Source organism: Rutilus rutilus (genome assembly GCF_951802725.1).
Source record: "Rutilus rutilus genome assembly, chromosome: 17".
Taxonomy (NCBI): Eukaryota; Metazoa; Chordata; class Actinopteri; order Cypriniformes; family Leuciscidae; genus Rutilus; species Rutilus rutilus.
In genome coordinates, this window is record NC_140230.1 from 29937607 (window position 1) to 30009695 (window position 72089).

General features: G+C 37.2%; 5 protein-coding genes across 6 annotated transcripts; 4 read left to right on the forward strand and 1 right to left on the reverse strand.

Annotated features, from left to right (window-relative positions):
- Positions 1-5644: 5644 nt before the first annotated feature.
- Positions 5645-6837, forward strand: LOC311276399 (fucolectin-like; the record flags this gene model as incomplete). The annotated part of the gene is made up of 3 exons (XM_084386033.1): positions 5645-5819; positions 6159-6444; positions 6687-6837. 3 exons carry the CDS (start codon positions 5645-5647, stop codon positions 6835-6837), a joined length of 612 nt encoding a protein of 203 aa, XP_084242159.1.
- A 7241-nt stretch (positions 6838-14078) lies between these two features.
- LOC311276162 (uncharacterized protein) lies at positions 14079-16882 on the forward strand. The gene is made up of 6 exons (XM_084385703.1): positions 14079-14170; positions 14428-14504; positions 15007-15304; positions 15409-15563; positions 15717-15999; positions 16244-16882. The coding sequence occupies exons 2-6, from the start codon at positions 14432-14434 to the stop codon at positions 16392-16394; spliced, it is 960 nt and encodes a 319-aa protein (XP_084241829.1). The 5' UTR covers positions 14079-14170; positions 14428-14431; the 3' UTR covers positions 16395-16882.
- Positions 16883-19918: 3036 nt separating this feature from the next.
- Positions 19919-21463, forward strand: pkdc (protein kinase-like domain containing). The gene is made up of 2 exons (XM_084385286.1): positions 19919-19991; positions 20326-21463. Exon 2 carries the CDS (start codon positions 20327-20329, stop codon positions 21290-21292), a length of 966 nt encoding a protein of 321 aa, XP_084241412.1. The 5' UTR covers positions 19919-19991; position 20326; the 3' UTR covers positions 21293-21463.
- Positions 21464-22236: 773 nt separating this feature from the next.
- Positions 22237-28566, forward strand: herpud2 (HERPUD family member 2). Its single transcript, XM_084385287.1, has 9 exons — positions 22237-22344; positions 23104-23475; positions 24108-24185; positions 25348-25449; positions 25569-25708; positions 25794-25919; positions 26864-27187; positions 27308-27410; positions 28387-28566. Exons 2-9 carry the CDS (start codon positions 23329-23331, stop codon positions 28561-28563), a joined length of 1197 nt encoding a protein of 398 aa, XP_084241413.1. The 5' UTR covers positions 22237-22344; positions 23104-23328; the 3' UTR covers positions 28564-28566.
- A 6927-nt stretch (positions 28567-35493) lies between these two features.
- tbx20 (T-box transcription factor 20) lies at positions 35494-46239 on the reverse strand. Of its 2 annotated transcripts, none has more exons than XM_084385931.1 (8): positions 45838-46239; positions 42693-42939; positions 42270-42434; positions 41812-41920; positions 41043-41201; positions 40656-40732; positions 38537-38649; positions 35494-37666 (listed from the first exon to the last, which is right to left on the reverse strand). In XM_084385931.1, exons 1-8 carry the CDS (start codon positions 45962-45964, stop codon positions 37326-37328), a joined length of 1338 nt encoding a protein of 445 aa, XP_084242057.1. In that variant the 5' UTR covers positions 45965-46239; the 3' UTR covers positions 35494-37325. The 2 variants fall into 2 exon arrangements, with proteins under 2 accessions (XP_084242057.1, XP_084242056.1); XM_084385930.1 differs by having other exon boundaries at positions 35797-37666; positions 38537-38652; positions 45838-46163.
- Between the last annotated feature and the right edge of the window lie 25850 nt (positions 46240-72089).

Below are 72089 nucleotides of genomic sequence, written 5' to 3' on the forward strand. Positions count from 1 at the left end.
CAATAACTGTTATTTGATAAATATGACTAAATAAATAAATTATAGGCTACAATAATATTATTGAAATAAATAATACTATAATATTATAGTAGGCCTAAAACAGTTAATATTTTCAGAATTATATGCTCATTGAGACAAAAAGCTAAAATTAATTAGAGAAATTTAAGGTATTTTTAACATGTTGCAATCGTCCCTGGGTTGTGTTGCAACCGTCCCCTGGCGGGGTCAGTTGCAACATCTGACTTCTTCCATTCAAATAAATACTGTGAATGATATGTCATATATAATCATCTTTAAATGGTATGGGTAATTAGCAGACAGATGCAAGTTTAATATATACAAATTTGGTTGGTCTAGTCCAAATAGTCTCTGAGTAACTGAGAGAAATGCAAAAAGTGTCGCAACTGTCCCCGGTCTCCCCTATGTTTACCCCACCCCCCCAAAAATCACAATAACTCACAAACATTTGTCCTTATAATATTCTTTTTAATCGTTGAACATTTTGTTTTAGAAGTACAAATTACAAATCTTGACCTTTAGGAGCCACTAGCTGAAGAAAAAAAAGGCAACATCACCAAAGTCCATAGAATTAATCTCCTGGGGACCATTTGTATCTGTAGCATGGCAAAAACGTACACACACTGAAAAGCAAAACAGGCCTTAAAACAATAAAACACAGTCAAAGTCAGTTTGTGTTGTTACATTTCAGTAATTTTGCCAGTCAAAGTTGACATGCTCTCTGATGAGAAACACTGAGGGCCCTATCTTGCACCCATCGCAATTGACATTGTACACCGACGCATGTATCATTCCTATTTTGCACCCGCGCACAGCGGACTTTTCCCTCCACAGACGCACGTCGGTTAACTAAGAAATACACTTGCGCTCCCGGGGGCTGTTCAGCGCAAAGAGGAGGCGCGTTCCGGCGCAAACGTTCCCTCATGCTATTTTGCAGGCTTAGAAAACAATTCCGCCACTGACCGAAAAAAACTAGTTTAATGTCAGTGGCGCCTTGCATGTTATTATATGCTATTTTAAGGGCGCATGCTTGGCCATAATCAATGTAGTGTGTGCACACAATACTGTAAATGGCAGCTATATTGCATATTTTTGTTATCTTGCAGAAATGTCCTGTTGCAAATAAAGCCGTTACTGCAGCAATTCTGTCTCTGTCTTCTTTTTTTCATAAACCATACATTCTATAAAGCTACTCTAAGAAGGGTCATTTATTTTGTTGTATTGAATTTCTGCTGCTGCTGCTGCAAAAAAAAAACTGCATGCATTTACATTACAAAACAAAAATGTAGAGAGACTTCAGAAAAAAAAAACTGCAGTGCAAAACACAATCTATGATCAATACAATATACTGTCTATTGTAGGCTATAAGGGCAGACCTGACACATATGTTGTAGGTGTGTTGGTGCGTTAAGAGTTCAGGAAATCTGTTAAAAGTATTGCAAAAATTGTCATAGCGCTTGTAAAAAACTGTACATATTAAAATAAACTCTCACAGTAAATTCATTATAAAATCAGATTATAAACACGATGGCCAGACTGTTGAGCAGCTGTCTTATCAGGCGAGATTAGGCAAAAAATCTACTTGCAAAACTGCAACAATTACAGTTTTTTACAATCGCTATGACAATTTTTTCAATACTTTTAACAATTTTCCTAAACTCTTAACGCACCAACACGACTACAACACACAATTGGCAAAACAGTTAATTTCATGCTCAAAATCACACATTGTAAACTAAACTCCAACACTAATTTTCAAAATACAATAATACACTAACACAATACACTATGTCTACCAAAACATTAACACATGTTCTCTTCCAACAGGAACATTTAGTCAATCATAGCACAATGTCATAAAAACACTGACATCTGCTGGAATTACAGAAACTGCATTATTTTATATGTGTCAGGTCTGCCCTTATACAACAGACAGTATATTGTATTGATCATAGATTGTGTTTTGCACTGCAGTTTTTTTTTTTTTTAAGTCTCTACATTTTTGTTTTGTTTGTAATGTAAATGCATGCATTTTTTTTTTTTTTTTTTTTTTTTTTTGCAGCAGAAATTCAATGCAACAAAATAAATGACCCTTCTTAGAGTAGCTTTATAGAATGTATGGTTTATGAAAAAAAGAAGACAGAGACAGAATTGCTGCAGTAACGGCTTTATTTGCAACAGGACATTTCTGCAAGATAACAAAAATATGCAATATAGCTGCCATTTACAGTATTACTGTATGTGAAAATACAAAATATACAAACAGACTTCTGCATTTGTCCACGTTCTCATCCACATCACACCTGATATCTTCCCTGGCAAGGCATCTCGGGAAGAATCTTTTGGCATACCTTATCCTGGTAGTGTTCAGCTGTGATGTCTTGCTATGCAGCATCTTTTGCATACAGGAGGGACATTTGGTCAAAAACCTTTCATCTCCAGGCTGAGAAAACTCCTCAATGGGGTTGAGGAAAGGGAAGTAAGGGGCAAGGAAAATGGACATCATCCTCTGATGGGCCGTCAAACCAGGCTGTGACTGCACAGGAATGGTGGAATGCCACATTGTCCCATATATTTGCATAACTTCAATCAGCTGTTTCTCAGTAACAATAGAATAAAATACAGGGGATATATTTGTGTTTCAATTCACAATATAAACATCTGTTTACCTTGACTTTAGCCTGTAAGGTTAGGTTTAGAACATGGTGTTATCTGTCCTGACATACAGGGTTAAAGCATTGGTAAATTTGGCAGTAAAAATCCATTGTTTTGGTCTTGTTTGAGCTTGTGTGTAAAAGAAGTTCAAGCATTTTAAATTTGTGTTAATTGTATGCATTTTGTGTTAAAGCAACAAGAAATGTGTTAATAGTTTACACAGACGGATGTAGTGCTAACTGTGTTAAGAGTTTTGGAAAATTGTTAAAAGTACTGAAAAATCTGTCATAGCAATTGTAAAAAACTGTAGTATCCTCAATTCCAAAACATCTTTTTATTGCATTTTACAAAATATCCCAACTTTCCTTGATTTGAGGTTGTATTGATTGATTGATTGATTGATTGATTGATTGATTGATTGATTGATTGATTGATTGATTGGTTGAGATGTTTTGGTAAAATTTTGTAATCAAAATGAGTTATCAAACATTTTAAATTGATTCAAAATAAAATAATACTTTAAAACAAAGTGGAATGTACATAATCTAATATGTTCATTCTATTTAATGTTTATTTTCAAACACAATGTACAGATGGACTCACAGAACCTCAGCTGAAATGTATTATTTTTTTCTGATTTACACATTTGTTCAAAACAGAGAATGCTAAACTATTTAATATCATTTAGCAAAATGAAATAAGAAGAGCAAAATCTGCTCGTTGCACCGGCCAGCCGGAGTGCCCATGATAACCACCAGAGGGCACTCCGTCCGTCTCCTTTACTGCTTCATGAACTACGTTTCCCATAAACCATTGCCTGGACTCATCATGTTCTGGTTACTGCCAACTGTTTGTCATTAACTCATTTATGTTTGCCTATTTAAACCCTGTGGGTTCATTCACTTGTTGTGAAGTTGTGCCTGTGTTACTGCATTTCTGAGTGCTACTTCTGGTTTCTGTGTCATGCTCTTGATCTTCTGCCTGGATCCCTGTCCCTGGATTTCCCTGTTTGCCTGTGCCGAGCCTTGGACTTCTGTCATTATCTGGATAGTTTGCTCTGTGGTTTAGACCTTATTCCTGTTTTATGGATTACACTCAATAAAGCTTGTGTTTGGATCTCAGTCACGTCTCTGAGCAGTAATACACATAACACTTCTATTGCAAAAATTATGTCAAATTTGATTTCAGTGCACATAAACTCATATGGGCAATGGGCAATATAACTGCCAAAGGGCAATTTGAGAAGCTATTGAGGCCATGTTTTTTTTATAATACTTCTTTAGAAATAAAGATATGGGGATGGAGACAGAAAAGTTTGAAGGTTCAGTTCCAGACAAGGCCTCTAAAACTGGTTATTGTGAAATAGTTCTTTATGATTTAATTTCTAAACCCTACAAAAGGGCTAGTGATTTGCATAAAATAAAAAGTTCTACAATTAAAAACAACAACAGCAACCAATTACCATTATTCAATTGCTATCTCTGCAAGTTCCAGTTTCATCAATTCCTTTTTCACAATATTTCTTAAGATATAGCAACTGATTTAATTGTTATGATTGTGTTTGTCTCGTGTAAGTTATGATATGTCCATTTAAAACTTTTAAATAATCCTGTTAATTGTTCTCAATGAACTGTTCTTAACTTAAATTATAGATCTTAACTGACAAAGAAACACATAAGAGGCCAGAAAACACGTGATCTGTTCCTTAGCATTTCTGCAAACTCATTTACATTGTTGGACATTTCTCATAAAATTTATCACAGTTGTAAAAAGCACATTTATGAGATGATTTACATAAAGCATCCACACCTTTAAATGACGTTTTTAATTTTTATCAGTTTTTTATTATTTATTTTGGTTATATAAAGGGTGATGAGCACTGTTTGTTCATTTACCTTGTCTTTGGGAGAACCTGTAGCTTTTAAAATAAAAGTGAGTCAGTTCAACATGATTTAAAAAACAAAACAACAACATTAAAATCAATGTCAGAAATTAATTGCTTTGATCATTTTATACTTATCAAAATACACATGCATGTCATTATTGCATGACATTTTGACTTATTTAAATTAAATTAAGTCAATTAATCTAATGACATTCTGTTAAATCTTAAAACAAACTCTTATAAATGATTTCACCATATCAGAAACAACTGCAAAGAAAGCTTAACTTATTTACTTCTCACTTGCAGAACAATGGAAATGCATGTGTTTTTCCTGCTTTGTATTTTTACCATGCCTTATTTTGCAGACACGATGACAGCTAAAGGTACAGTTGAAACATTTACAGTTAGTTTCTTTCAATAATGTAGACATGCCTCACAATACTGTAGACACTTTCATATTTTTTATGTTGCCTTCAAACTATTTGGTTATTTGCTTTGTCTTGCATGTAGTATTTTTTATAATTTTATTATAAATAAAGTTTGATACCATGCCTCGCTATAAGGGTGTATTATCCCAAAAGGACTTTGTTTTCTCCCTGGCAATAATGATGGAAATGTTCAAGCTTTCATTAGCTATACACTTTTGTGTCTATAAATAATACATGTACATAAAGCTTTCTTTCTGATTAGTGCTTTGTCAATTTCAGCTAAAAATCTCGCTTTATATGGCAAGGCCACACAGTCGGACCTGGTTGCGAATCCTGGGGCAGCATTTGGCCATGCCAGTAATGCTATTGATGGAAATCGTGACTCCCATTATGAACATGGATCCTGTACTTCTACTCCTACGCAAGATGACCCATGGTGGAGGTTAGATTTACTAGACGAGTATGTAGTGACCTCCATAACTATCACGAACAGAAAAGACTGCTGTCCTGAAAGGCTTGATGGAGCCGAGATACGAATCGGAAACTCTCTGCTGAACAACGGCAACAACAATCCATTGTAAGAAAGCCTTTCAAGAGAAGATTCTCTTAAAGAACAATGTGATGAGGTTATATACTGTACATGAAATCAAATATCCTTATGCTGTCATTTTTATACAAGACTGGAAAGATTTCATCCATTCCAGGTGGGAGATCCCTCACTTTCAAATGGGAAAAAGGCATTCCAGGCCGTTTCATCAATGTGGAAATACCTGGTCGTAATCGGGTTCTTACTCTCTGTGAGGTTGAGGTTTATGGTTATCCAGCTCCTGATGGTGAGAACATTTATGATCAGGATTTGATCAGTTTGGCACTAACAAAATAAGCAGATATTTTAGATTTAACAATGTTGTAGACATTCCATTTCTAGACTGTAAAGGTGATGATACACAGGGCAACATTTTGAGCAATGTTGTTGGGCAATCTTGCACTTTCCCATTGAAAATGGGCAATAACTTTCTATCTGGATAATTTAGATCGGTCGTGGGCCCTGTGTCTCATCTGGTTGCCCATTGACAGCAACATTGCTCAAAAAGTTGCCCTGTGTATCATCACCTTACGAGTGTAATTTACGCAAAACTATGAATTCATGTGAAACTCATCTGTTGTTGTAGGTGAAAATGTGGCTTTAGGAGGAGTAGCTACACAGAGTTCCCTCAACGCAAATTACATTGCATCCAATGCCATTGATGGGAACAGAGATGGTGTTTTCGGTCATGGATCCTGTTCCTGCACTTCAGCAGAGCTCAACCCCAGGTGGAGACTGAACTTACTGAAAAGACACAAAGTGTTTTCAGTGGTAATTACAAATAGATCATTAGACTATGCTCCTACAAAACTAAATGGGGCAGAAATCAAAATTGGAAACAGTCTGGACAACAATGGCAATAATAATCCCAGGTAAATTAATTCATCTTAAGGCTTTTTTGGAGAATTTAGAGAAGCTCTCAGATTTACTGCAGTCTGCAATGTGAAATAAAACTTGGCTACAATTTGGTAAAATGTGATTTGTGTTTTGTGCATTTTTGTTTATTCTGTTCATTTGCATTTAACTAGTTTGACTTGATGCATAAATGTGTTTTGCTTTGAATATGGACGGTGGTTCAGAGTTTCTCAAGATGCTTAACTCACTCTTTCTTCAGGTGTGCTACGATCTCTTCCATTCCTCCTGGGTTTTCCTCCTCTTTTGACTGTGATGGGATGGAAGGACGTTACATTAATGTTGTTATTCCAGGACGGAGAGAACATCTTACACTGTGTGAGGTTGAAGTGTATGGATCACTACTGGATTGAGAAGAAACGGATGTAGATAAAAACTAAATATTAGTGTCTGTAGAGCTTTACTTTAACCAGACATTTATACCAGAGTTTGCAAACCAGGGCATGTATTATTTTAAGCCTCTGTACTTTAATGCACTGCGCACTGCAGAAAGTATTAGACAGATTTGTGTGACTATTAATCAAAGGACACTGGGAAATGGACAATATGGACACTTTTTTTGCAATGTAATGCAGCTGTGAAAATTGTAGGTTGTAAAATGAATGATCATTTTGTTATAAAATCTGTAGTGTCTTGCAAAATTTTGCTTTTATGAAAAATCTAAATTAAAAGTCACAGGGAAAAAAAAAACCTGGGAATATCAGCAAAAACAGTATAGCATTCATTGCTTAAGGTTCTTGGGAGAAAATAAATTGTTATAATCTTTTTATTTTACTTTAAGAAATAATAGATCAAATCTAATGGATGATTTCAAATAAATTACTTTAAAGGGTGTTTGTCCTGTTATTCCAGCCTAATGTGGGAGAGTAAAACAATATTATAAATTTGAAACACTTTGCCCCCTTTGCTTTTCTCTATATTAAAAAAACATTTTAAATATACAAATATGGCATTTAAAACCTCCCAAAAATAGTTGAATAATTACTTTCACTTTGCAGGAGAAATATAAAAGTGTACAGAACTAAGGAGTCTTGAGGCAAAACTAAGACCTGCTACTGAGCAGTAGACACTTTTCTTCATGATGGTGACTTTGAATAAAACGCTATAATTGAGCACAAAATAGAACAGATAACACTGCAGGACTGTAAACACAATCATGCGTGTTTAAACTGGGTCCTTTATGGTTTCAACATTGTTTGTAATTTGGCATTTTGATAGACTGTGCGAATCTATTTGTTTGCTCTGTTTTTACAGATTGGTTAAAGGTCACATGAAATAAATTGGTCAAATCTAGATTCAGAGTGCGACACACAGAGACAGAAGTTCTGTACATGCATATACTGTATGGAAGGTAAAGGTGGATTTATGCACTGCGAATAAATGCACATCACCTTAGATTCACATCACCCTTCATGCACATCACATCACCCTTAAATGCACATCACCCTTCCAGCTTGCACGGTCAAACCTCTGCAACTGATCCAGAATGCTGCAGCTAGAGTGGTCTTTAACGAACACACGAGAGCACACGTCACTCCTCTCCTCACAAAATTGCACTAGTTGCCAGTTGCCACTCGCATCAAATTCAAGTCACTGATGTTTGCCAACAGAACAACCACTGGCTCTGCTCCCTTTTACCTAAACTCATTACTTCAGACTTATGTGCCATCCAGAAACTTGCGCTCTGCAAGCGAACGATCATAACTCCAGTAAACTATGGAGTGCTGCAGGGATCTGTGTTAGGCCCTCTGTTATTCTCAGTATATATGATGCCACTTGGAAATATAAGGAAACATGGAATTAGTTTCCATTGTTATGCTGATGACACTCAAATATATATTTCATCACGGCCAGATGAAAACGCTAAATTATCCAAATTGACAGAGTGTGTTAAAGATATAAAAGATTGGATGACGCGTAATTTTCTTTTATTAAATCCAGACAAGACAGAGGTATTACTTATCGGTTCAAAAAACCGCCCACAAAACCTTTCACAATACAACTTTAACATCGTAGGATGTCCTGTTACTTTATCCTCTACAGTAAAAGACCTGGGTGTTATACTCGACTGCAACCTGTCTTTCGAAAATCATATTTCGTATGTTACAAAAATAGCCTTTTTCCACCTTAGAAACATTGCTAAGCTACGTAATATGCTATCAGTTTCTGATGCAGAAAAGTTAGTTAATGCATTCATGACCTCGAGACTAGATTACTGTAATGCTTTATAGCTAGTTGTCCTGCATCCTCAATAAACAAGCTACAGTTAGTCCAAAGTTCTTACTAGATCAAGAAAATATGATCATATAACACCGATTTTATCATCACTGCATTGGTTACCTATAAAGTTCCGTATTAATTACAAGGTATTGCTACTGACTTATAAAGCCCTAAACGGCTTAGCTCCAGTCTATTTAACGGATCTTCTATCGCCCTATAATCCATTGCGCTCTTTAAGATCACTAAATTCAAGGCTTTTGGTCATACCTAGGATATCCAGAACCACCAAAGGAGGGAGAGCATTTTCACATTTAGCCCCAAAACTCTGGAATAGTCTTCCTGATACTGTTCGTTGCTCAGACTCGCTCTCCCAGTTTAAAACTAGATTAAAGTCGCATCTCTTCAGCCAGGAATTCATATAATATTTTTAATCTTACAGTTCAAACTACAATCCGGCCTCTAGTTCATAAATGCCAGAGGAGAACTGGCCCCCGACTGAGCCTGGGTTCTCCCAAGGTTTTTTTTTTTCTCCATTGGGTCACCTGATGGAGTTTTAGGACACCATTGGGTCACTTGATGGAGTTTTTCGGTTCCTTGCCACTGTTGCCTTTGGCTTGCTCAGTTGGGGATATTTTGGGGATATTTAATTTGATTTTATCAATCAATCAATTCCACTAGAAACAAACCTTGTTGTATTATTTTAATTTAATACTGTGAAGCTGCTTTGATACAATCTGGATTGTGATGGATTGACTTATCCATCCTGACAGAAGGTTCGACCATAACTGCTATGGATTCAGGACAACCCGATCCAGGGACCAATCCAGCTGGAATTCCGCTGCTCGAGTCTGCTGAACGCGGAGCTGCAGCGATCATATATCCATATAAGGCTAGATGTCTTAAGGCGGAGTCTCGAACGGCATCACTGGCGGCCATCTTGTCACAGGGAAGCTTTCTGGCGAGCTCTGTGGTATCTGAATTAAGGTGAGTGATCAGCACGCACACAAATCCTCTTATCTCGCTGAAATCTTGACGGATTTACAAACGGTTTGGTTTCTTACAAATGTTATTAACATGGCTATAATTCTTTCATATGGAAGTCCATTGTTATAATTATTCATATGTATGCAGTGTCATAATCTCTGACGTTTATAACAAACCAAACCGTTTGAAAATCGGTAGAAAATTGAGCAAGTTATGGTTATTTAAAAGTACATGCACCATTAAAACACAATGTTTACGAGTGAGCGAGCTCCCTGTGGCAAGATGGCCGCCGTGTGCGGACGTCGACCTCCATTGGCCAGCAGCGCGGACGAGACATCTAGCCTTTATTATATGATATCTATGGCAGCGATCCCCACTTCCGCATCTGTCGCTTCCCCCCCCCCGCTGTGTATTTCCAGTCCTATGGTGAAACCAGCACCCTTCTCTGGCCGGGAAGAAGATTGCAATGGATTTCTTCTTCAATGCTCTCTCGCTCTAGAGGTACAACCTTACCATTTCCCTACTGAACATTAAAAAATCTCCTTCATCATTTCACTTCTATCTGGCCGAGCACTTCAATGGGCAGAAACCATGTGGAATCAGACAGGACCGGTTACCGATTCTCTTCAAAATTTCATAACGCACTTCAAAGAAGTCTTTGGTTGTCCCATAGGTGACTCATCAATTGTGAACAGTTATATCACCTCCAACAAGGCCGAATGTGTATCACAGACTATTCTTTGAAGTTTAGAACCCTTGCCGTTGTGAGTGGATGGAACGAGAGAGCACTCATCACTACTTACCGTCAAGGATTGAATCCAGCCCTCAGATTACAACTCGCTATTTATGATGACATCATGGGCCTTGAAAAGTTTATTCAACAATCTATCCGAGTCTCCCGTCGAGTTCAAAATTATTATCCTTATCACCACCAATCATCATATGCTTTCTCATCCAGACCTACTGAGAACCCAGATCACCATGGATTTGAGCCTATGGTTGAGCCTATGCAAGTTGACCATACCCGTCTTTCTCCATCAGAAAGAACCAGACGCATGACCAATAATCTCTGTCTGTATTGTGGAGACAACACCCATTACATCGGTGTCTGCCCTGTTCGTCCACCTCACCTCACTCAATGTTGCCCCATTATCCACCACCGTATCATTGATTTCTGCTGATGTTATCATTTCCGTTACAGCCCTAATCGATTCAGGATCAGCGGGCAATTCATTTCGGGCAACCTCTGCCGGAAACTTCAACTCCCGAAAACTCTCTCCCCAACCCCGTTCACAGCCAAATCAGTGCCCGGAAAAGCCTTGAATCCTGAGTATGTGAAACACAGAATAAAACCAATCACGTTAAGAGTAGGCTGTTTGCACAAAGAATCATTCACTCCTTTGGTGTTAGAAAATTCCACTTCCGCGATCATTCTTGGCAGACCCTGGCTCATCCAGCATAATCCCGAGGTTTCATGGAATAACGGAGATATTCTGCGCTAGGGTTTTACCTGTTTCTCTACTTGCTTTCCAAAACTTCCAAGACCTGTCCCTTCTTCGCCAAAGACTATGCCCATCTCAGTGACATCTATTGAGAGCCCTCGAGAAAAACAGTCCACAGAAATTCCCCCCGTTATGCCTCCTTTGCAGACGTGTTTAGTCCTGAGAAAGCCTCTCATCTTCCTCCACACAGACCTTGGGATTACGCGATTGACTTGGAACCTGTTAAATCGGTGCCCCGCGGTCACATCTACTCGCTCTCCATCCCAGAACAACGAGCCATGGAAGAATATATACAAGAAGCCTTAAATCATGGGTACATTCGTCCATCAACTTCTCCAGCAGCATCTAGTTTCTTCTTCGTGGCAAAGAAAGACGGGGGTCTAAGACCTTGCATCGATTACCGAGCTCTTAACAAGATCACCATAAAGTTCCGGTACCCACTTCCTCTCGTGTGGGTACATCACTCGAACAACTACGAGGTGCTAGTATCTTCACCAAACTAGACCTCAGGAGTGCGTATAATCTCATTCGGATACGAGAGGGGGATGAGTGGAAAACTGCATTCATCACCCCCTCCGGTCACTACGAGTACCTCGTTATGCCATATGGACTGGTCAATGCCCCTTCTGTGTTTCAAGATTTCATGAATGAGGTTCCTCGTGATTTCCTCAACAAATTTGTGATTCTTTTTATCGATGATATTCTAATATTCACCCAGGACGAATCTGCACATCGACATGTCTCCAGAGTTCTCCAATGATTACGAGATCACTCCCTCTTCCTAAAAGCAGAGAAATGCATTTTCCATCAAGAATCAATTACCTTCCTTGGGTATATTGTGAGTAAGCAGGGGGTACAGATGGACGATGGAAAGGTCGCCGCAGTCACTTCATGGCCCACTCTGCAAACAGTAAAAGAACTCCAACGATTCCTTGGCTTCGCAAATTTCTATCGCAGATTTATTAACAACTACAGTACCATAACTTCTTCACTTACCTCTCTTCTGAAAGGGAAACCGAAGTCCCTGTCCTGGAATCCTGAAGCAGATCACGCCTTCCAAACTTTGAAAAACAAATTCATCACTAGTCCTCTTCTACGTCATCCTAACCCAGATCAACCTCCATTCATGGTACTTACTGATCATAAGAATCTCCAATATCTCAAAGAAGCCAAAAGACTAAACCCACGTCAAGCCCGTTGGGCCTTATTCTTCACCCGGTTCCACTTCCACATTACCTATCGTCCAGGAACAAAGAACATCCGTGCAGATGCCTTGTCCAGACTCCATGCCTTTACAGACACCGTTGACGAACCCAAACCAGTCCTGCCTGCTACAGTTTTTGTTAACCCTATTCTATGGGACATTGATGATCAGGTCCAAGAAACTACGGGACAAGAACCTACACCACCGGAATGCCCTGACACCCGAACAACAACGTACGTTCCAAACGAATATCGCCTACCTCTCATCGAATCCGCTCATTCGTCAGTTGGTATGGGTCATCCCGGAGCAACACAAACTTACACCCTTCTACAACAACGATATCGGTGGCCGGGCATGAGAGAAGTGCAACGTTCCATCCAGGGATGTGCGCTGTATCGAAGATTCCACGTCACTTACCTTCTGGGAAACTATTACCTCTACCCGTTCCTCAACGGCCATGGTCACTTCTTGGCATTGATTTCATTACTGACTTACCTCTATCAGGAGGCAACACCTGCATTCTTATTATAGTCAACAGATTCTCCAAAGCCTGTAAACTGATCCCCTTGCCGGGTCTCCCTACAGCTCTTGAAACAGCCGAGAGCCTCTTCAATCAGGTTTTTCGTCATTTTGGCATCCCTGAGGACATTGTGTCTGATCGAGGACCCCAATTTATCTCACGGGTTTGGAAAGCTTTCTTTTCTCTTCTCGGAGTAATGACAAGCTTGACTTCGGGGTACCATCCTCAGGCTAATGGGCAGACTGAGAGAAAGGTTCAAGAGATAAATCGTTTCCTCCGCACGTTCTGTCAAAATCGTCAAGACACATGGAATCAATTCCTCGCCTGGGCATACGCCCAAAACTCCTTGCATCACACCACCACAGGACTAACTCCCTTCCAATGCTTCCTTGGTTTCCAGTCACCACTGTTTCCGTGGTCCGGTGAGCCTTCCGAGGTCCCTTCTGTTAATTACTGGTTTCGAGAAAGTGAAAGAGCGTGGAATGATGCCCACCATCATCTCCAGCAGGCCATACGCAGACACGACGAAATGACACGCCCACGTTTGAACCTGGTCAACTTGTCTGGCTCTCAACACGAGACATCCGTTTACGCCAGCCCTGCCATAAATTAAGCCCACGATATATCGGACCCTTCAAAATTCTCCATCAAGTCAATCCAGTCACATACAAGCTCCACCTCCCTCCTCAATTCAAGATCCACCTAGTTTTCCATGTGTCACTCCTGAAACCTCACTATCCTTCTGTTCTTCCTCCCTCCACAGAGCCTGATCCTGATCACACACCTCCCATACCTACCAATGAAGAAGATCCCATCTACTCCGTCCATGAAATCCTGGACTCCCGACGTTGGGGTGGTCGTTTAGAATAGCTTGTCGATTGGGAAGGTATCGAGACGATATCCTAGACCCGGCTCTTCACACTGATTCCACCACAGCATCCAACTTCTTAATGAATAAATCTAAATCTAGATTACCGGAAAAGACCAAAAAACAGTTGAATAACATAGCTTGCTTCCGTTACGTTACTGCAAGCTCAACAAACAAATCATAAATATTTTATCACAATTCTGGTAAAGCACTTTTATCTCAGATGACCTGTTTAGATAAAACACTCAGACCTTTAAAAGCTGCAGTGTATTTAAAGCTGGCCCATTGTTAGTTTTATTATTCGAAGGGTGATCAACCCTTTTTTGCCCATAGAGTAAACTTCATCTTGTCTATTTGAAAACCTTTTTTTGTACATTATAAAATACAGGTGAGTGACTTGCTTTTAAATAAAGAATCAAAATGAATGTTAGATTAAGTTTTCATGTGTATGCTTTTATTTGAATTACATAATTTACTAATTGTCTATCAAATTAAATTATAAGAAAGTCCAATTACATTCTGTTAAATATTAAAAACAAACTCTAACAGAAAATCCATTATAAAATCAGATTAACATAAACAATTTTAGCAACACTTTTCAGATTTGTTATTATCTTATTTCATTATTTTCCTTCACTTGTGTAGGATAATGGAAATGCACATGTTTTTCCTACTTTGGATTTTTGTGATGCCTTATTTTACAGACACAACAACAGCTAAAGGTACAGTTCAAAATTACACAAATGATTTCAGTTATACAGACACACTCACAGTACATTATAAACACTGGACGCTGATCACTGAACATGTCATATTGTTATAAGGGCAGGTTGTCACCTATGATTTACATGTTTTACTTTTATATAATTCATTAAATGTCTTCTGGACAAAACTATGGTTTGATATTTTTGCATGTTCTCTTTTTGACTGTTTTTAGGAAGTGTTTATTGTTGTTTTATAAAAAATCATAATTGTTTGGCATAATGTCTGAAAAGGACAGATTTTTCTCCTTGGTGATAAAGGTGGAAGTGCACAATTATTTTTTTGTAGCTATAGACTGAGCAGGTAGATACATCTATACAGAAATGAGAAATACCCTGAGAAATAATCACTGAAGTCAAAAGTTAAATATTATATGGTCAAATGTTTGTTTTTAAATTATTATTATTTTGATTTATTCACTTGTTTTTATTACACATTTTGACCATGCTTTATCAATTTCAGCTAAAAATCTCGCTTTATATGGCAAGGCCACACAGTCGGACCTGGTTGAGAATCCTGGGGCAGCATTTGGCCATGCCAGTAATGCTATTGATGGAAATCGTGACTCACATAATGAACATGGATCCTGTACTTCTACTCCTATACAAGATGACCCATGGTGGAGGTTAGATTTACTAGACAAGTATGTAGTGACCTCCATAACTATCACGAACAGAAAAGACTGCTGTCCTGAAAGGCTTGATGGAGCCGAGATACGAATCGGAAACTCTCTGCTGAACAACGGCAACAACAATCCATTGTAAGAAAGCCTTTCAAGAGAAGATTCTCTTGAAGAACAATGTGATAAGGTTACATGCTGTACATGAAATCAGATATTATCCATATGCTGTCATTTTTATACAGGGCTGGAAAGATTTCATCCATTCCAGGTGGGAGATCCCTCACTTTCAAATGGGAAAAAGGCATTCCAGGCCGTTTCATCAATGTGGAAATACCTGGTCGTAATCGGGTTCTTACTCTCTGTGAGGTTGAGGTTTACGGTTATCCAGCTCCTGATGGTGAGAACATTTATTATCAGGATTTGAGTTTGGCACTAATAAAAATAAGCAGATATTTGAGATTTAGCAATGTTGTAAACATTCCATTTCTAGACTGTAAGAGAAGTAATTTACTCAACTATGAATTCATGTGAAACTCATTTGTTGTTGTAGGTGAAAATGTGGCTTTAGGAGGAGTAGCTACACAGAGTTCCCTCCACTCACATGGCTTTGCATCCAATGCCATTGATGGGAACAGAGATGGTGTTTTCGGTCTTGGATCTTGTATGCACACTGCAGCAGAGCTCAACCCCTGGTGGAGACTGAACTTACTGAAAAGACACAAAGTGTTTTCAGTGGCAATTGCAAACAGATTAGACGGTGTTCCTACAAGACTAAATGGAGCAGAAATCAGAATTGGAAACAGTCTGGATAACAATGGCAATGAAAATCCAAGGTAAATGAATTCATCTTAATATGTTTTTTTGGAGAGTTTAGAGAAGCTCTCAGATTTACTGCAGTCTGCAATGTGACATAAAACCTGGCTACAAATTGGTAAAATGTGATTTGGGTTTTGTGCATTTTTGTTTATTCTGTTAATTTGCATTTAACTGGTTTGACTTGATGCATAAATGTGTTTTGCTTTGAATATGGACGGTGGTTCAGAGTTTCTCAAGATGCTTAACTCACTCTTTCTTCAGGTGTGCTACGATCTCTTCCATTCCTCCTGGGTTTTCCACCTCTTTTGACTGTGATGGGATGGAAGGACGTTTCATTAATGTTGTTATTCCAGGACGGACCGAATATCTTACAATGTGTGAGGTTGAAGTGTACGGATCACCACTGGATTGAGAAGAACTTAAACAGGAGATAAAAAATATTGGTGGCTGTAAAGCTTTACTTTAACCATTTATACCATTGCAAACAGGGCATGATTAAGCCTCTGTACTTTAATGCACTGCATGCTGCAGAAAGTATTAGACAGATTTGTGTGACTATTGATCAAAGGACACTGGGAAATGGACAATATGGACACTTTTTTTGTAATGAAATGCAGCTGTGAAAATTGTATGTAGTAAAATAAATTATCCTTTTGTTATTAAGTCTGTAATGTATTTGCAAATGTCTGTGTAAAATTAAAAATAGTAATTATTATAATTTAGCTTTTATGGAAAAATTTAAATCAAAAGTCACAGGACAAAAACACAAACCTGGGAACATCCCAGCAAAAACAGCATTGCATTCAGTGCTTAAGGTTATTGGGAGAAATGTGGATGGATCGATGTTTTCCAATAAATTACTTTGAAGAGTTTTTGTCCTGTTATTCCAGCCTAGTATGTGGGAGAGTCAAACAATACAATGTATTTGAAACACCTTGTGCCCACTTGCTCTATATTAAACAAACATTTTAAGTATACAAATATGGCATTTAAAACATCCCAAAAAGAATAGAATAAATAACATTCTGCTTTGCAGGAGAAATATAAGTGTATAGAACAAAAGAGTCTTGCAGCAAAACTAAGACCTGCTATTATGCAGAAGACACGTTTCTATCATTGAGAACAAAATAGAACTGATAACACTGCAGGACTGTAAACACAATCATAAGTGTGAATTGAGTGTCAATCATATAAACTGGATCACATTAAAGTAGACTTTATGGTTTCAACATTTATTGTAATTTGGCATTTTGTGTGAATCTCTTGGTTTGCTCTGTTTTTCATTCACTTTAACAGATTGCTTAAAGTTCACATTTAATAAATTGATCAAATCTAGACTCACAGTTGGTGGATGAAATGCACTGCACCTTTATAACTTAAATTAGCGGAAAAGACCAAAAAAAGAGTTGAATAACATAATCTGCTTCCGTAAAGTTACTTCAAGCTCAACAAACAAACCATAAATATTTCACAATAATCACAAACAGAAAAGACTGCTGTCCTGAAAGGCTTGATGGAGCCGAGATACGAATCGGAAACTCTCTGCTGAACAACGGCAACAGCAATCCATTGTAAGAAAGCCTTTCAAGAGAAGATTCTCTTAAAGAACAATGTGATGAGGTTACATACTGTACATGAAATCAAATATTATTCATATGCTGTCATTTTTATACAGGGCTGGAAAGATTTCATCCATTCCAGGTGGGAGATCCCTCACTTTCAAATGGGAAAAAGGCATTCCAGGCCGTTTCATCAATGTGGAAATACCTGGTCGTAATCGGGTTCTTACTCTCTGCGAGGTTGAGGTTTACGGTTATCCAGCTCCTGATGGAGAGAACATTTATGATCAGGATTTGATCAGTTTGGCACTAATAAAAATAAACAATCAAAAGAGAGACACATTTACTAATCTTTATATATTAAATAACAACATTTCAATAAAACTATACTTAAAAAATAATAATAACCATTTCTAGACCAGTTTCCAAAATAAAGGTTCCAAAAGGATGGGGTTTGCAGTGATGCCATAGAAGAACCATTTTATCTTCCCCAAGGTAGGCTACCTTCCGTGAACAGCTCTGTTAAAAAAAAAAAAAAATGTATTAACATCATTTTAAAAATCTAAAGAACCACTTTAAAGAACCTTTTGTGCAAAGGAAATGTTCTATGGATGTTAAATGTTCTTTATGGAACCATCAATGGTAACAAAGAACCCTTGTCATGTCATTTATTCAAAACTATGAATTCATAGTTCATAATCTGTTGTTTTAGGTGAAAATGTGGCTTTAGGAGGAGTAGCAACACAGAGTTCCCTTAGCGAAATAGCTTTGCATCCAGTGTACGATAGTAAAATTCCACTATTCATGATGGGGGGCACGCATTCGAGGAGATGTAATAATAACGTTAAAATCGTAATGGTTATAGACAGGACATACAATATATGATACAAACCCGATTCCAAAAAGGTTGGGACACTGTACAAATTGTGAGTAAAAAAGGAATGGAATAATTTACAAATCTCATAAACTTATATTTTATTCACAATAGAATATAGATAACATATCAAATGTTGAAAGTGAGACATTTTGAAATGTCATGCCAAATATTGGCTCATTATGGATTTCATGAGAGCTACACATTCCCAAAAAGTTGGAACAGGTAGCAATAAGAGACCAGAAAAGTTAAATGTACATATAAGGAACAGCTGGAGCACCAATTTGCAACTTATTAGGTCAATTGGCAACATGATTGGGTATAAAAAGAGCCTCTCAGAGTGGCAGTGTCTCTCAGAAGTCAAGATGGGCAGAGGATTACCAATTCCCCCAATGCTGCGGCGAAAAATAGTGGAGCGATATCAGAAAGGAGTTTCTCAGAGAAAAATTGGAAAGAGTTTGAAGTTATCATCATCTACAGTGCATAATATCATCCAAAGATGCCCACAACATGGGCTCAGGAATACTTCCAGGAATATTCCCCGGGGCCCTAAGCGGCTGCTTACCTTGCTTATTGGTTAAGTCCGCCCCTCTCTGTGTGTGTGTGTGTGTGTGTGTGTGTGTGTGTTTCTGTATTAAATAAAACATATAATAAATGTTTAATTTTTATTAAAGTAGGCTATAGCCTAACACACAAAAAAAAAATGTCAAGAAAATAAAATAGACGTTTTCCAAACATATACTTTACAGTTTTTTTATATTAATATTTGAAATGTTATTGTACAATACAAATATAAGGGTTTAAAGAAGAAGGCAACCCAATTATCTCACTGGACAAAAAAAAACTAAAGCCCAGACTGACACCTAGTGGAGAGTTGGCCTTTAGTCTCTGAAGAAGATGAACAATAACCAATCAAGCCCAAGAAATTGATGGAGCTCAAGAAAAGGAAGGCAACATCTAACCCACAAAAATGTTTGATCACTCGTGCTCACCTGATAAAATGGGATATTCCCTTGATGAACTGAAGCTGTGCTATATGGATGACTCTCTCTGTCTGCTAGCCTCATTTGATTTCACTACTCTCCAAACAGAACAATACAAAGGGAGCTAATCATATCCTTGAGCTAACCAAATTAACTCTACAATGCCATTATATTATAATGTTATTTTAGCTTCATTAATAATCGGAATTTCTCAAAACAATTATGTTTTTCTTAATCAGCTTTTAGAGGATTCCCAGCATTTCAGGTCATTGTAGATCGTAACATGCCGTGTAGAAGTTAATCAGAAGCATCAAGGACGTTTTGCTACTCATCATTGCCACTCAGGGTCAGGGACTTAATACAATTATAGTAGACTTAGACATATTTTGCTCCTCCCTACAATAACTATCCACCACACTTAGCAGAAGCCCCCGTGGTATCCAATTATCTTTTCTGAGAAATAATAATAGTGAGGTTCAGTTCATTCATACAAAGACTACATTTCCCAGAATGCATTGTCTCGTATGCCGGAAGTTCAACCTACATTCTCATCGTCCTCTCTGCCGATAACGTCTCGCTTCAAGATACAGAAGGTAAATGTAAACAAACTGTATCGTAAAGTCAACAGCTTGCTAATTATTTGATTCCTCCCTTGCTGTTTGAGACTTGACAAGACGTTTAATTATTTGCATTCACTGAGCTGTAAATAAGATATCGTTATCTACACTTCTCCTAAAGTATTTCCGTTGTCCATTTCAGCCCAAAATCTAAAGTAAATTACGTGATTAAATGTGCATGTGATGAAATGTTAATATCTGTTTGTATTCCATTACTAGTCTAGGATAATAAATACTTCTTCACTGCTCACTTGACACTAGCTGATGATTCATTAATACACGCAACTTTTCTGCTAATTTGAATCTCTAGAATGAAGCAGGAACACGAAGATCTCGTTTTGAAAGCATGTGGAGCAAAGTCTCTGCAGATTGGTGAAAAGATTCAGACTTTGTGGAGCGGTTATGGTGAAATATTAAGAGTCCACTTGGAGGGATGTGACCATTCCTCTGTGGTTGTCAAACATGTGATGTTTCCCCAAAACCAGAAACATCCAGGTGGCTGGAACACAGACATATCTCACCAGCGCAAAGTGCGGTCCTATCAGGTAGAAAGTTATTGGTACCAAAACTACACTACCAATGAACTCTGCAGAGTTCCCATTTGTCTTGCTGCCCAGTCATTTGGTGATGAACAGTTGATTGTTTTAGAGGACCTTGATGTTGCAGGATTCCCTGTGAGAAAAACCTATGTTAACGATGCTGAAATAAAGGCCTGCCTCAGCTGGATTGCCAGCTTTCATGCCCTTTTCCTTGATGTCGCCCCAGAAGGACTTTGGCCTATAGGCACATATTGGCATTTAGAAACAAGACCTGAAGAGCTAGAAGCTGTGTCACATCAAAAACTCAAAGCAGCTGCTGCAGAGATAGACAGCATCCTCAACAACTGCCGCTTTAAGACAATTCTGCATGGTGATGCAAAACTAGCAAATTTCTGCTTCTCCAAGGACGGTTTACAGGTTGCAGCTGTTGATTTTCAGTATGTTGGTGGAGGGTGTGGGATGAAGGATGTAATTTACTTTTTGGGCAGCTGCATGGATGAGAGAGAGTGTGAAAAGAGAGTGCCTGGCCTTCTGGATCACTATTTTTTAGAGCTACGGAAATCCTTGGACATGAAGACCAACTTTCAAGACCTGGAGAAAGAATGGCGAAGCATGTTCGCTTTCGCTTGGACAGACTTTCATCGCTTTCTCCTTGGATGGATGCCAGGACATCACAAGATTAATAAGTATAGCAAAAGACTTACTCAGGAGGTTTTAAACAAACTGAAGCAATCTTAATCAATGTGAAACAGAGGAAGAAAGATAGAATTTTATACTAAGATTACACTGGAGTGTAAAGGTCCTCCTTAGGGCCGAACCGCAAGATGCTGATTATTTCAGAACTGTCTTTATTCTGAATGTAATGTAAACAGTTGTTTGTGAGATTAAAACAAATACTTATTTCTATTATTATAATTATTTCTTATTTCTAAGCATTCACACACACACTCACCTTTCATATAAATATGTTATAATTAGATTAAAGTTTAAAAGGCATCTTTAAGAACCTTTTTCAATGCAGTATAAGGGGTATAATTTCAGGTCTTACTATTTTATGCTATTTTGATTGATTGACAACTTTTAAACAAAGTGCATATAAAGTTAGGGGGAAAATATATATTTTTTTATTATTTGTAAATTAAAACAGTTGATTTAGAATTTGTTGTATTCTGTATTAAAAATGTGTATTTAACATTTCATTTTTAATGTTGAATTAACGCCACACACAAATTTTTCATAGAAAGATTTTATAATTAGCTTATCATTGGAACGTTTCTTCGTCAGAAATGTAAGCAGTATGATTTCAGATATGATTTACTAATTTTGATTGATTGATAGAAACTTTTTTTTAAACAATGTGCAAAATAACATAAGTTCACTGTTTAACTTGTCATAATCCAGTAAATACTTACAATGTTTGGCTGCATTTAATGTAATTAGTGACAATATAATATTTTATTCGCTTTAAAAACCCTGTTTTCCCACCGTTTAAAGAGTCGTGTATAAATAATCTTTCCATGAACCGGCATTAGTCTTTTGAGAAGAAGCTTCCTTCATGCTGAATTAGGAACAGCCAACAATACCCCATAGCTTTATTCTATAAGAGAATGAATTCGCAAAGCTGATCTGGGGTCAGTGCATACGTTGTCCCTTTATGTATGTAGAAACATCTCCAAATGTACGGAACTGTCCGCGCTCTGTTCTCCTGTGCTGATGACGACATTTCCGGAGTTACGCCCGACTCCATTTTACACGAAAACAATCTTAGGGCAAGATATTTTTTTACTCGGGTACGTATAATTTTAGTTTTCTTTTTAAATGCCTACAAGACTCTATCTTTGTTTTAATATTAACTTATATTGAGCGTTCTTGCTGTCTGTGGGATTAATGTGGAGTCTGTAGCTCACTGGCTAGTTAGCTGCTGCTGGTCATTATCGTCTGTTGTTTGCTTTCTATCATCTATGTGTTTACTGTTAATATACGGGTAAACAGTCATATATTAGAGAAAACTATAATTATTATTATTTTATTTTTTTATCAAGCAAACCAACAGTTATCCTGGGAGCATTATATGTGATGTAGTGTTGTGTTGTTAACTGTCACGAGCATAATGCATTTATTCTCTTCTTAATTTTATATCGTATTGTTTTTTATTTTTTGATTACTGAAAGTTTTCTGCCATCATCATATATGCAAATGTCAAATAATGAATAGTTTCACCATATGTAGATGCAGATTTCATCCAACTGGTGCGATTATTTAGGCAAATTAATATTTTATGTTGCTTTTGAACACATCTAACACACAAAATGAATATTTGACCCATTACATTGCTGCCAAGATTTGTGTCAGGTGTTAGAAAGTGTGTAATGAGCTCATTGCTTTATAATGTAAGATTTCTATCTATAGCACCTAGTGCCTTCATGCAAGTATGTGGTGTATGATTTATTAGGCCTGTTTGCATGCAAAACTGGTATTTTATGTAAAAGGAAGTGTCACGTTTTCATTTATAAGTAACATATTTTTTCTCCCTCTGTTTTTCTTCATAGGCTGACTGAGTGCATCCACCGGTCTCTGCCACATTCCTCTCACTGAAGTAGTATGGCTAATGTTAAGTACTAAGACTGCCTGGAAAGCAACATGAAGGATACTTTCACAGTGTATCAGCCATGAATCAAGTCTGAGGAAGGAAAATATCCCTGCCCTTGAACAGGACACTTGGTTCTGTGTGATTATCCCTGTTTCAAAGCTCAATAGCTGCTTTATTATGAAACATGGACCAGGGTACAGTTGACTGCCCTGTTACTCTTGTCATCAAGGCACCCAACCAGAAATATGATGACCAGACCATCAATTGTTTTTTGAATTGGACAGTTGAGAAATTGAAAAAACACATCTCCAAAGTGTATCCTAGCAAGCCGGTGAGTTTATATTATTATCAGAATTGTTATTCTTTTTCAAAAAACATGTCTGTTGCCCCCCACAAAAAAAAAAATCTCCGAACAGTCATTTATAGGATAGTGTTTTATTTCTATGACCAAGTGTTTAGTGTCTCACTGATCATTAGTGCAGTATTTTAGGTATTTCAGTAGATTTGAGAAGAACTAATTCTTATTTTCATACACAAGAACTAAAATAAGCTGTTGAGTGTGTCATAATTCCTCTTTCTTGAAGCTGTGTTCAAAAAATGTTTATTTAGCCTATCTGTTAAAGAGCTTTCTAATTGTAAATCACCAATTTAACATTTTAGGCAAGGTTGTCATTGATTTGAAACATAGAAGAAGCCTATGAAATTGTGCGTTGACTTCAGGAAATGGCAGCTAGATGCCAAACATTCCTGTGGAGCAGGTGGCATCACTGGTATTTTTCCTCAGAGCCTCATGCAGTTCACTTACACTGCTGCCATTACTGATGAACGATTTGTTTTAGATGCCTTTCTGACATTTTAATCTGAGATTACATTGAATGTATTTCTTATGAAACTGTCAATGCCTTTCTTGCATTTAGACAAGCTTAATAATAATAAAGTCCATGTTAATGTTTCCTCTTTCAGTCATCCAAGGACCAGAGACTTGTCTATTCTGGACGACTTCTGCAGGATCACTTGCAGTTGAGGGATGTGCTAAGAAAGGTACGCTCCTAATCTTTGATTTCTGTTTAAACATCAAATCAAATGCGACGTGTACAAAAACAAGTCAAGTTTCTTGTAGAAAAGAGAAGTGTGTCAAACAGTATATGAGTGTTTCTGATTGCTGAGATTCTGAAGCTGCCGTTTTATTTCAAGATCCCAAATCTTTTGTATGTCACCATCATAATCTTGATATTGATGGCACAGTTATTAGGCCGTTCCCCACCATCTTGGGGTGATTTTACTCTTAGAAATTGTAGGGCTGCCCCCTACTAAACGTTAGTCGACAAGAGGATTAATCGACCAAAGTTTTATAAGTCGGTTATTCGCAGAAACTCCACAGGAAGTGGTGAAGTCATGCGGTCCATGAAGGACAGATCGTTAACAGCGGGACTTTGTAGTAATTACAGTATGTAGGGCAGGAAATCCAAACACTTGCCTATCATCCATATGGCTTATGATTTGAAACATGGAAGTACTAACAACTTTACATGGCCGGTCGCTCTAACGTTAACCTAGATAAATGTGAGCTATTATTAGGCACATACACTTTTTCCAGTGCTTTACGGCAAGCTTTATGCGTGCACTTGAGTGCAGAATTGGCTGTATACGTTACGTCTATATATAGCCTATTAAAGGCTCATTATGGTTTAGTAACACCCCCCCCCCCCTCTTTTTTTTTCTAAATGCATCTTATAGATTGTATTGTGAATGATTCATCCATGCATGTTTCCTTCCTTTAACCAAAAAAATTTGAGCTCGTGATTTTTAAATAAAATCAAAATATTCCCCTTTCTTCACATGCATTCAGATCTGCCTCCATCCAATCAACAATTTGGATAAAAGTCCCTGCACTACTTTTCCCCCTGAAAATCTGTTTCACTTTGATGTATGTCACGATGCAGAATAAAAGATCTGTCGCTACTTCCGTTACATTTCAAAAACATTGAGAGATATGACACAGTAGTCAGAGACATTCATTTGATGCATTTCTACATCGACCAATAATTAAAAATGGCACGAACCGAATGCAATAACTTGTATAGTGAACACTTTTTTTGGTTATATAACGCAGAAAGTGCTGTTCATATTGTGTTATTCTTAATGTATTATTGTATAGTATTTGACGAGAGCTCTAATCACTGGATTTGTTCAACCCCAACAGCAAGATGAATACCACATGGTCCACCTGGTGTGTGCTTCACGAAGCCCCCCATCATCCCCCACTTTCAGCAGCCCTATTAGCACCACTGATTCCAGCTCTTCAGTGAGTGCCTTGAAGAACAATGCATGCACTGAAAAAAAAAAAAAAGAAATGGATCATTCCATGAAGAGCAGTTTCTTTTCTCGCTGTTTATTATGTCCATTATTCCTTCTTATTCCTAGACGTCAGACAGTGCTGGTCCATCTTCCTCATCTTCTACCCCTAGTCCTGAAACCCCAGCCAACTCTGATGGTCTACGGCACCGGGGGAACCCAGTGCAAACACATGGCCTCAATCCTGCCCCTACTGGTGTGATGCAGAGGTAAAGACATAAATAACACTCTACTGCTCAAGACAAAACATGTTGAATTGAGTTGAGTTTTGAGGCCTTTTGTTGTCCCACTTAGGCCTGAAGGAATGCCTCTTCCCATGCAAGGTGGTCCTGCTGCTGGCTTCCCCGCCCACCCTATGTATATGCCGATGCAAATGTTTTGGTGGCAGCAGATGTATGCCCGCCATTATTATGTGCAATAGTAAGTTACTACAGCCCAGTTGTCAACAGACACAAGGTGTGACCCTGAATAAATGTATTTGAGCCCTCTGTGACAGCGATTGTTTTTTAAATGTTTTTGAACGAGGTCTCAAAATGCAGTAAAAACATTATTACATTTTAATAGAACAGTTTTCTATTTGAATATGTTTTGAAATATAATTTATTCCTGTTATGCAAAGCTGAATTTTCAGCATCATTACTCCAGTCTTGAGTGTCACGTCACAAAATTATTCTAATATGCATTTTATTTGATGCTCAAGAAACTATTATTGTTATTAGTGAAGAAAACAGTTTTTGTTGCCTAATATTTTTGTGGAAACCATGATAAACTACCATTCAAAAGTTTGGGATCAGTAAGATTAAAGATAAATAAATATAAATACTTTTATTCAGCAAAGACAGTAATGGCATTTATAATGTTACAAATTATTATTATTTCAAATAAATGCTGTTCTTTTGAACGTTTTTGTTTCCACAAAAATATTAAGCAGAATCTTTTTTTTCTTTTTTTTTTTTACATTAATAATAATGAGAACCATTGTTAATATTTGAGCACCAAAAATAATTGACAACAGCTGAGCACCAAATCAGAATATTACAATAATTTCTGAAGGATCATGTGACACTAAAGACTGAAGTAATGGACGCTGAAAATTCAGCTTTGCATTCACAGCAATACATTTAAGTTTAAAATATATTCAAATAGAAAACAGTTATTTTAAATTATAATAACATTTCACAATATTACAGTTTTTACTGTATTTTTGATCAAATAAATTCAGCTTTTGATAGGTAGTGTAAATGGATATAGAGCACAACTTGACCCTTTATACTTTCTTAATAAATGTCTCATTTTAATGTGCACAATTCATCACTGCATTATTTTATTTCTTGATCTTTCATTCTCCATCTTCTGTCTTTCAGTCAAGCAGCCATGGCAGCCTCCCGGGTGTCCAGCGCGACCCCCTCTCCCGCCCCCAGCCCTGGTCCCGCCACACAACCAGCTCAGCCTAACGAACCTGCAGCCCCTATGGGGCCCAACCCCGCCCCTGAGGACCGCCCTGCCAACCCCAACATCCAGATGAACGCTCAGGGAGGAGCCATGTTGAACGACGATGAGCTCAACCGAGACTGGCTGGACTGGATGTACACCGTGTCACGTGCCGCCATCCTGCTCAGCATCGTCTATTTCTATTCCTCCTTCGGTCGCTTCGTCATGGTGATCGGTGCCATGCTGCTGGTTTATCTGTACGTCACATACAAAACAGAAGCTTTCTGATGAGCAAAAGTTGACTTGTTCTTTTAGGAAGGTTAACATTGTATTTGCACTTCATTGTCTTATAGTTTGTCTCTTTTTGTGTACTTTAGGCACCAGGCTGGCTGGTTTCCCTTTAGAGCAGAACTGCAGAATCCAAGAGCTGAAGAAGGTCCACAAGACGAGGCTGAGCAAAATCAGGAACTGCAAGAGATGGTTAGTAATAGTGGCCAATATTGTTGCAGATATCTAGAGCGCAAGGTTGCCGATATACTGACTGAACTCAAAAGTTTGGACAGCCTTGACTGAATTTGTTTTCTATGATCTTAAAAATGTATTGCCCTGGCCTAAAACATTAAAATAGGTTTGTAGACATGGAAATTGTGCCTATATATATATTTATTTTAAATTATTATTATTATTTAATCCCTGTACTTCCATTTGTGTTATTTTATATATTTTTAATGAATTTTACATTATTCTAAAGTGTGGAAAATCATCATGATCATGGGTTTGCTGTGTCTAAACTTTTACGGGTGGTGCATTTGTACATCTGATGCAATAATGTAATTTTATATTGGCAAACGAGAATTTATCTTACACTATTTATTTACTCTACATACACTACCATTCAAAAGTTTGGGGATGGTACGATGTTTATGTTTTTGAAAGAAGTCTCTTATGTTCACCAAGGCTGCATTTATTTGAACAAATACCGTAAATACAGTAGTATTGTGAAAATATTATTACAATTTAAAATAATGTTACATTTTAAAATGTAACTTATTCCTGTAATGGCAAAGCTACATTTTCAGTATTATTACGCCAGTCTTCAGTGTCACATGATCCTTCAGAAATGATTCTAATAGGTTGATTTTAACATTTCTTCTTCTTATACAGTGTTGAAAAAGTTATGTTGCTTTATATATTTATAGAAAACAACCCTCAAACTTTTGTGTTTTTAGTGTATATTATAGAATCAGATATATAAAAGAAAATGCTCATTATATATTGTTAAGACCGTCAGGAGTTTAAAACTGACCCATTTCACAATTATCAACTGATACCAATAATCTTAAAATGGTCACATATCATTCTCACTAATTCATTATGAAACTTATACACAACTTACTTGTGAACCAAAGCATAATAAACAAACACAGCCATCGCTTTTCTTTTTGTTTTTCTGTAGGAGCGTATGATGGATGAGGGGATGGAGGATGATGAGGGGGACAGCGGGGAGGAAGGTCCTGAAGATCCCATGAACGCAGGCCCGCATCAGCCGGGCTTCCTGTCGGCCGCGTGGTCGTTCATTAGCACTTTCTTCACCTCCCTCATCCCTGAGGGACCTGCACACGCTGCCAACTGAACTCAGATGTCTCCACATTGTCTGTGGACAGTAGAAAAAAAAAAGAAAATAGACTTAAAAAATAAAATAATTAAATAAAAAAACAAGTACAACATGGTCTGCCATGTCCTGGCAAGTCTGTAATGCTGCTTCAATGGTGTCCCCCCCCTCCCCATGCCATTGCCTAATGCTTCTCTTTCCGCCTTTATCAATAAGTCGGGTGAGGTTTCATGGATGTGTTGTCCATGTTGTTGCAAAAGACTTTTCTTATCAAGGCTGGTTGATAAACTCATAAGACCATAAGACTTAGTGAATCATGCAGTTACTTTAGTGCATAACTATTTTTCTCTTCCTTGTGTGTAAATAAATAGTAAATATTTACAGATCTGAATATATGCATCTCATTGAAACAAGGTGTGTTTTTGAATAAAATCAGGTTTTGGTTTCTAATGGTAATACGTTGTTTTTCTTTCTCCTTCAGCTGCTCAACTGATGCACCACTAGTGGGCGCCACTGATTTAAAAACTGCTACATCTACATAAAGATGTAAATATATCTACATATATGCACAGATTTTTAAAGATGCTTCTTCCCTGTGATATATGCACTATGTTTAGCCCAATCATTTGTAATTAAAAGTATTTCACAAGCTATTTGGTGCAATTATTTCTACTCGGGGAAGAATTTCTCAGATTTAATATATTTGCTAATGTGTTTGTGATTCCTATTGTACGCACGCTTGGATGGCATTGGAAAGAGTTGGTGCACATATACGCACAGTATATATGAATATCTGAACTTTTACATTTTGAAATGAAAGCCAGAGCCTTTACACCCTTCCGTCCAGTCATATACAGACACTGAGGTGAGATTGAGACAAAGTAGACCATCATGCACTTCAGTGCCCTCAGAAAACCTCTAATCAAATGAAGATGGATTTTGTACGGTTCATTGTAACAACACAATTAATTATGCATGACATAGACATTTATTGGGCTCATTTCACCCGGACTCCACTAAGTAACTGGACAAATCGGGTTATAGTCCCTCTTCCCAAGGTAGGACAACTCTTATCAGGAGAACAGATCTCTGAGGAGGGCTCTGTCTGTCAGACGATGATTTCATCATGACTCCATCCTTGGTTGGATAGACCTAGACAAATGCAGTTGTTGAAATTATTTCACTTGAATTGAAGTGCATTTCTCCAGAAATACAAAAAAAAGGAATAAAAATGTGACTGATAACTGTATCGATTAAAGGAGACGGGGGCTAGTTGTCACAGAGGTTGTTTCGGAGTGACTAACTAGAAGGTTTAGTGTTTCCATAGAAGTGTTTTTTGTATGTGGTTTTCAAACACCATGAAGCAAATAGTCTTAGTTAGAAAAACAAAAACTGTCCTCCGAACGAAAATGTCAATATCATCATATTTTTATAATAGGCTATTTGTTGGGCACACAAAACACAATGTCACAATGAAATAATTTCAGATAAGACTCAAGTGCAAAGGAATATTTTAACTCAAATGGAGGTTTAAATGTTATAATGACAATATTTGTTAGCCAAAATGTTGTGTGTGTGTGTGTTGTAACACTCTCAATATTAGCTAATATTGAGAGTGTTACAGTGTGTGTATACATATATTATATACACACACATTATAACTCGTCTCCCACCTGCATCACTGTGAAATCCCCCTGTGGGAACCTTTATTTTTTTACAGCTTTCTCAATGGCTTTGGCACAATTACAGAATGAGATGTTTTTTTTTCCTCAAAACAATAAGCTCAGATCTCTGAACAATATTTTTTTGTTCACATCAGATTTAAATTTCTTATTGATTTAGGCAAACATGTGTAAAAGAGTAAGTGCAATTGTCTTCAATTTGCACAATAACTAAATGCACATGGCTTGTTGATCAAAACTGATGTGTAGATACTCTTCAGAACATTCTTTCATCGTGTGAGCCATCACATGCAAACGGTCCATACAGTTATCAAAATCTGTCAGACATGCATGTATAGGCCTATTCCATAAATATCTGACATGCAATGTCTGCTAAATTGGTAAATGTCCTGCCATAGGAATTACAATCTTACCAATCTGTCAATCAAGTTTGGAAGCATTTATAGGCTGGGTTTGCCCACAGCACAACCCTAAACAGCAGCAGCTACAGCAGTAGAAATATACAGTACATTTCATTTTGTAGAAATGTGTTACATGTAAACTGAAAACTCACAGTTGCTTGTTGCGGAAGAGCAACATGAAGACATATAAGTTCGGTGGAGACATAATGTGTAAAATGAGTTTGTAAAAATTCAGTTTACATGTAACACATTTCTGCAAAAATAAATGTAGGCCTACTGCATAAATAAGTACATTTTTATCTAAGTTGAAATCTGTATCTAAAAAGCTGAGTGTGATAAAGAAGAGCATTCAACTAGACAAAACTGACATTCATGTGTAGTATAGCGTAGTATAAAAATGAATTGTGCACATTAAAATGGGACAAAAATTGCGCCCTATATCTATTTACACTAAAAGCTGCATTTATTTGATCACAAATAAAACAGTTATAACAAATATTTCCATGGTGAAAAAAACATCTAAACATTTTGAACATTTTTTAATAACACTTTTTATTTTGTCATTCATCAATTTACTCACACAATCATTTTGAGGCATGAATTAAATGTTTTGTGTGAGTTACTACATTTCACAGTCGTGCAATAGAGAGTGCTGATATCCAGCAAACAGCTGTGACTTTTGAACGTACAGTTTAGAGAATGTTAAGAGTGTTTTGAAAAATGTGCCCAAAGCGATTGAGGAAAAACTGTAATTGTGTGTGTATACAGCATATTGTCTTAAATTCTGTTAAAATGAACTCTTTCATAATTGGTGCTGTTTAAATTTAGCTGAAAATGCTGTTGGCAGTTTCCATTGTGACATTTTACCCCATATCGTGACAATATTGGGGCATTTTGTCACAAAAGGTAAACATGTGTTCAGTTAACATTATTTATCCAAGGCAATAATGATAGATAGATAGATAGATAGATAGATAGATAGGGTGAATTGCCCTAATGTGGGACACTGCCTAATGTGGGACACCTAAGGTCTAGTGTTTGTAGGTCCCCCATAAATACATGAATGACAGTGAAACTATGGGTTAGACAAAGCTGTGGTGTCATGTGATCAAAATCACATGACTTATCAAATGTCCAATAATATTTGAGGGTGGAGCAATCATCAAACAGGAGGCACCTTGTGTGAAGACCATCCGAAGGCCAGTGACATAGAGTTTTAACCAGTTTGATATTAAGGAGTTAAATACATTTTAAACAATGCAATCCTGCAACTTTTTAGCCTAATATGCTTATGAAATGTTTGTCCATCAAAAAATAGTCTAACTTTGTGCGTATCAACTATATATTTTCTATTTTTATCAAATTTCTTAGTGTCCCACATTAGGAAATGTGGTTTCCAAATCCGGGACAGTATGATCAGCCTAATGTGGGGACAGTACTTCATTGAGTCAAAAATGTGTGGTGGGGCATGGTTTGTGGGACAAACATGGTTATTTACATGGTTTTAGTCTTGTAATGCAATATCACAATACTGTTAATGCAGATTTTTACAGTCATGTGAATTTTTTATTCTTGGAGGGCGGTTTGAAGGCTCTTTTGTGCGTGTGCATGCCTACATACGTGTGTGTGTGTGTCTCTCTCTATCTCTCTTTCTCTCTCTCTCTGTGTGTGTGTGTGTGTGTGTGTGTGTGTGTCATGTATGTGTCATGTATGTGTAAAAAGTATAGTTGACTTAAAATTAAAAATAGCTCTGAATTGAAAAATGCCGTAGAAAACCAATAAAGCAATTCCACTTTATTTTATGCATCTGATTAATTCAATGAAATGCATTTTAGATCACAATGGTAAAGGTGATAAAGACAGGGACAGATTGTCAGATGCAGAAACAGGTAAAGGATAAGAGAAAGAAACTTAATCAGTGGAGGCAGGACAGGATGAGAGGAGCCATAGAGGAGTATAGGCAGATTGTTGAGGATGGTGGGGTCCCTCAGCTGAGACTGTTGGCCAGGGCATGGAATGTCCCTTAATCTACTCTCCAGTGAATCTAAAATAAAAGATTTTACTATTCTACATTTATCAATGTGATTTTTTTGGTGTTTTATCATAGATTTGTCAGTGTCCCACATTGGGGACACGTTCTGTCCCACATTAGGAAGCTGCAGTTTTTCTCAGACGACTTGCAATAAGAGCACTAATATGTCTATAATTTATCTTATGAATGGGTTATCTGAATTTTCTCTTTTGATTTGATTAGGATACATCCTGGGTTTTTTAAAATGGTATTAGGTGTGGATTTAATGTTTTGGTTACACATCGAAATATGTCACAGAAGTCTGAAGTGCAAAAAATGTCCCACATTAGGGCAATTCACCCTAGATAGATAGATAGATAGATAGATAGAGATAGATAGATAGATAGATAGATAGATAGATAGATAGATAGATAGATAGATAGATAGATAGATAGATAGATAGATAGATAGATAGATAGATGATAGAATAGGAAATAGTTGAGTGTAAGAAGAATGTTCCAAGTATTCAAGAAGTGTTTTGTTTGACTCAGACTCTTGAAATTGAATCCACTATCTAATTATTTATGTATTTTTTTCAAATAAAATTAAGTGAGGCATCTATGAAACTCTTACTAAACCAGTGTTTAATAGAGGCAATAAACATCTTGGACTGTATTGACAGGGATGTGGGTAAACCTTAATTCACTGCAAAGACAGCAGACGGTTTTCCATTCCTGCCTATATCATTGAAATGTGCTCTTTTTGTCTTGCGTAAATTAAAGTAGGCTAACATAGAGAGGGGAGGGGGGGAAACATGCAAAATTGAATGAAATTACATTAGATTTAGCTGGCAGTCCTTGCTGTGTAAATTCTTATTCCTTAAAATGGACTCCCTGGTGAACTGTTCCTTCCAATTTCTTTAGCCATACCTCACGGTCTTCAGACCGCCCTTCCTCTATCTGTTTAATCCAATCACCCTCTCACTGGATGTTATTTATTTGCTTATTTATTTTCAATGGATGTAACTGATTTTTATCAGAGGATAGAAGTGCCTTCTTCCTGGTGAAACGGTGACTAACGACCTGCTATCGATTTGTTGGTTTGTCCATGATAGCGATGGCTGTGTGATAGAAAGGACATCTTTATATTTAGAATTATGCTAGAGATACCTTAGACATTTCTTGCCACACAGCGTCCTGCCAAACAAAGAACGCTGTGGCGAGCAGGACGAGGCCGTGGGCCGTGAGAGAGCGGCGCGAGGCCGGTGGCGTGATTGATAATGAGCGACACCTGTGCGACGCACCGGTCTCGAGGAGTGGAAGAATAAAGGAGGAGCGACGCCAGTGAAGATCGAGAAAGGAACAGGCCTGGATTTATGTTGTGTTTTGTTTTGTTTTACTATGTGACAGACAGCAGTCGTCCGTGAGGGGCTGCTGTCTTTTACTTTCGTTTTGTATTTGTTCATTTTATTATTAAAGTCTGTGAATGTTCGCCGGTTCCCGCCTCCTTCTTCCCAGAATGAACTTTTGCTACAAATGCATGCAGAATAATAAATGATAATTGGTGTCACATCTGTGTATGATTAGTCAGAAACAGTCAGATAATTGTTGGGGATTTAGATTGCAAATCCATTTAAGATTAGAAAGAATAGACCATAAAGATTCAGAAATGACAGAAAATTTGTTTCTGGTTGGTAGGCTACAAATTGTGTAATTTTTTTTAATTCATTCATTAATTATTTTACAATGCCAAATAATTAAAAGGATTAATGTTAGTTTTTAAAACCATTCATTTCAATCAAAATGCTATTTGTGTGTGATTTTGGAAATAATATTTAGTAGCTGACCTAGAATGCACTTACCAGAATCATTCAGATTTCATATTAAATACTTAACATTAAAAGGAATCAATAGTCAACATTTTCTGAAGAGACTCGATCACTTTATATGATGAACGGATTAAATTTAGGCTTTTATACACATATAAACATGCATCAATTCACACATCAGTTAGCTCAAACATTTTCGCTTGACGTGCCAGAACCAATGAGGTTCATTCTCATGTGCTTCAGCAAGAACCAATGAGGTTCATTCTCGTGATGTGCACTGTAGGTTCGTAGTAAGATTTTTTACATTGTACCTGATTTGTTTGTATTTGCTTCGTAAAAAAAAAAAAAAAAAAAAAAAGGTTCATTCTCCCACGTCAAGCAGGTTCGGTTGAGCTTCTGTTTATGTTCGCTGATCAATATTCATGTGTGAAAAAAAGATTAAATCTGTTCATTATATAAAGCGATCGGATTTGGATTAAATTTGGACGAAACTCCTCAATTCATATGGTTTAGTTCCTTTTACGATCTCTTTATTAACTTTTTGAAGTGTCAAAGTGGTAGTTAAGTAGCTGTCAATGAGGGACAGAAATCTCTCAGATTTCATCAAAAAGATCTTTGTGTTCCGAAGATGAACGAAAGTCATTCGGGTTTAGAACGAAATGAGGGTGAGTAATTAATGAGACTTTTTTGGGGGGTGAATTATCCCTTCAACTTCCTAAATGTAGGCTACAACTCTCCCAGGCTTCAAAGAATGAATGAATATATGCATCCATACAGGGATAGTTCTCTCCCTGACTTACGGAATCACTAGCGTAAAATGTTCATGAAGGAAATTGTACATAATTTGCTCCCTTTAAGAGAATATAAGGTCTTTGAGTGGAACAGAACCTCTTTACAGTTTATAAAACAGAATGAAGATCATTATAAACATGAGTTTTGTTATTGTTAAATAAAAAGTGTTAAATATAATTCCAAATGTATTAAAACTAAGTAGCCTATATTTAATAAAAAGAAAGTAAATAAATGGATAGGTTTGGCTGTTTTTATTAAATAAATTTATGCTTAATTTAATTTTCCTCACATTTCAGTCATATAAAAAATAAATCAGCTTTCAATAAGATGTCATTTTACATTATTATAGATTACGCACAGGCTAAATTTGTTAATTTTTTCCTCCCTGTTTTTTTTAAATATACTATAAATCAGTTCTATGCAAGTTTCATAGTGTAAACCTAAAATGTAGATTAATTTCAACGTGGTATATTACAATTGCTTATTATACAATGATTGCAAAGGCAAACGTAAAAATCACACTCTCACAACATTATTTTTGGGGTGATATATATTTCTTTTTGTTTACAAATAACATCTATCATTGCTTCAAATATTACATTAGCCATATCTTTTTCATAGCTGAAATAAATATATTGCACTTAAAAAAGGCACCAAAACAAAAAATTGTCAGACGTCTCCTTATGAGTAGGATACATCTGACTTAAAAATACACACAAACAAACAAAAAAAAATGAAATAAAGAGAAAACATTTGCTAATATATTGCAACTACATAACTGTTTGTACAGTCTGTTCATAACAAATCAAAGGGCTTGAAAATGGTGCTTTACCTTGAATTTCACATTGAATTTGAATAAAACACCCTGAACCCTAAAATGCACAACACTTTACTCATTATTTGCATTGTGTGGCTCTGTTTGGATGGTTGTGTATTTATGCTCATCTGTCCTGATTTGGTCAAATTTGAAGGATAAATAAAAGACAGTGCCATCATCATTAACTTCCTCACACACACACACACACACACACACACACACACACCAGTTCCTCTTCATCTGGCTATTACGGCTAGTGCTGCTTCTCAGTGATTTGGTTACAGGATGTTGATGAATTGTCGTCGATGTGACTGTACAAATAGGACCACTCCAGCCACAAATCACCCAATTTCCCTCATTCCCCTGGAGAAGACGAGCCTATTATTTAAAAATTAGCCCATTATTTACAGGTGTAGACTTCCTGCAAGCTGGCTGTCGGCAAGCAGCCTTGAGTGGCTAAAGATCCGCATTCGCTCTTCTATCAGCCAGTTCCAAAACAGAAATATGTGCATTATCCTATGGATTTCTTGGTTGCGACTCGTCGCCTCACAGTGTCCGCTGCTTCATATCAGTTGCAGTTCACCCTCACTTTAACAGAATTATGTTCATTTATAGTTTTTCTTGCTGAGAACAGAATAGCAACTTAAATATGAAATACAATTGAATGCCTTTAAGTTTTTAAAGAAGATACTTATCTGGCCAGAGAGATAAAACCAACCTGTCCAACATTTTTGAGTCCACATATATAATGTTTCCATCCAGTATTGCTGTTTTCAGAAAGCACAGCGCCCTCTGGTGTCGACCATTTGAACAGGAGGGCTGAGTGGTTGGCAGCTCCACAGATATCGTATCATATCATTAAGAGGTGATGGATCATGTGGAATGAGAAACAGCAGTTGTCCAGTGTAACATTCAGCGAGTTGCGTTCTCCCTCATTTGGCTCGGAGGGGCGGTAAAGGCGTGAGATGAATCGTTACAGGTAGCATAAACATGTCTGCAGATGAAGACTCTTATCAACGCTAAAACCTCGAAGTTCTAAGAATCCGTGTCCGTCGGGCTCATTCGTTCTCTTTTTCTCCAGCGTAACTGCAGGAAGCAGCACGTCCGGGTCGTTTGGTAATGCCCTGTCAGTCAATGTTATTTACATGTGGTTCTTCCTTTCGTGTAAGCGTGTGTTTTGCGTGTGTAAGGGTTGCCGTATGTCTTCGCATGCTGGCGATAGGGAAATCTTATCAGGCTGAAGGGGCGGGAATCATACGAACGGTGTCATGACTGTGGAAGAATGCCGCAGTCCCTGGATGGCGGCGTAGGGCCCTTGCTGGAAATAGTGGTGGTAGCGTGGCATGTGGAAGGAGGGGAAGGTAGGCCCGCTGCCCTGCATGGAGCCAGCCAGGGCGGACGGGGTGAGAGGCATGCCCAGGCGACTGTAAGGGGGTAGAGAACCCTGGATGTGGTGAGGAAGAGGACTGGCCAGGGACGCCGTGCTGGTTCCGATGGCAGACAGAGACTGAGGGTGCTGAAAGCCTGAGAAACCAGATGTGGTGGTGACCCAGGAGCTGAGAGAGAGGTTGTCCGATGCAGTGAACGCCGAATCTACACAAGGAAAGAATTCAATGTATAATTTGTACCATAAAATGAGCATATTTAGGGCTTAATAATATACTTTTTTTTTCATTTTTGCAGCAGTAAAACCATTTAATTGGTTAACTTTTTGCTAACTTCTTGCCCCAGAAGAACCTGTTTTGGTTCCTCAAAGAACCTTTCAGTGAACAGTTCCTAAAAGAACCATTTTATCTTAGTGTGAAGAATTTTAAACATCTAAAGAAAGTTTTTCCACTTTAATGAACCTTTTGTGGAATGGAAAGGTTCTATGGATGTTAAGGGTTCTTCATGGAATCATCAATGCCAATACAGAACCTTCATTTTTAAGAGTGTACCATATACGGTGGAAACAAATGTTAATGATACGTAATTTACTTTTTATGGTAAATGGAAGTAAAAACTATGAATTGCCATATAATTTACGGTATTGAAACTGTGGCATTACACATGATTACATTTTATAATTTTGTTATCAGTAAAATACTAGGGTGTTTTGTGTTACATTTTATATTATTTAGTTAATGTTTATTTCATTGCTTTATTTTAGTGTCATGTGTTTGTTTTTGTGTGAGTGTACCGTCTATACGATGAACGCATGTTCATCATGTTTTTCTATTTTACCTGTATTTTTATAGTAGTTATCACTACATTTTAAGGTACGAAGCTGATTTTGGTAATTTGGTATTAACATTATATCGCTTGATGAAATATACGGTTATAAGTTAGCACCAATATGACATCCTGTAATACAGAAAACATTGTCACCTTATTTTTTACAGCGAATTCATGGCATCCATAGTTAAGTAAATTTAGCAGGATATATTTACAGTGTACAGGACTGTTACAGGAAGATTTTCTTACTTCTACTGTGTGCTGAGTGTCCATCTTCCCCCAATGTGTCCTCATCACCAGCGTAAGTCCGAATGGGCGACCGGGCGTAAGAGTGCTTGTGGATCAAGCTCTCAACACTTTCCCTACAGCAAAACCAAAAGACAACAGCCCAAAATATATCTCTATATTCACAACCGCTTACACAAAATCATGTGATGTGGTTAAATAGCCTAAATATATTGTATCTTAATAAACATTGTTTTTCAAAGCATCACAAAATATCTTCTAAATCTTCAAAAATGAACACAACTGAGCACATTTTAAAGAAAGTTTTAACTGTTTTTGTTCAACATTGGACCCCATTGACTTTCATTGTATGTACAGAAGAGAGAAAGTCATACAGGTTTGGAACAACATGATAAGGGTAAATTGATGCCAGAATATATGCTTTCTACGATAAAGTACTTGAGCTTTAAAAAAAAAAATCAGAGTGGGTTATCACACTCCTTGTGGCAGCAACAAACTTTTATTTACCATTATAACTTTTGAAACCATGAATATGCTAATTTATTGGTACAAATAACACATCCAATTTATCTCTCTGCAGGTTCCCGCGTTCACTGCATCAGTTCAAACTAGCTTGAACAACATGCACATAAAAATATGTTAACACACAGAGAGAAGTGTGTCTGCTAGCCTTGCAGTAAGTGCATTAGCTCCTGTTAGATTAGACTCCTCAGACAGGCTGAGATGGTCTGCATCACAAGAGCCATGCGTCCACATTAGCCTCCCAATTAGGTTAGGAAAGTGCAATATCTGTCAGCAGCGCAATACAAATATGTGTGTTTTTATCTGCGATGCGCTCCCGAGGAGAGGGGCCTCGCAGCCCTACAACTTGGGTGGCTGTTTTCAATCAGTCACGGGGCCCAATTGAATTACGCTGTGTTTTAGTGCAGTGCCCGACTCCAGACTAATGCGATTTCTGCAGCTCCCTGAAGATCAATTGATCAGATCTAATTCACAGCCCTTCCAAAGAGAAAAAGAAATAGAGAGATGGAGAAAGAGAGAGAGAGAGAGAGAGCAGGATGCATTTTTGTGTGGTATTTTTGGCAGTCATTGACTTTCGCTTGTTCTTTCGTTGGGGTCTGAAATGGAACTTGCTGGCAAATGTTTAACTGGAATGCTAATTTGAGAGCACATTGCCAAAATCGGTCATTTCCAGCATTTCTAGGTTTATCAAATTATTTCTGGGTCATTCAATTGCTTTGCTCGTGAATCTTGGGTTAGAAAAGTCAGCGATACTGACCATTTTTCTTGTGCATTTTCTCATAATATTGACTTAATTAAAATATATGCAGTTTAGAGATCATATAACACTGATTAAGTGTATCTATAAAAATAAATATACAATAAAAAGGGGCAACCTACAACTATTACTTTTAGATGCTATAGCTCAATCTGCTATAAACCTAATATCTGTTTTTGTTGGTGTAATTTGAGAGCACAATGCCAAAAATGTTTATTTCTAGCATTTCTAGCACGTGGGTCATTGTATTGTTTTTGCTTGTGAATCTTAGATCAGAAAATGAGTGATACTGTGACAAATGAGTGACTTTTCTAGCGCATTTTCTTGTTTTATATATATATATATATATATATATATATATATATATATATATATAAAATGTTTATTTACATTTTTATAATAATTCACTTTTAGCCCACCAGTGAACATTATATTCACTGATGGGCTAAAAGTGAATTATTATAATTAAAGATATGATTCTGTTGTTAAACAATATTTTTTGACTTGAATCTAATTTATTTTATTATTGATTCATTCATTAATTTTACCACATGAGCCAAACTTTTAAGTTAACTTTTTTTTTGTTGCTTATTTTCTCTTCCCTTCATTGAACCAACCCACCCACACATGTCTAGGTCTAATGAGAGTCTAATGAAAAGCCACTTGTGCACTTGTTAATGAGTTTCGCTGAACGTTCCCCCCACCACACACACACACACACACACACACACACACACACACACGCTTCACTCCCCAGAGCAGCTGCTCCTCCTTCTGCAATCACTCACTGCACTGAACACAGGTCAGAAATCAACACACGACCAACAGCAGAATTCCTCATACCTCTCCATATCCGTGAGTCTGGACGAGTCTCTGAAGCCTTTGGCAAAAGGGTTGCTGTCAATCTTCAGTTTGGTTATCTGTAGCGAAAATCGGAAACGACTAAATTAATCCAGCGGATCTTTTCCTCTCCCACATGATGCCATAAGCATTAAATTAAACATAAGGCCGGATGGGATGACTGATGTCTTCCAGTAAATTGTTCTGCTAAAAGTGAATCAATTTTAAACTGCTGCCAAAAAATACGTAGGACTATAATTTACAGCAGAATAAAAAGAGCTAATGGGGGAAATACTGTATATAAAAAACATACATCTAGCATTCTTGCATAAATACTGGCTTTTCTGGTGCCTTACTAGGAAATCTGTAAACTGGTTGATTTGTACTCACCAGCTGGTTCTGGTAAGCAGTGACTGCAGTGAAAACTGTTTCAGTGAAGACGAATGTACGAAATTCCTCAGACTTTAGGTTAAGAAGTGACGCTGTGTGATCTTTCTTCTTGATGATATGAACCCGGGGTTGGTACTTGTGCATGGAGTTTAGGATGATCTGTTAAAGGAACGTGAGAAAAAAAATTGTGATTTGCTATATTTAGGCTATACCTGATTGTAGGCTATATTATATAATAGTGTGTATTTCAATAAAAGACAAGAACAGTTTAATAAGCAAGAATTGTGCAAGAACTGCGTGTTTATAAGGTAAAGAAATGTGTCTAATCAGAGTTTGTGATATAAATACATATAAAAACAATAATATCATCCTTCCCAAACCCTTGGAGTGTATTAAGCATTTAAATAATTATACATTATAATTATTATATATTAAAAATTATTATATTAATTCATTAAACATTATTATATATTGATATAAAACACTATTATGCGTCATCAGCCTAACATATGCTGTGTTGTATATCAAAATGTTGTGTTGTATTGTATATCAGCTTATTGAAAAACGAATGTTTAGGCTTGACTGGCAAATCTGTACATCATAGCCTATATTGAATCATATTATTTAAAAACACAAATGAGAGAATTGGACATAACAGGCAAAATCTCTTCAGTTCACTTTACATTCCTAGCCTACGCACTATTCTTATTTATTTCATTAGGCTGCTACACAGAACAAAATGTAAAGCGGCAATTGCACACTGACTTACGTGTCCGTGTTGGTCCAGTTCGTTATTTGTAAGCTTCACTTTTTCGAAGGAAACCATCTGTTTCAATAGCTGTTCTCCGGTAAACGGCGAATCTGGATGCACGTACAACCTGTAAAATAATAACAGAAAAAAGTCGTTTGTTTATTTATATATTCGTCATCCTTATATTAGGCCTACATTTCGCAAAATTCGATTTTCATTTGAATTCAAATCTAAAAACAAACGCCTTTTACGTAAAAATAGACACAGACCGTGCGAAATTTTAATTTGTTAGAATTATCCGTATAGCCTACACATTCGAAGCGAATTACGCCATTAACATAAAAAAACATCTGTTTCGTTATGATTTATTCCTTTTTACAGCGGCCGTTCACAATTTAATAATTAGAAAGCAACTAATATTAAATTAATAAAATAAAAATAAAAACAGCCTACACGTAATATAAAAAGCTTCCTACCTAGCAGGTAACGGTGGATCTGCCTTTCCCGCCACAAGCCATGAGGATCTGTGGTAGGCATATCGATATCTTTTATTGTCCACTGGAACGATGTCCATAAGAACGATATATTTGGCGTCCGGATCCACTCCGGAAAATGACACGCGAATTGTCGGAAACATTCGCCTGTTGAAGCAACGTAAAGTGGCATTTACGTGAGTAAACATCATTTTTTAAAGAATAAACTGGTTCAAGTAGGCTTATGTGAAACAGACATGCAGAAAATGAACTGAAGAAGCATATTTTGGATTCTGACAACAGAAATATGTCTTTCAATAAGAATAATAGCCTTTAAAAATAATAACCTAAAAAGCAAATAATTCAATTCATCTAATAGGCTAAATTCGTCTAAAAAAAAAAGTCAAATCATATCAGCATTTTTACCTTCCAGATTTTGTAATAATCATTTCCGTGCCGAGGTCGTGGAATTTGTCCCACAGTTCTTTAGTCTCGAGGCTGCAGGAGATCTTGGCCATCTCCTCGCTGGGCACGGTGGGGGTCGTCGGGATGAGCGGCTCGGTACATAACGGAGCTCCGGTGCCGGTGCCGCTGCCGCTGAAGTCCCCGTGGGTTTCCAGCGAGGGCAGGTCGCCGAGGTTTGGGTGGCACGACGACTTTTCCACGAATTGTTCTAGGATTAAAAGACCAAACATTATGAAATGTATAGCCTATATGTGCAAAAATGTATTGCAGTTGGTGTTACAAAATATATTAAAGTCTGGGACTGTAGCCTACAGGTTCTAATAAAATATAAAATAACCATATAGCTAGACTACAGGAAATTAGGCATAATACCGTTTGCATTATTTGCTTTAATATTGCATAGAATAGGCCTATACGATATGAAATGTAAAAATAATTCTTTATAAAACAACAAAAACAAACAATATAATGACCCAATACAAATACTGTGGGATAATTTTATTTGCTTTTTTGTTTATGCATGGATTTACTAATATATATATATACAGTGGTTAAATTGGGCCGGGGCTCTCCGGGGCTCAGCCCCGGCACATAAGCCTGCTCGTTTGCAGTCAGTTGCCTATAGGAAATTATGTCACATAAAATTTGATAAAAGTGATGCTTTTGAAAACATATTTCTGATTATAAATGAAAGATTTTGAAATGGCATGTCTATTTTGTCTCGGCGGAGCTGAGATGAGAACAATCGGAACACGGCCGTACTCTTGTTCAGCTGCTTAATCTCGTTGTCAGTCGACCATGATCGCGCACCGCTCGCGCATGCCATGCGCATCTAGGTAGGCTACTACTCAGAACTCCGACATGGATAAATGTACGCAGCAATAATGAATGTTCCTGGGAGATCCGTAGTTGCGCGGGATGTGGAAGCGCGCAAAAGTTCCAGAACCTTCTACTGCCTTGAAAAAAAAAAAAAAAAAAAACCCGAGCTGCTGGCCGCCGCTGCAGCAACAGATCAGTTTTGTCAAGTTCAGCACAACGTTGGTTGTACAAAAAGTGCCCTGGCCTTGAATAACAAGGTAAGGAAAAAATGTTTGGCACATTGTATGGGTCACTATAACAAGGTAATACAATGTGTAATCAAGCGTTTTATATTTAATATGAGGGAAATAGGCTACACATGCCGTGGACGTGACACAAAAAATCTTTAACTTTTAGGTGGCAAAATATTTTTTTGTAATTCTATGAATTACACTGCAAACCAAAGTACTACCCATCGGATGAAGAAGGGTTGGCTCTCCACAGAACATAACATATTCATTTTATTTTATTTTTCATGTTCGCATTTATGAGGAAAAAAACATGTTACGGACGGGACCGCTCTGAATGTGGCACTAAAAGACTGTTTAAAACTTTCACTGAGACCTCAAACAGAAAGCACAAAGCCTTTCTTTAAAATTAATTTCGTTTTGTATTAATTGTATCTTAATTTTAATCAATGTTTCATTTCAAAAATAAGAAGTAAATATAGTATATAGACAATAGATAGGCTAATCACGACACGGACGCGCCGGCGAGTGAACTGGACTCTCGTCTCATAAATGAACCGAAACTCAGCGTATAAGGGAGCCTACTTGCCTGACAGACCTGATAAATATATCTATAGAAAGCTTGGAAGGTCTTCTTTTCAAAACGAAAGAAAACAGACCGCTGCTTGTGTAGCCTAATCCGTATGAAATGTGCATTTCTCTCTGGCGAGTTTACTACTGCGAAGATTGCATCGTCAACTTCATCTATGCAGGGCACTGACACAGAAAACACTTGTTTATTAATAAACAATTAAAATGTCTCCTTGCTATATTTTACATATTCATAATCATTACTTTTGATGGTTCTTTGTGACAGCTTTTAGGTGCTTTATTGGCAGCGCCACCCTTAGGCTACATGAACGCGTCACCACCGCATCAGCACCGAAAACAGGACATTTTTTTCAATCCCTGTTTTGGCAGGGGGAAAACTGATCAGAAAATGTAACGAAACGTTGTAGAAATGTAGTGGAGTAGACAGTATAATAATTGCTGCAAAATGTAACGAAGTAAAAGTCAAACGTATGCACTATTGATTCTACTTAAGTAAAGCCTACAGAAACGAAGTATTTGTACTTCGTTACATTCCACCACTGCTGATTAACAGTAATGTAAATGCTAAATGTCCTAATACCTGTTGATACTACAACAATGCAAATATGCTCTTAACCTTGCAGTTTTTCACATATCATGTAAGACTCAATTTCTCCATTTCTTTGCACAAAACTCTCCAGAAAATGCCATTTAATAGTTTATTTTTCAAAAAAAAATTCATACGCATAATGCTCATACCCCCCCACCCCCCTAGGGAGAGCCCCCCCACATAATAAATCCCAATTTAACCCCTGTATATATATATAGGCCTACTATAATTTTTCATTAATTTCTCTTAAATGTAATAGGCCTTTTACAAACCTACAGAAGCACCAAAAATATTATAGTGCAGTGGGCATTAAACACACCGATATTCATGTTTTTGAATCTTATATTTAGCGATAGGTCAATTAAGACATCGTTCTTTTTTTTATTGTAATGTGTAGGCTAAATGTAACAAATAAAATAAAATAAAAACTGGAAGGCATATGAGATGGTTACGGTTCACCTATAAATTTAAATCTATTGATTTGCCAGCAAATCACACAAAACCCATAGTCAGATAGCCTACAAAAACTTTTTAATTTCATGTTTTCTTTTAGCCTGTATCTTAAAAAAAAAAAAAAAAACCGTAGGAACAGAATTACTAGGCTACTCCTCATATTGACAAGTCACCAATTTACCCCATTTACAATATTTACAATTTTATGACCGCAAGAACACTGAAAGTCTGTGTAAATACTTATGTAATTTATTTATGTAAGTATTTATTCGACCGATGTACATTGCCTATGATGTTGGATGTTTGCCTTTATGTAGGCTAAATACTGCTCTAGTTTGACACTGATGTTACCGTGCGCCTCACGCGCAAAACAAAACACGAAACACTCGCCATGAAAACTTTCACTCGTTAAAGAGTCAGATCTTACCCAGCGGCTTGATGGTATTTTCCTCCGACTCCTTGTCCTTCGATTTCCCACTTGACATGAGTGCGGCTATGGAGAAAGCGTTCGCCCTGGAAGAGAGCTGTGGTTTTGGGGAAGAGGTGTACTCCATGATGCGGGTGCTCAAAACTATTCTCAACAGCACAAATGTCCAGATGAAGCCCCGAAGTTACTTTAAATCGCAAGATGATATTTCAGTCAGGATTGAGAAGATCGCAACAGGCTGTTACTTCCAAAGCGGCTGGGACATTGTGTGTGTGTCCTGCTCCAGTCACCTTCTAGTTCTCTTGCACAAGCAAGGTTTTCATTGTAAGTGTTGGGACACTTGCAGTCTCCTTAATTTCACTAGCCCCTCCGTCCTACACAGACACGACCAATCGTTGTACTGCTTTTAGATCATTGGCTCTTCAACACTCTCCAATGTGAGTTTATTTACAAATCCTACTACGACGAAGGCTCGGTTCATGAATAATAATTTATTCACGTGGCGTATGTCTTTCTGATTTGCTGAAAGAGTGACGTTAGTGAGAGGGCGTCAGTGAGCTGGCGAATCATAACGAATACTTTATTGTGAAGGCGTGGCTTGTTATGAATATTTATGACCTTTTGTGACTGGATGCCTCAAGGTTACCATTCAACGTCATAAATGACGTTTTCATATTCATGAGTTCATCATTGCGATTTCGCCTTCTGGGCGCTATGATTATGATTTCAATGAAAGGGTCTCATCATGGTCAGACCTGAGAGAGCCGTCAAAATGCTAAATAAACTTCATCAGTTTTACAAGTCACATCTGTCTACACAAAAAGGCTGGTTATGTATTAGCTATTGAAAACCTAAATGTCCACATTTTGTGAGGAAATTTACAGACCTTCTTAAGAAGACATGTTTTATCACCTATCACAATTTAACTAATTTTATTTATTTTAAATCCAGACGTTTTTAAAATGTTAAATTATTTTTCTGTAAAGTAAAAAAGTAGGCCTATTGTAAGAATTTGAAATTCTCCATTTATACTGCTTGTAATTGATAAATTAATTTGACAAGAAAACAGTCAAACAAGAGTAAAATAGTAGGCTACATATTATTGTTGTTGTTATATTTTCTGTATTCACTAATTCATTCTTTATCTGATTAGTAGAACTACAGTTAGGCTACGTTTCTCTGTTTTTTTTCTGCGTTATCCTTTTGAACTTTTGATAAGAATAAATCCTGTCTAGACGCCACCTCAAGCCACTGCTCTCCCTTGATGCCAAAATTGAGACACAGGCCCTTTGTCAAGTCAAACACTTAGTGAGCTTATGCCGATCAAGCTTGGTGAAATCATTAGCCTACTGCAGATTTAAACTAACACGTTTTCCACAAATAAAGCTCTTGTCTGTCGGGTTATGCCTAACCAGTTCAATTTAGCGTGATGAGACTTTTTCACTTATTTAAATATTCATGTTGAATTTATTTATAGGCATAGGCTATATCTATATAGTAGCTAGCCTAGGCCTATATGAATAACACAATAAAGGTAGCCTATCCGTTTTTGATTATTTCCTGTTAATTCACCATTGATACGTGCTTTTGTAGTCTGTAAACAAAATATATATCGTAAAAGCGCTGACTCTTGTGTTTTTTCCGCTTGAGGAATCACCTCATCCTCAATGTCACTCTCTCTGGAGAGACGCAAGAGCCCCAGATCTACAGCGTTTAAACCCATTAAGGCGACACTCAAATGCAAATCCAATGCTGCAGATATATTATAAGGGACCTTGGCTGGAAAAATTAGATTACTCTGCAATTGCCAGCGGATAATGTGCTAAAAGCTTTCCCACTTAGCGTAACTTCTTACTGAATATTATTCACACTTTAGGGGCCGATGTGCCAGCCGACCAAAGGCTACTTTTAAAGATACAGCAAACCCCCGAAACGTGCCCGTCAGGTGCAGTGTTGCCATGTCCGCATGTTATCAGCGACTTTGGCCTTACAGTCACGGCTTTGCTAGCGCTTGGCAGAAAGTGACCAATGTAGGTGCCAAATATCAACAACTACAATGTTATACCATTATCAATGGATGTAGTTTTCCCCTCTTGAATTTTAATAATCTTTTTGAGTGTGTGTGTGTGTGCGCGCGTGTGTGTGTTTAGAGGATAGGCCTATTGAAATACAACATTGGTTTGTAATTTACAGTTTAGCAGTGTTTAATTTATGTTTTATGCAACTTTGTATGCTTTGTTTATATAGCCTATATATATATATATAGGCTATATGTTGCAACTCTTAATATGACTTTATCGAACCACTTTGGTTGTTTTCTTGTGAGATCTGGCAACACTGTTAAAGCATGTAGTATTCCATACTGGCAAAAATAGTAGGGACGTAACAAACAGGAAAACACCTGACGGATGCATTTCGAGGATTGCTGTATCATGGTCTGCAGTTAACAAACGACTGTTTTAATCATTTCTGTTCATCAGACGGGGATCGTATAACGGTGGTGAGTCAAACTTTACAATTACTGTCTTTGGAAGAGGCCTAAAACGAATGTGCTGTCTGTGGTAAACAATGTTGTTATGAATATGTTGATATGTAGGTTATTATGGAGTCCAATCTAAACGGAATCCATATAGGTGCATTAATTTCATCCCATTTAGCCAATATAAAGTCCAAATCATATTGGCCCAAGAAACTTTACAGGTGTTTGTTTTGTTGGATGAGTGTGACAGACTGAGTTATGTTTCCCAGTATTATTGCCTGGTTTCACAGAAAAGGCTTAAGCCTAAACCCAGACTAAGATATATATACATACATACTGTATATTCTTATATGCTGGTGACTCGTTTTTAAATAAAAAAATTTCCAGGTACAATATTGAAATCTTTTTTGGACAGTTGTTAAATCACTTGACTTTTTGAGCTGTCAGATTATTTCAGATTTGGTGTTCATTTTGTTGGTGTTTAGACTATTGCTTTATATCCAAAAAAATAGGCATCAACAAAATATGTTTATGCACATGCACATTGTCTTTTTATGTATAATTATCTCATGAAGTGTGAATTATACTGGCACCATTAAAATTCCTGTTAGGCCTATATTAAGTGGATTAATTATATAGTGGATTAATCCAGAGGCGTGAAATACAACAATCATCCTTCATTCAGAGGCCTCAACAGGAAAAGTAAAACATTCGGTCAGCTGTACTAAGTTGCCATGGTTAGTAATGACCTTAAAATTCTAGGGCAGCAAAATAAGTCGTGTTGCATCAGGCTAGTTCTAAGAAAAGTAGAGAAGCTTTTCCAGTTCCCCCTTTGCTTCCAAGGCATGCCCTTCCCAAGCTAGCCCGGGCTGACAGGCATGCATAGGCCGACCCAGTGCCTCCGTTCATATGACTAATTAGACAAGCTTCACGCTGCGCTGTTCTTTTTGATGCTGAGCTCTAGTGCTAATTGCCACGTCCGTCTTGGGGCACATAGAGGTTAAGTTCAAATGCAGCGCCGGCTCGCTGCACTCCTCCACCCCGCCGTCTAAACCGCCCCTTCCCTCTACCCTTTTTTTGCCCTGACCTGGGCCGGGACCGGAGCCTGTTGGGGACAGGCTTGGGATCAGGCGGTGTGTGCGCAGGGAGCACGGACTGTAGAGGATAAGTGTTCGGAGGAGAAGGAGGGGTAATGCGGAGAGGGTGTTGGACGTACCTCAGATTAGGCTCATTAAGAACTGAAAGCGAATGAGGTGTCTTTGCTCAAGCAGCGATAAATCAACCCAGGAAGTTTGAGTCTGACCTCCTGCCTTCTCATCACCTCAGACCCCTCTGTGCTTCCAGCTTGTATCAGGGCCCATCAGAGGGGGAAGGCGGCCCCAAGTAAGAGTGAAAATAGCTTCAAGTCATTAGTCTTGTGTGAGTGAGTGAGAACTTGTCAGAGTGCCGCTCATAGTTTGGTTAACGCTGGGTGCAACGGCGCAAGTAAACAGGGTGCCAATAACACTGATGGATGTGGCTTTGACTTCTTGAGGGTCACCTTTAACACTAGTTGTCTTCAGTTTACACCACACTTACTTTCTACTGTGGTCATTGTTATGTTTATTTAAATCAAAGCTAAATCATTTATTAGAGGATGACTCTAATGTCCCAAATATTTTTGATTCAGAAATTTAATTTTCTAAAACATTATTCATCTTTCACAATTACCATAATACAGTGGTTCTCATTGTCTACAGTGATTGGCAAGGTTATTGGCTCATTTATATTAAAAAAAGGTTCAATTAAAGTTGTAATTGAACTGATTAATCTATAATAATAAATGCTTATTTTGTAAATATATGTTTAATTTGTCCATTTTTACATTTATTTTATACACACAAAATAAACAATTAAAGAAATATTATATATTAATAAAATAATTGATCAAATGGATAGTAAAGACTTATACAATTTTACAAAAGGTTTCTATTTCTATTTCTATAGCCATTTGTTCGAACTTTCTATTTTTTCAAAGAATCCTGAAAAAAAAAAAAGATCACTGTTTGCACAAAAACTGTTTTCAACATTGATAATAACAAGAAATGTTTCTTAAGCACCAAATCAGCATATTATAATGATTTCTGATGGATCATGTGACACTGAAGACTGGAGTAATGATGCTGAAAATTCAGTTTTGTATCACAGGAATAAAGTACATTTTAAAATATATTCAAACAGAAAAATTACAGTTACATTTTTTCAGTATAAAAGTGGTCTTCCACCTGAAGAAGTGTCAGAATCACTGCCATGCACTAACCTAAAGGGTTAGTTTAACAAAAAATAAAAAATCTGTGATCATTTACTTTACCTCAAGTCTTTCCAGCACCGTAAGACTTTCGTTTATCTTCGAAACACAAAGTCCCCCTGTAGTCAATAATTTTATTCCTTATTTATCCCCTTATTAATTTAGCCCCGCCTCCACACCAGCTCAGAGATCCACTCGGCCAACTTTACTGTTTTATTTTGGTTGACTACGTTATAAAACCGCTAATAATGTGTTGCGAATGTTACACAAACCATGTTCCCGTTCACCATCTCAGTCTGCCTTCTAACAATCATCAGAAATGCTTTGAACAATTCAGAACATCAGTGGAGTTCATCATAACATCGTAATATACAGTACATCACATAATTCCCCTGCTATATTGCTAAATGTTCCCGATTACTCTCCTGCTTCGCAGCATGGTTAATGATATGCTAAAACCCGCCCGCATATTGACGTGATTGGTTACAAGGTCATTTGTGACCTAAGAAACACCAGCGATTTGAGACTCTGCTGTTTTAAAGAGAAAATACTCAGCAATGGTGTTGACTTATGAATTTGCACATGGTTTGTCTTAAAGCATTAAAACAACATTAAAAACTTGATATGAAAATGAAATTTCATATTCGATTTCTGTCCCTCCATTGACAGTCCACTCAACTACCACTTTGTTGCTTCAAATAATTCATAAAGAGATCGTACAACAAATTGAGCAGTTTAGTCCAGTTTTTCTGAAGAGACTCGGTGGCTTTATATGATGAACAGATGCAATTTTGTGCTTCCAATGAGGCTCATTCTCTGTTTGAGGTTGAACCTCTGTTTAGGTTCAATAATCAATGTTTATATGTGAATAAAAGCCTAAATTCAATCTGTTCATCATATTAAGCGATTGTGTCTCTTCAGAAAATTTGGACTAAACCGCTCAATTCATATAGATTGAAATTTTTTCGATCTCTTTATGAACTTTTTGAAGCGTCAAATGGGAGTTGCGTGACAGAAATCTCTGATTTCATTTAAACTATCTTCATTTGTGTTTCGAAGATGTACAAAAGTCTTACGGGTTTGGAACGACATGAGGGTGAGCACTGTAAATGATGACAGAATTTTCACTTATGGGTGAACTAACCCTTCAGTGTAGTTATCACATGCCGGAGTGAACCATCCTATATCTGCCCACGTCAGTGTCCTTCCAGAGAGTGTTTGTGTGTTTGCGAGAGTGTGATAAAAGCGTTGGCATGGGCAGCCCAGTCTCTCCATGGTCACACCGGTCAGCATGTGCTCCTCACAACCTTCAAAGGTCCCCATCAGAGATGTGATTGGATCTCTCTCACTGCCTCTGTCTTTCAGCTCTCTTTATCTCTTTTCCTCCCTCTCTCGCATTGGCAATAGGAAGCGGCAGGAAAAAAAGGAGACGGCGTCTGTCCTTCCCCTCCCCTCCGCTCATTTTCTCTGAGATGCTCTCCTGTCCGTACATGACTATCGGACATTCTCCTGGTCAAACAAGTGTAAAATCTTTAAATGGGAATGTTTGACTTTGCCACAGCCATGAATAATAGAGAAGCCTGGTGGTTAAAAACTGTACTAATGTGGTTTAACACACTTGCGAGGGAAGAATATGAGCGGCCCATCCCACGGGGGAAAGGGTGTGACAGAGAGAGGATGTCTGTGATGCTGAAAGCCTTTTTGCAGCATCACACCGATGTTGTTGAGGTTTTAGCGGCGAGCGTGCGGTGATAAAAGCCATCAAGACTAGCAGGTCTCCGGTAATACAACGCTGCAAACTGCAGAGGGACCGGAGCCTACAAACATCTCTTTAAGGAGCACTTTAATTGTGTTTCTACTCGGCCGCTTCTATCCCATCCCCCTTGTGTCTGTCTCTCCAGCGGTGATCACATTTCTAAAAAGGACTAAAGTGGTAATCGTACTCGACGCTCTAAACTCTGGGCGTTGACTTGGTGTCCTTTCTTTACTTTGACCTCTGCTTTTGATCTTTTCTCTTAACTTCCACAGATTTTCACTAGCACAAACCGAAGAACATTTTACCACTGTCTACTGGATAAGTGTGCAAACTCTATTTAAAGGGTTAGTTTACTCAAAAATGAATATTCTTTTTTCCCCCATGTGGAACACAAAGTGAATAATATTGAATGTTTGATATGTGCTATATTCCCATTGTTATGAGTTTTTGAAATGCATTAACAGACCAATGTTATTATTGACTAAAAAATCTTTCCGCCAACCATAGTTCTGAAATCTTATTCGCATATTTCAATATGCCACATGCATTTGATGTTAATGATGTCGAACACCATTGATTCTTCATTGTCACTAGTGTTATTTTAGTATTATTTATGTACTGTTATAATTTTTATAAATATTTTGAATTATCTTTTTTTGTATTTTCACATTTTTATATTTTTATTGGTTTAAGTTTTAGTAATTTTATTATGTGCTTTTGTCTTCTTTTTATTTTTTTTTATTTTTTATATTGCCATTTACAGTAGTTTTTTTTTTTTTTCAGTTTTAGTTTTTATTTATTTCCAGTTAGTAATTCTAATGGAATTATTTATTTCAGTAAGTTGCCATGATAAGATTTATAATTTGTTTAGTTTAAGTTTTTCAACTAATACTTTTATTTTATTAGCTTTTTTTCAAATAACAAAAATGTCTTTAATAGTTTTAGTTTTAGTTAACAATATCACAATAGCCTCGTGAGCAGCACGCCCAGGTTCGAGTCCCGGCCCGTGGACCTTTCCCGGTCCCGTCCCCCTCTCTCTCTAACTTCTCTTCCTGTCAACTTACTGTCATAAGTAAAGGCAAAAAACGGCAAAAAATTAATTTAAAAAAAACAACAACTATCATGTGATTTTTTTCATATGCAAATGAGTTGGTGGATTGGAAGCTTTTCAGTGAACTATAACTTAAATTTGTTTTTCCTCACACAAAGCTATTGCATGGTTTCAGAAGAGTTTATCGTGCTTTCTTTGTTCTTTTGGATCTTGACAGGATGTGGTCACTAATGTTCTTCAAAATGTGTTTTGCATTATTCCACAGAAATCAGTGGTACAGATTTGGAATGATACGTGGGTGAGTGAATCATCACAGTCATTGAAGAGTCATTCATTTTCACTAGAATATTCCTTTGAATGTTTTAAAAAATAAAAATCCACTGTCCTGATGTATTCAAATCACGTTAGTTTATGGAAGAAGCTCAGTTCTGCACCGTAGGGACGTTCATTAAAATACAGAACAGATTAGAGGCAGAATTAGTCTGAGCATTATTTTTCTCAAATGTGCCCTTCTCAATATGATAACTCATTCTGAAGATGGAGAGCAAGGAGGATTATTTGTGAGGTACAACAGGGGCAATGGTGATCATTTTCAGCCCAGCTCAGGACAATGTGCTGCATGTGCAAAGAGCTTCTGTTAGTATTTCTGACTTTAACCTTTGCTCTGTTTAAGTGTCTCTCCTGGGCCTTTCGCTCCTGTCACTCACAGCCTTCTGCTGTGGTTCAGGAACGCTCTCCAGGTTGCACTGCTTCAGGATTCTAGACTTATACATTGTTGCAAAAAATGATGCTGTATTTTGAACTTTCTATTCATCAATGAATCCTGAAAAAAAAGATACAAATTACAAGTAAGTTAATTACACTCTCAGAAAAAAAGGTACAAAAGCTGTCACTGTGGCGGTACCTTTTCAAAAGGTACACCTTTGTACCTAAAGAGTGCATTTAAGTCCCTCAGAGGTACATATTGGTACCAAACGTGTACATATTAGTACCTAAATGGTACATATTAGAACCCTTTTGAAGGATACTGTCCCAGTGACAGCTTTTGTACCTTTTTTTCTGAGAGTGTATTAACGTTGATAATAATAGGAAATGTTTCTTGAGCACCAGATCAGTGTGTGGTCACGGCCGTATGCGAGTCTAGTTCCGGCGGAAGAGTGACCTCTGACCCTACGTATGACGTGGGGTGTAGAATAGCTTAAGCTTAGATGAGAGTAGATGCCTCTCACGCTTCGAACAAATAGGGCTGGGCAACAAACTCAAACTCCTCTTCTCATATATCGAAATCATCCAACATTTCTCTGTAAAAATTCTCGCTTTAGACTTCTAATTTGTGACCGGTGTTTTGTTTTGCTCTATCCCCTGTGCTTCCACATTCGTCAATACATCATGCGTTGAGTCTGAGTTCAACTCAGACAACTTCCGTTCAACGACCGTTCAACTTCCGGCCGTTACCGGAAGCCAGTGATTATAGTTTATAAAGTTATAAATATGGATTTTTTCTTACAAAAATGCATCGCATCGTTTTAGAAGGCCTTTATTATTAACCCCCCTGGAGCCGTATGGATTACTTTTATGATGGATGGATGGATGTGCTTTTTTGGCCTTCAAAATCTAGGGTACCATTCACTCCCATTATAAAGCTTGAAAGAGCCAGGATATTTTTTTAATATAACTCAGATTGTGTTCGTCTGAGAGATGATAGTCATATACACCTATAGGATGGCCCGAGGGTGAGTAAATTATGGGATCATTTTCATTTTTGGGTGAACTATCCCTTTAAAGTCAGTTACATAAAAAGGCAGATGTGCACCCTTACCCTAGATTGAAATGCTTGTTGGTCAAACTAGTTTTTAAGCACAGTCTTAACACCAAATGATTTTAAAAATCGTATCAGATTTTCAAAATGTGAAAGACCGCAAACATGACGATAAAAAAAAAAAAAAATCATAGAATTAACAGTTTTGTGCCACGTTGTGACCATGACCACACACCAACAGATTCCATTCACAAACAACTAGAGTCCTAGAGTTCTTGTAGTTTGTGGGTGCCTTAAGTTTATGTAACTGGCCCCAGACTGTTTGCCCCAAAAACAACCCATAAAAGTAGTCCATATGTTTTCTTGTGTTTTGAACAGACTGAAATTTACATCTCCAAACCATCTCCTTCTGTTTTTCACAGATGAAATATATGTTTGCAACAGCATAAAGGTGAGTAAAGGATGACACAATTTTCATTTGGGGGTGAACTAAGGAAAGTGACTTGTTTAAAAAGGACAAAAACAGAAGGAATTTAGAAAGAGTGAAAATATTTATCTGGCTCTGTTTATGTGTGCGGATTTCACACACTTTCTCACACATGAACTGTATTAATTTAAGAACTGTGAGGTTTTATCGAGCTCAGTCTTGATTTATGTAGGGTTTTGCTGTCGGATTGAGCCGCTACATAGTGTGTCCACCATACGCATAACACAAGTGGAATTAGTCATGACACTAACATAACATTTGAGAAACTGTAGTTCAGTGAGATTCCAATAAAGGCCCATTGTTTCCCTGTGTTGTTACCTCTAGAATCTAACCAATGTCAGTCTCATGCAGAAGCCTTTTCTTAAGTATTTAGGAGAGATTTTCTCAGAGATTTGCCCTAATACACTTTACAGGGTCAAATACAGCACAATGTGAGTGTTGAAGGGACAAAAAAAAAACTATTTCAGGCTTTTGAAGGTATTAGCACAGCTTGTGAATTCCTCCTACTCTGTTCAGGGTGTTCAGGGGCAGATGTTGCACTACAAATACTAATTTCTACAAATTATAATACTTTCTGTTATGTTTTATTTTTATCCTTTAGTGAAATATTATAATACTTGGTTTATTTTTAATATGACATTGATTTCATGAGAATGACAGAAATTTCTAATATATATTCTAAAAATGTTGGTACAGTGTTAGTTGGCGTAACCTCAGTTCCTTTGTAATCTGTCAAAATGATTTTTACATTTTTAATTTTAAATGTGATCTTTCAATTTTGGGACATTTCAGTTAGGATAACCTCAGGTCTTTTGTCTGTCAAAATGATAAAGCATTTTATATTTGTTTTTAAAATTTGACATTTTTACATTTTGGTACATTTCAGTTAGCGTAACCTCAGTTCCCCTGTCAAAATGACAACGGTTTTAAAATGAGAAATTTTCGATTTTTGATACATTTCAGTTAGCATAACCTCTGGTCCTTTTTCTGTCAAAATGACGAAGCATTTAAAATTTGTTTAAAAAAATGTGGGTAGATTTCAGTTAGGATAACCTCAGGTCTTTTGTCTGTCAAAATGATAAAGCATTTTATATTTGTTTGTAAAATTTGACATTTTTACATTTTGGTACATTTCAGTTAGCGTAACCTCAGTTCCCCTGTCAAAATGACAACGGTTTTAAAATGAGAAATTTTAGATTTTGATACATTTCAGTTAGCATAACCTCTGGTCCTTTTTCTGTCAAAATGACGAAGCATTTAAAAAAAAAATTAATAATTCAATGCGTTTTAAATGTTGGTAGATTTCAGTTAGCGTAACCTCAGTTCCTTTGTAGTCTGTCAAGTGTATGGGTGAGACCAAGAGTGAAGGTGTGAAACAGACAATGCACTGGTATTCATCACTCCATGACTGATATCTGAGGTCAAGCCTCTGTTACCATGATGAAATGTTCTCTTTAGTTTAAATATACGCTCAATTAAAATACTGCTAGAAAGGTGTGGGGGAGTGTGGCGTTGAGCCCATTTCCCCCTGAAATGCCCCATGCTGGGCACTCTCTCTGGAGGGGAAATCTTGCTGATTAGTCAATGATTGAGTTTTTTGTGAGGAGGGACAGAACCAAAAACTTCGAGGATAAGACAAGTGGTGGGAGAGAGGGTGCCAAGGGGGATGTGAAGACAGGGAGGAGGGGAGGTGAGGCCGAGGTACAGGAGGGCTTCCTCGTGCCTCCACTGGAGCAGAAAATCTCTCTGAAATTGGTTAACGTGCAGACGGCCTTCATCTGTCGTGGCAAGGGGTCATAACTAAATCTCCCCCCGCCCCCCTGGGCTGCGTCCATTACCACCGTTGTTTGTCGGGCACATGGGGCTGAGAGTGTCACTGCTTCCCAGACGTCCCGAGTGTGGCTCATTTAGCGCTCAAATACTCCGGTTGCATTAGCACTCCATGAAAGGCGTGAAGTAAACACAGACAGGGACATTCACACCATTACAAACTGCTAGATGTCTCCTTTGCTCATCCTGTTGCTCTCTGACAAAATATGAGTAGAATAAGGAACACTTAGTTGCGGTAAGGTCTATTTGAGTTGTATTTTTACAACTTGTGCTTGTATCTTTAAATAGCATGATGTCAAGTGAATGGGATTAGGACCTCACATGATGAGGATGGAACATAACAAAGAACCATTAGACACAGTGAATTGTACCTGTAGGTTATTGTTAAAGGGGAAGTTCACTCACTTTCATGTCATTTGAAACCAGTGTCATTTTTATATACTTTTAATATTTTGAATGGGCTTTTATTTGTATACCAATTTTTCATTTTAATGTTAGTTTAAATTTTATTTTATTTTAAATCAGTACTTCATCTTAAACTTGTTTTATGCTAGTTTATTTATATTTTGTCCGCTTTGTTTTAATTAATAAAAACGATGTTATAGTTTTAGATTTAGTTAAAGGAGCCGTATGTAAGATTGTGGCCAAAACTGGTACTGCAATCACTTTTAAATTACTGTAGAGCGGTGTATCCCCTCCCCCTCCCCCCTGACTCGAGGTTGCCAGATAGGCTGCAGGATCCAGCACGAACGTTTGTAGCTGCAGCTGTGGTAACTAGAGCTGAGCTGGCAACCCGGATGCCGAAACACTACTGACTTCGTGATTGGTAGATAGGTGGAGGGTGGCGCTTCAGGCCAAAACACAACATGACAACATCAACATCAGTTGAGGGCTGCAACTTCACTTTTTAAATGACAATATCCTGGCCGTACTACTGTTTTTGAAGTATTTGAAATGAACATGATTTCTTAATGTCTAGTGACATATCAGGACCATTTTATGATTAATTGAAATACATTTCTTACGTACAGCTCCTTTAACAATAAGAACACTGTTTTAAACCTTTATGTATTTCTACAAAATAGTACTGGACCCCATTGACTTTCAATGTATGGATAAAATTTAGACAAAATAATCAATAATATAATGTTTCTTATAAGAAAGAAAGTTGTACGGGTTTGCAATGACACGAGGTTAGGTAAATTATGTCATAATTTTAACTTTTGAGTAGGCAACCAATCAGAAATCCATAGCAATGCCTTAGCAACCACCCAAGTCACCTTCAAGTCAAGTCAAATAACTCTTTATGCAATACAGATTGTTTCAAAGTAGCTTTACAGTGATAAAAGGATAATGATTCAAGTTCATTTCGGCTGTACAGCCAAAAAAATTGTGTCATTGTTCAGCTGAAGTCAGTTTAGTGTTGATTCAGTACTGTTGTAAAGATCATCAATTATTAAATTAGTTAATTCAATCTATAAGAAAGTTCTGCAGAAAAACAGTGATGTCATTGTCCAGCTCAGTTCAGTTCTTATCAAATAATGTCAGTGCAGTCAAATCAATAATATTGTTGAATATTAAGTGTCCCCAACTAAGCAAGCGAGAGGCGACAGTGGCAAGGAACCCAAACTCCATCAGGTGACAGAATGGAGGAAAAAAACTTTGGAGAAACCAGACTCAGTCGGGGGGCAAATTCTCCTCGGGCCAATGAACAAACACAGGGATATTATGATTCAGGCTGCATCACAAGTCAGAAACCAGATTGTGGTTTCCAAATATTCCAAACCAAATATTCTTCCAGTTCCTTTTGCTTTGAAGACCGGATTCATCGCGCCAGTATGGAGACGAAGCTGGTCATAGGTCTGTGCAGAGGACTTGTCTGGTTCTTGTGGTCTTTGCTGGGGGTCTGTGCCAGTGTCTGTCACCAAGTTTTTGTCGTGAATTCAGTATGTTATAATCAAATTTGTGATGAAGTCTGAAGGATGTATGATGTTCTGAAATCACTGTGGTTTTTCTGACCTTCATCTGCTTCCCATCAGACCTCCTTGGAGTCATCGTGTGAGGGTTCTCCTTATCTTTCCAGGTCTGAGGATGAACGTACAGATATATGTCTCTGAGACCTTAACCTTTGGGTTCTTTTATACCACAGGATTGGTGTCTCTGGACTGAAAGTGTTATCAGACTGTGGATTTGAACTCTTTTCTCAGAACCTTGAACTTTAGACCCAGTGTACATGTGTTGAGGTCAGGCAGAGGGAGGAGGGCTGGAAGCTTGCAGTCTGTCAAGGGGTTAATCCTGCTCTCCTTAACCCTTCAGAAAAACCCCAATTACCACCTCCCTCACCAGAGCATGCCAACTGACCACATGAAAATAGTTAAAACAGAAATGTGCACCCGGAGAACACAGTGCTACATATCTCCAAAGTCTTGTTTTTGATACTAGATATTTTGGCTACTCTCAGTTCCATTTCACACATTTTACCATATTTAAATTAATTTAGAATCTTCCTTTCAATATTCTCTCTCTCTCTCTCTCTCTCTCTCTCTCTTTCTCTCTCTCTCTCTCTCTCTCTCTCTCTCTCTCTCTATATATATATATATATATATATATATATAAATGAACATAAAATACTTATTAATAAAATTATTAAAAACGCCTACCGACCCCAAACTTTTGAACAGTTGTGGCTATGATTTTAGTGCATTGTTAATATTGAACTGTTACTGACAAGATTAACTTTGGCCTTTAACTCGCTTAGGCTATATCTTGATATGTAACGTCTTCTCCTGTTACATTGGCTTGACCAACAGAGGTATAGATAAAATGCTGGAGCTGTGCTTCTAAACGGTTCCTAAGTGAGTGCCCGAATGATATCAGACCACAAGGCTGGTGCTGACAATTCCTGCAATCACTATATTTGTAGACAGTTAGCTTCTAAAGATGCCGTCAGGCCGAGGCGATAAGACATGAGCTGACCGGCTGCGTCTCTGTATGTGTGCGAGATACATGGGGTCAGCAGATGATAGCGCCACAGGATCAGAGACAGAGAACCAGTGGAAGGATGCTCTAACAGCCTGGGTCCCACAGATTACAGGAGGAAATGGCCCCCAGGAGATGCCGAGGCTCCTTGGCTCTCCTCCCTGCCTGTCAATGCCCTCCACGAATGATGGACTTTCTCCTCAATATCACAGTGCATTTCTTATCCTGTAAGGTAATGAAATCAGGCCTGACAGCACACAGTGACATTCTGCAGCGCTGCAGCATTATTGGCTAATAAACCCCCTCTTTTCTCTCTAGTCATGAGTCAGACAGGAAATACATTACGCGATGCTAATTTTATGAAAAGCACCACCATAAAGTTAGAGCTTGCTGAATGGCCCGAAGGTATAACGGAGAAATGACAACACTGAAATGGCTTCACCCAGTGTTTTAATAGGAGAATACGGGAATACTTTGTAATGGTTGGTTAACCCATTTACTCGCAATCCCATTTCCTTTAGTTAAACTTTCCTTTTTCTGAAGCTCTGTCATATAAGATGGATTCTGCACTTGGTTCATTGATTTGGCTTCAGAACGACCGGATACATATTGCGCTGATTTCTGAAACATTCTTAAAATGATGTTATCTATAAGCAGATGCTTTGTGTTATTGCTTTTTTTGTTGCCGATGTCACATGCCATATAGATATCATGCAACAACTATTACTTAAATACTAGCATTGTGTAGTATTGATTGCATGACAAAATATCTGTATATGATGCAATATACCATTCGAAAGTTTGGGCTCGGTAAGATTATTTTAATGCATTTCAAAAGAAGTCTCTTATGTTCACCAAGGCTGCATTTTTGATCAAATAAATATAGTGAAAACAGTAATGTTGTTAAATATTATTGCATTTAAATAACTTTTATTTAAAATAACTGTTTTCTATTATAATGTAATTTATTCCTGTGATGGAAAAGCTGAATTTTCAACATCATTACTCCAGTCTTCAGTGTCACATGATCCAACAGAAATGTTGTGCTGCTTAATAATTTTTGTGGAAACTATAAGCGGACACTACGAAATGGGAACTGCTCGCTCTCACACTCCCTGCTTTGTGTTATCAGTATTTTTTGTGATTTTGGGTGGGGGCGCCCAGGCCTGGTGTGGAGACGCTGTCTGCCCACTCCCCCTCAAATGGAGCCAGGCTTGGCTGATAAGCCGCGTCCCAGGCCTAGCAGGGAGCCAGGCCTATCTGAGCCCCCTGAGTGACTGGGTGACACGCTCTTCCTTGGCCCAGGCAGATAGACAGGGCGAAGGACTGCACGGTGAGGAAGAGGAAGAAGGGGATAAGGATGGAGCCATTGTCAGCACCGCTGGGAATAATCTGCAATTTCCCCAAATTCTATGGATTTGATTAGTTGTGCAGAATGGCAAATGGTCAGTCTTGTTGATAATTAAAGGGGTAGTTAATCTAAAAATGAAAAGTTTGTCATATAGTTGTTCCAAGCCTGCATGACTTTCTTTTCGGGAGCACAAAATATGTTATTTTTAAGAACGTTTGGGTCCAAACAACATTGGACCCAAACAACTTTTCACGGAAGAAAATAAGTCAAACTTGTGGAATCACATGCGACAGAACTTTAATTTTTGAGTGAACTGTCTCTTTAAACAGCTTGCAGAACAAAACACCATTTAAACAATTCTGTAATATAGTCAACTTTAACTGCAGTTTATGGTGATATATTCTGTGTAGATGGCATGCCGTATTTAATGTATGCCGTATGATATCTCTATAGCAGTTTTCAAACTTTTCGATGCCGAGGACCCCAAATATGATGATCTTCTTTTGCGGGACTCCCTCCCTAAATGTAGATATATTTTAAGTTATGCAGATGCATTATAGCATGCGTGAAAATAGTAAACAAGATATTATATAGACAGCATGCTGTTAGATAAATTACATAATTTTAGTAATCATAATATTATGGAAAATATGATCGGCAGTGTTATATGTACAAAAATGAAGAGAAACATTTTAAGTTTAATTCTGATTTATTTGTTTAGCTCTTTTAATGTTTGTTTTTTCTGAAATTATCCACAGACCCCTGAGTGCCGACATGTGGCCCTCTGGGCGTCCCTGGACCCCAAAAAAGATAGCACCGTTTTGATAGTGTCACAATACAGTAGATATAATGTAATATAAAAGTATACGCTACACCTCCAGCAGTCATTACTCTAGTCTTAATGATCCCAGAAATCTTTCTAATTTGCTGATTTTGTCATTTTGAAAACAGTGGTGCTGCTTAATATTTTTGTGGAAACCGTGATACATTTTCCCATGAATCTTTGAATAGAAAGAACATTTTGTATAATAAAAGTCTTTACTGTCAATTGATCAATTTAATGCATCCTTGCTGAATAAAAGTATTCATTTCCTTGAAAATCTTTCTGACCTCAAACTATTGAAAGGTAGAGAATATTATATACTGTTTTTATAGTCTCCCACAACTACAGTGCTGGATGGATGATATGGTGAACCATGATTTTGCATGTGACCAAAATATTATTATGGGGGTTAAAAGCGGTGTCCCTATCAATGATGAGCTACAAATATACAACAGATTAGTCTCCGCTTTAGGTTTGCCATCCTATCTTGGCGCTATCTGAACAGAAGCAGGGTGGTCCACAGACATGTACATCAGTTTGTTTCTCACACATTTGAAGTGCAGAGCAGAACCGAGCTCCCACACTCACGACGTGACGTAACGCAGGAAGATGACAGCTCAACGCTGACTGAGGCGAAGCATGGCAGCTCTTCATCTGCTGGCCGAGCTTGTTTCGGGGAGGGAATGTGGGTGGTCAAAGGGACGTTTGTGTGTTATGTGTGTGTAAGCAAATATCAGACCAGACTGGGTGAAATTCAAAAGGATCTCGTCACTACGAAGGTATCCTTGGAAGACCATACAGTTCTGTCAGGGTGACCAAAACAGTTTTGTCTGTTCAGTGACAAGAAGTGAGATTGCTTTGGATTGGTTACAGAGCTCTGATAAAGTCTCCTGCTTTTGTTTATGTGGATGAAACATGTATGTGTTAACTAATGCTACCGCCTTTGTTTGTAGATGTGTGGATGTTATGTGGTTTTAAAACTAGTTTCATGTCTCTCTTTGTTAGTATGAGAATATGTATAATCGTATGTTCGTATTTTGTTCAACAGTTTGGTGTTGGTAACATTTTTTGACAACACTTGGTTTCACTATTTGGTTAACATGAACTAACAATGTTCAATATATTTTTTTAAGCTGAACTAACAATGTTAATTAAAGTTTACCTAAATATGTTCAATATTTTTTGTTTATTAGTCTTAGTTGATGTTCATTTCAACATTTATTTATACATTATTAAAATCAAAAGTTGTATTTGCTAACAGTTAATGCACTGTGAACTAACATGAACAATCAAGCCAAAATTATATTTCACTAACTAACATTAACAAAGATTAATAAACGCATTAAAATATATACTGCTCACAAATATTTTCTACAAAAAATATTAAACTGCTCAACTGTTTTCAACATTGATAAGAATAATAAAATAATAATAGATGTTTCTTGAGCACCAAATCAGCATATTAGAATGATTTCTGAAGGATCATGTGACACTGAAGACTGGAGTAATGATGCTGAAAATTCAGCTTTGTTATCACAGGAATAGATTCAAATGTATTCAAATACACTGGCAAAAAAAAAAAGATTTTTGCTGTTTGTTCAAATGGCTTAGTTAAAATGAGCTAAAGAAACACAATTGCTATACATTTAGTCCTAACTTAATTTCATAGTGTTCAATCCACTTACGTATATTTAAAATTGATGTTTACTTAATCCATTTGTGTTGGGATTACATGAATGATTTTTGTTGCATTAACTGAAACTGCAGGGGATTTTTAGTTCCCAACATGCTTTAATGTTATTTTATGTGTTTTTGAGTAAATGGAAAGACCTGATCATGTTTATTATTTATGTTTGACATTTAAAGGAGTTTCTATGGTGGAAGTTTTTATGTTACCGTTGTGCGCTTATGGTTAGGTTGTGGATAACTGCATGTACAAAGATGCTTGTTCAATGAGCAATAGCTTTGATAATGCTATAGTAACAAGAACCTTCCTATACTTGTGCTGTGCTTGCTGATGACAGTCTTTTAATTGTACAACATAATCAAACAGGTATTTTCTATTTACTCAAAATCACAGACTTGAATATGTTGGAATAATATTTTTGAACTGAAATAACAAAAAAACAAAAAAAAACATTAGGTTGAACTAAAAATATATAAAAATATAAATGCCTTAAAAAAGTTGAGTAAAATCAAAAGGCCATTTTTTTTCAGTGTTGAAAACAGTCCTTTTAAATTGTAATAATATTTCACCATATTACTGTATTTTTAACCAAATAGCTCATTGATCATGTTAGCTTGAGTAATAAAACTATAATGAGAACTTATTTTAAACTGTAGATTTAAAGTTTTATAAAGTCTTCTGTGGCTGCATGTATTTGATAAAAAAAAAACAGTAAAAACAGTAACACTGTGAAATATTATTACAATTTAAAATAACTTTTCTATTATATTTTAAAAATGTAATTTATTCCTTTGAATTTTCAGCATCATTACTCCAGTCTTCAGTGTCACATGATCCTTCAGAAATCATTAAAATATGCAGATTTAATATCAATGTTAAAAACAGTTGTGCTGCTTAGTATTTTTGTGGAAACCATGTTACATTTTTTCACATTTATTTGAAATAGAAATCTTTTGTAACATATATAGTTGTAACAACAGTTGTAAAAGTATACATTTCTTTCAGAAAAAAAAGAAAGAAAGAAAATGCAACTTTTAAGCCGTATAGTGTATATGTGTGTATGTGCGCACGCTTGCAGCTCTGAGACACTGTGCAGAGCCACAGCGCTCCCTCACACTCCGATAGTGCGGCACGGACACCAGGCCAATCCCAAGAGAGGCTATGAAAAGCCAAAGAGAGGACGAGAGCTTTACCGCAGTGTTATGCTGAACTGTAGTGGGGCAGCAGACAAAAGAGAGAGAGATATTCCAGAAAGAGAGAGAGAATGCGGAGTGGTAGACGGTTAGAGAATGGCTGCAGCAGGGTTTGATAGGAGCCGGCAGGGGGAGGTCTGCTCTGATAAGAGGGAGACAGGCAGGCTGGAGAGGGAAACAGCAGAACTGATAGAAGGAAACTTTCCTTCATCAGGCTCTCACACCCTGGCCAGCGTGGGCACCATTTAGGTCAGATTCAGAAAGAAATCGATCAGAAAACAGGGCGAACACATGCAGTGGTTAGAGCATGTGCTCCCTCCAGAAATGTTAATCCATAGTGATCATTTAGAAGATGTAGGTTTGAATATAGTCTGCATTGTGGTCTCTACCCAAATCATTTCTGGAGTCCTCTGTGTTCTGTCTTTTAAAAGTGGCAAAAATACCAACAAAAGACGCAAAAGGTTTGTGATGTATCGTAAAAAGGATATTTTACTGCTGTATGAAAGACTCTAAAGTTTATATCAGTTATCAATTTATTCATCATATGCAGGGACCTTATTAGTCGTGCATTCTTTTTATGCAAATGTTACACTCGAGTGTTTGTGATTGGCAAGACAAATTAAGATCAAGCCTTCTTCAAGTTTGCACAGTATTTTACAGGGAATGAACTCAGGGAAGGCTCACTAAACTTACATATACACTATTAAAAATGTTTTAAGTTAAAGTAAAAAATTAGGTTTAAAAAAAGTCTTTAAAAATATATATTTTATGTATCTTTATTCAGCAAAAATGTATGATCAAAAGTGACTGTAAAGACTTTTACATTTGTTACAAAAAATAATATTTTCAGTAAACTTTCTATTCATCAAAGAATCCTAAAAAAAAAAAAAAAAAAAATATTCACAGTTTCCACAAAAATATTAAGAAGCAGAACTGTTTTCAACATAATTATAACAAATGTTTCTTGAGCAGCAAATCAGCTATTAAGAATGATTTCTGAAGGATCATGTGACACTGTAGACTGGAGTAATGATGCTGAAAATTCAGCTTTGATCACAGAAATAAACTACATTTAAAACTATATTAAAATAGAGAATGGTTCCTTTAAATTGTATTCATATTTCACATTTACATTTACATTTATTCATTTAGCTGACGCTTTTATCCAAAGCGACTTACAATTGCTATATATGTCAGAGGTCGCACGCCTCTGGAGCAACTAGGGGTTAAGTGTCTTGCTCAGGGACACATTGGTGTCTCACAGTGGATTTGAACCCGGGTCTCTCACACCAAAGGCATGTGTCTTATCCATTGCGCCACACCACCACCAATATTTCACAATATTTTTTATTTGATCAAATAAATGGAACAAAAACTTAAACAAATCTTACTGACCACAAACTTTTGAACAGTAGTGTATTTATCATTTTAGTTTATCATTTTTATTTTGTCACCATATTTGTGTGTCTATTATCAAAAGTTTTCAAACTCCTGTCTTAGGCTACGATCTGTCCGGTGACGGACTTGTTTGGCTTAACTATGCTTCAGGGTAAACAAAGTGGAAAATTTATATTTTAGCCATTTTTCTCACTGCCAGTGCCAATGCCACTGCTTCAGCCAACGCTTTATGATGGTGGCAGTTTCTCAAAGCTGGATTTCATGAGGCTGCGTGAAGGTCATTCACTTTGTTGTGTCTCAGCTTCAGTGTCTCACATTCATCATACTCTGTCTTCGGTCAAGTCAGTCAAATTTCTCTTTATCTCCTCACATCTTAGTGAAAGGGGTTTCAAGTGCTCCCATTCACCAAATTAGTCTGCTACTCCAGATAGGAAATATGATGTGTTCTGTCAGCTTTTGTGCACCGTTAATGATCTGATATTCTTTTGTAATAGACAGGCAGACTGACAAAAAGACAGACGGACGGATAGATAGAGAGAGATGGATGGATGGATGTGGCCCAAAGTTAACATTTCATAATTGTTTGATGCTTAAATTAATAAATTGCTTTAGTGGAATCTTATTGTCCGTCAACATTTTGCCATTTATTTCTCTCAAATGTTTAGTGGGTTTGAAAACCGCTGCTTTAGAGCAACCCTCCTGAAAAGACCAGCTTATTCCTGCACATGGGTTTCATTTAAACACAAAAAGATCAACTTGCTGTGATATACTGAGCGTTTGTTAATACAAGGAGCATTTGCTGATCTTTTCAGCAGGGAAATACCCTATAATAGTCTCCTTTAACATCTTCATTAAAAACAGACCTGGCTTTATAACTGTTGATTGTGATATTGGACAGTGAAGCCCTAAGGGCCATGACACCCTTTCTGTCCAAAACAAAGAAACAGATCCAGTTCTTCCAGAAGTCTCCCTGACAGCTGCACCTGCTCACCCGACCTGCACCGCAGCCGCAGAAACTCATATTGCTGATTGTGCGTCATTGACAGAACCAGGCTTGGTGTGTATGAGGACCAGGAGTGTCTGGTGTGGCCGTGGAGCCATTATCCGCTCACTAATTGCCAACAGTTAAGAGAAGAGATAACAGTTTTGGCCAGTGAAGGAAACAGCTATGCATTATTAAAAGGAATTGTGAAAAACAAGAAATCAGACAGGTGGTGGGGTGTAGTAGGTAAAACTCAAGTTATTACTAAAAATAAGTATTTTACGGATAATATTTCAATCATTTACTTTAGTGAAATGACAATATAACAGAAAGTTATTTACTTATAAAAACAATTATTTAATTTAGGTGTCTTTCCTGCACTTGTCAGAATAAATGTTTCTATATTTTAGTAAGGGGTACATTTTTATGGGTACTTTGGTATCGAAAAGTTTAATTCTAAAGAACATATGGATGTTGACAAAGTTTTTAATCATTCACCTTAACCAAATTTCATATTATTTCTTGTTAATTCTGCCTTTTGAAGTTTGGTTGGAAATCAGGAAATGAATTGTTCTACTGACAGCACTAGTTTTTAACATTAAAAAAGTCTGCATATAGTTTTGTAAAAATATGAACAAAAAGGTAACAAAAATTTAATATTTTCCAGATAATATCTTAATTATTTGCTTTAGTGAAAAGACAATTTAAAAGACATTTGATTTTGTAAAATAAATTTTTAAGGGACTAAATGTAGAATTTAGAAACCCTTGTTATTAGCGACACCGGTGGCCGTTACGTGAACTGCAGCCAGCAACTTACTGCCGCTCATACAGGAGACTGAACGTGATTCAAGGCCCTGGTGTACTCATGGTGAAGTTCTTTTTTATTCTTTGCAAGTAAAAAGAAGTTGGATATACTTTTAACGAACGTCCAGATGCTGATGAATTTAGCTTTCCTCACAAACTATATAAACACAAAACAAAAAAATGACAGTAGTGAGAAAACAGAAGTTAAGAAAGCATTTGATCGTAACTTAATGGCTAGGCCTTTGTTTACACAAGCTCTGCAATTCACCGGCATCATGTGGGCAGATTATGTAATTCAAATGGCACTGTTATGATAGTTTGATGTATATGAAGACTATAGATTAATTCTGACTTGAATACATCAAGTACAGCACAGAATGGCTCTTTCGGCATAATCCTGAACATTGTATAAGCATTCATTGCAGGAGGGGTGACTCTCGGGAGCGTGCGTAAACGTCACACCCTTTGGATTTTCACGGCAAAAACGTCCCGAGTCCTTCGCATAAAAATCAGTCTACATGCAGGCTTTCATAGGAAGTCAGGGAAGGTCTCGTAAGTTTTGTCACAAGCTCTTCGCGCATTAAAAAGCGATTTATACAGCACATGACAGTTCTTACATATAGCCCCTTTAATTTAGTTGTCTACATTGCACTTAATATTTGTCTCACACACAATAAACATTTGTATATTTTAGGAAGGGGGTCTCTTGCAAGGTGATTGTCATATTTATGGGTCCTTGGCATCAAAAAGTTAAAAAAATCCTTTTCTAAGCAACATACGAATGTTGACAGTGATTCAATCATTGACAGGAGAAGAATGCATCGGTGTCAGGGGGAATGATGTATAAAAGCCGACGTGATGATTTCCCTCTGCTCTGTGGTGCTACTGTGGTGAAAAGGCTTTGAGTTCGGAATGTCTTGTTTAGGTTTAGGGTGATTTAGGGCTATGGAGATGAGTGCTGAGGATGCTCTTTACTGCTCTGTCATATGTCAGTGAGTGGAGAGAGAGAGAGAGACAAAACCATGGTACCTCTGCCCAGCTCAACTTTAGAGATCCTGATGAGAGCCAGGGATTAACTTTGGCTCCTGACTCCAGATTCCACTGGCTGGGGTTTGGGGGTCTGGGGTCACTGACTGATTGGATGAGACTTGGTGTCTGCTCTTGACCGATCTCTGACATGGTAACACTAAAGGGTGAATTCACTAAACGGTTGGACTTCTTTAATGCATAATATTTCAGTACAAAAAAAGCGTGTCTCATTCACTAACCACCCACAATCCAGTTCAGCCAGACACAAAATGCACTGAAATTGCTCTGCGCTAAATATTTTATATTTCGTTATTGTCCTGTCCGCACAATCACGTCTGCTGTTTTTTGTATATTTGATTTGTTACTTGTCTACAGCATACACTATTTCCCAGCAAAAGTGTTTATGAATATATGGTTGTCTTTTCGTTTTCGGAATAATGTTTAATATAAAATGCATAATTTCTACCTATTTTAAGGGAAAACATAATTTGATGAAAAAGTGCATAAAAAATTCACAAGTACAAATGTATATATAAAGATATACATTTAATATGATTTTGGGCTATTCTTGACAGTGCAAGAAGAAATATATAGCTGGAAAAAATCCATACTATTGAGCCCTGGATTGTCTATAATAAGTATTTTAAAAATGTAATTAATAGTTTTAAGATTATAAATCATTTTTCAAGTATGAATGTAAATATAAACATAAATTTAAATACATACAAATTAAAAATGTATCTTTATAAAATATAAAATGTATTTTTGGTTTTGGTTTTGGGGGCAATGAAAATGTTGACAAAGCAAGTAGAAATCTGACCTATAGCAGGAAAAAAAATCCTTCTTGTTGAGCCCTTAAAATAACATGGATACAAATTGTACGTACTGTATGTTATGCATGTCATGTCATCTGCATATTTTTATAAACCAGCAGGTCATGTCAGACAAAGTAGTGCATTAAAAAACGACCTCTCTTTACATGTCTCTTTAATTAGCGGGAAACCTTCCTGACTCTGAACATCTTCCCTCACTGTCTCTCAGCAGCGAGATCAAAAGAGCATGAGGGCGATGATGAATGTACGAGCGTTGCAGACTCTAATCCCTGTCCAGCCTCTCTGTCCCCACAAATACCCTACACTGAAGAAGAAAGAGGCCTAGAGGAGAAAGAAAAGCACAGGAGACAGAGAAAGTGGAAACAGGCTTGCTTTCCCAGACTGTGGCGATAGACTTATCTGCTATAGGACAGTCGGGCAGGCCTGCCTCAGCTCATTGGTTCTCATCAGGAGCAGCCAGCCAATAAAAGATAAGTCTGAGAGGAGCCAGCCAATAAAAGATAAGACTGTGAGTGTATCTGTGATTTCCTTAGTGGAGAGTACAGTACACTCCAGATATGAATTATGCCACAAATACTCTGCCATTTGGTCCCATATATGCATTTCATACAATTGGGAACTGAGTACCAGTGCTTATTCAGAATTTTTTTCCATTTTTGAATGTTTGTGTCTGTGAGCGGTTCTCATGCTTGCATTCTTCCATGATGAGGAAACAGCACTGCAACATCTCTACTGAATCTATAGCGTGAGACAGACCACTTGATTTAACTTTTGTAAAAAAAGATGGCACCTACAAGATGATAAAAAATACCAATACCCAAGTAATTACATTTTTCCCCCGCCAAAGCTATATAGTTCATTAGTCTAACTGTGGTGATAGATATTGATATTAGTATTCAGTTTGATGCTGTCGTAACTCACAAGTGTGTTTATCAAGTATTTTACAGTGATTTTCCACCCTGCTGGTTTAAAACATCTGGTTTGTTGGTCTGTTGGCTGTTTAAAAGCAACCAGTCTATAGTCTGTTTCCTGCAGGGTTGCCAAGTTTGGCGACTTTTAAACTGTTGGCGCGGTTTGATTTTCCCCCTTGTGGGTTAAAGGCTTGACATACTGCATAAATTATATTTGACTGCAATGCTTGAATTGAAATATTTTATGTTCTACCAGTGATAACACTGTGAAGGAGGGCTACAAAACTAGAGAGCCTTTGAGCTGTGTTGATATGTATGATATAGTGGTTTCCAATTTGCATAAAAATGTATTATGAATTTTAGGGAGCGGCATATTTTGATTGTTCCATCACTGCAGATATGTTCATTTGGCTACTTTTGGGATATTTTAGCTTGGCCATTGCTATTTTTGTCATGCAGACCTCTCAACCCTGGTTAACTGCACAAATAAATCTTGTGTGTTCTTTTTTAGTGAATCAAATAATTACAGCACAGCAAATCAAATCTGATTCTAAAACAAATTACTCTTATGAACAGGTTATTTTTAGTGAATCAAACTCATGTAGCTTAAA

Coding starts and splice junctions, on each gene's coding strand:
- herpud2 (XM_084385287.1), top strand. CDS start 23,329: ATGGACCAGGGTACAGTTGACTGCCCTGTTACTCTTGTCATCAAGGCA. Junction 23,476..24,107: donor AAGTGTATCCTAGCAAGCCG/GTGAGTTTATAT, acceptor TTCCTCTTTCAG/TCATCCAAGGACCAGAGACT. Junction 27,411..28,386: donor ATCAGGAACTGCAAGAGATG/GTTAGTAATAGT, acceptor GTTTTTCTGTAG/GAGCGTATGATGGATGAGGG.
- tbx20 (XM_084385930.1), bottom strand. CDS start 45,964: ATGGAGTACACCTCTTCCCCAAAACCACAGCTCTCTTCCAGGGCGAAC. Junction 42,435..42,692: donor ATTATTACAAAATCTGGAAG/GTAAAAATGCTG, acceptor TTGCTTCAACAG/GCGAATGTTTCCGACAATTC. Junction 38,653..40,655: donor AGACTCACGGATATGGAGAG/GTATGAGGAATT, acceptor TTGGTTTTGCTG/TAGGGAAAGTGTTGAGAGCT.
- pkdc (XM_084385286.1), top strand. CDS start 20,327: ATGAAGCAGGAACACGAAGATCTCGTTTTGAAAGCATGTGGAGCAAAG.
- LOC311276162 (XM_084385703.1), top strand. CDS start 14,432: ATGGAAATGCACATGTTTTTCCTACTTTGGATTTTTGTGATGCCTTAT. Junction 15,564..15,716: donor CGGTTATCCAGCTCCTGATG/GTGAGAACATTT, acceptor TTGTTGTTGTAG/GTGAAAATGTGGCTTTAGGA. Junction 16,000..16,243: donor AATGGCAATGAAAATCCAAG/GTAAATGAATTC, acceptor CTCTTTCTTCAG/GTGTGCTACGATCTCTTCCA.